Source organism: Rissa tridactyla, chromosome 2, assembly GCF_028500815.1.
Source record: "Rissa tridactyla isolate bRisTri1 chromosome 2, bRisTri1.patW.cur.20221130, whole genome shotgun sequence".
NCBI lineage: Eukaryota > Metazoa > Chordata > Aves > Charadriiformes > Laridae > Rissa > Rissa tridactyla.
In genome coordinates, this window is record NC_071467.1 from 131,493,990 (window position 1) to 131,564,476 (window position 70,487).

Below are 70,487 nucleotides of genomic sequence, written 5' to 3' on the forward strand. Positions count from 1 at the left end.
TTTGGTTTCAGGTCAGTCGTTTCAAACGATGGTATCCTACTGTGCTGAGGTCACCTGCCCAGTGAGGGAGCAGCCCTGCAGAAAGGGCTCTGGGGGTGTGTTGCGTGAAAAGGGGCAAAGCGGTTTTGGCAGAAGATCAAGCCCCTTGCGTTCTAACACTCCTCAGCGAGGCGGGAGGCTAGGTGCGGCTAGGTTTAAGTTCGGAGTGATGCCCAATTCAGCACTATCAGTCCAGTCGCGTTTGATATGTATTAAACTATTACGATTTGGATACGCAAATAGTGGACTGCACCTTCAGTCTAGTCGTGCTCCTGAACTAGCATGGCCACTCTCGAGTCGCGTTCAGTGAGAAACCGAAAGGACTAGCTACTTAAACAGTGCAGTTTATTTAAACAACAGATATACAGGTTCTTAGGATTGCCGGTGATAAATCCACTGTCTGCCAAGCACGTGCAAATAGAGATATTGTTAAGGATCCAAAACGGGTGACAAAGTTATAAACAGTAGAGCCTGGCTATAAATGTAGGATAGAGATTCTCTAGAGAAATTTCTAAGTTCCCCAAGGAAACACGCAGTATAATCTAAGTCTTGCCCTTAAAGGCGTCCCTATGGCAGGGGGAGGAAAGGCTCAGCCCGTCGGTTGGTCCCAGAAGTCAGGGATGGAGCTCTCCCGACTTGTTCGCGACGGTGTCTTCCCCGATATCCCCCCTCTCTGGGGCTCTTTTTATACTAATTTTATGTCTTCAAAGTGGAGTTTGAGTGACTTTAGTCATTAATGCTTTTATGATGATTGGGGTACTCAAGGGGGAGTGGTCGCACCTTGGGGACGGGAAGCCTCCGGGATGGAGGTGTGTTTTGGTACATTGTAATGAGCAAAGTTCTCACAAAGGACAGCATTTCATCAACATTGGACGAAATGTTGGCTCGGGTAGCGAGTAGGCCGCTTATCTGTTCCGTAGTACCATCTCGTTCCCATATCTGCTATTCGTCACAAGGGAAGGCCACGCAACAGTCGCATTCCGTTCCATCCCTCGTGTAGTTTTGCAAACAACCTTGTACAGGGAATCACAGATGTTGCATTCTTCGTGTGCCAGCAGCAGCTGTATTCTACCTCAGAAGCCTCTGGACTTTATGACTTTCCTTAATGTGGGAACAATGCTGTACTTTTGTATTCTTGGCCAACGTAGTCATTATTCCGCAGGGTGCTGGGGGACAGCAGGCTCCATAGGAGTCAGCAGCAAGCCCTGGCAGCCAAGAGGGCAAACCCCATCCTGGGGTGCATCAAACACAGTGTCAGCAGCCGGTCAAAAGAGGGGCTTGTCCCGCTGTATTCAGCGTTGGTGCGGCCTCACCTTGAGCACTGTGTGCAGTTCTGGGCCCCAACATTTAAGGCGGCTGTCAAGGTCCTCGAATGCCTCCAGAGGGCAGCAATGCTGGTGCAAGGGCTGGAAGGCATGTCCTCTGAGGGCAGCTGAGGACACTGTGTTCGTCTGCTTTGGAGAGAAGGAAGCTGAGGGGAGACCTCATTGCTCTCCACAGCTTCCCGAGGAGGGGAAGTGGAGAGGGAGCTGCTGATCCCTTCTGCCTGGGATTCAGAGATGGGATGTGTGGGAAAGGCTCAAAGCTCCATCAGGGGAGGTTTGGCCTTGCCATGAGGAAACATTTCTTCAGCGTGAGGGTGCTCAAACACTGGAACAGGCTTCCTCAAGAGGTGGTGGATGCCCCGAGCCTGCCAGTGTTCAGGAGGCATTTGGACAATGCCCTTAACAACATGCTTTAACTAGATGATCGTTGGAGGTCCCTTCCAACTCAACTACTTCATTTCACCTCACTTCACTTCTATTCCGATCCGTTCCGTTCCGTTCCGTTCTGTTCCGTTCCGTTCCATTCCATTGCATTCCATTCCATTCCATCTTGTCTTATCTTAGTTTCTGGCACTCAAGGTGAGTCAAATAGTAATGAGACTGTTATTTGCTTGAAATACCAGGGGATTTTCAGCTCCAAAAACACTCTTAAGGACACAAATCAGAAAGAATACACCTGGAAACAGAATTTGATTTGATTTTGGTTTATTTTCTTTTGATTTCTTTTCCCCTTTCTCCTCTTCTCTCCTCTTCTCTCCTCTTCTCTCCTCTTCTCTCCTCTTCTCTCCTCTCCTCTCCTCTCCTCTCCTCTTCTCTTCTCTTCTCTTCTCTTCTCTTCTCTTCTCTTCTCTTCTCTTCTCTTCTCTTCTCTTCTCTTCTCTTCTCTTCTCTTTTGCTTTTGCTTTTCTTTTCTTCTCCTTTCTTTTCTACTCCTTTCCTTTCTTTTCCTTTTCTTTTTTCTTTTACTTTCTTTCCTTCTATTTTATTTCCTTTTCTTTCTGTTTCAGAGCCCATGCTTGCAAGCATTAACACCATGCGCATGCGTAGCCAGGAGCGGGCTGTCCGTTTAGCTTGAAAAAACAGCCCTTTCACTCTGGCAAAGCCAAGCCACGGAGCTACAGAACGCAGCAGCCGGAACACGGGCCAAGCAGCCCCTGTGTCCTCAAGAGCCACAAGTTGAAGAATGACCATCGGTACGGATCACACACAGAAGGAGAAGGAGAAGAGGAGGTGTGTGGTACCGTGGGGCATTTTTGAAAATATTACACCTACTGACAGCTTCAAAAAATTCCTCCGCTGCGGTTCCTGGCCGGCAGTGCATGAAAAGTGCCCTGGTGCCTGCCCAGCCCTTGTATTGCGTGCAGGGAGAGCTGGGACGTGGCAGCTCCTGATGGTGCAGGAGGCCTGGAGCCCTTTGGCACGAGCCAGAAGGCCTGGGGAAATGGAGCCAAGGAAGAGCAGAGCTCAATCCCGCGACAAACTTGCCGTGGGGAAGAGGCAGAGAGCGCCAGGGCAGGAGCGGTGCCTTGGTGGTGCAAGAGCAGCAGGCACGAACCTGGCCAAAGTATTTGGCCAAGAGGAGCCCTGACAAGGGGCTGTGCCCAATGCTACAGAGGACAAGAAGCAACCCCCGGGGGCCGCCCTCGGGGCCCCCGCTGGGAGTCCAGAAAGCTTCCTCCCCCCAGCATGCGGGGCACAGGGGCCACCTGCGTGGAGCATGAGGAGCAGGCACCTTGCCAAAATGGCCCAAAGGAGCCCTGGCAAGGGGCCGTGCTCAATGCTGCAGAGGAAGGCAAAAAAAACCCAGAGACATTTGCTAGCCCGGCCTGGGGAAAAAAAAGCCTTCCTCCCCCAGCTGCAGGGCACGAGGGGCCATCTCCGTGGTGCGTGAGCAGCAGGCTGGAACCGAGCCCAAATGGGCCAGAGGAGCCCTGACCAAGGGGTCATGCTCAGTGCTGCAGAGGAAGGCAAAAAACCCCCAGGCACCACTGCCAATCTGCCCCGGGGGGGAAAATTCCTTCCTGACCCCAGAGCTGGCGATCGGCTATTCCCTGAGCATGTGAGCAAGACCCACCTCCTCGTCCCGCAGCCTGGTCACGCCTCCCAGAAGACACGAGCGCTGCCCATCCCCTTTCCTCCCTCAACCTGGAGCCATCTCAGGGCCTTGCAAGAGTAGCAAAATGCCCCCAGGCTCGTCAGCCTTGGGGGTAAGAATCCTTCCCGAGTCTGGCAGGACGCTAGTGGGAGCTCCAAAGCGCTAGGGAAGGGTGCTGGGACATCTGTGCATCCCATTACTTACAGCTGCTGCCCCTGGCTCCGCAAGGGATGAGGCCAGCGAGCTCTGCAGTGCTCCTCAGGAGCCAAAAATGCATTCCCTCGGTCCTGCCACCGCTATCCAGCTGAAAGAACCTGAAAGCCTCGGGCACCTCCAGAGGTTGGTGTTTCTCCTCAGCTCCTGGGGATGTCTCATCTCCTGGGTGTCTTTGGGCTGTCCCCAGGCCAGCTCTGTCCCGGTGGCAAAGCCGGGCAGGCTGGCAGCAGGACACCGGAGGACGCCCCTTTTATCCTGCCCTGGGGACATTGTGACCTCTGCGTTGCCGGGTGGTGGCATTGTGACATGGGGGTGACAGGGCGCCCCGCTCACCATCCCTCTGTCCAGCATCCCTCGGAGGAAAGCCTTCATGAGCAGCAGGCTAGCTGATACTCAAAAATAAAGATCATGAGAAGTACCAGCAAAGTCGTCCTTCAGACTGTAAAAACTCCTACCATCCCTCTGTCCAGCATCCCTCGGAGGAAAGTCATAAAAAAATAACACACACGCACACACACAACCACACCCATACATAGATCTATCTACATCTCTATCTGTAGCTGTAGCTGTATCTACCTATTCATATTGTCTATTTCTACCGCTACCTATCCTTCTATATTTACATCTCTATCTCATCATCTCTACATCTCTGTATCTCTATAGCTATACGTATCTCCTGGGTTAATGCAAGGAAAGGAGATCTGTCTGAATACAAGCCAGCAGTGTGCCCAGGTGGCCAAGAAGGCCAACAGCATCCTGTCTTGTATCATAAGTAGTGTGGCCAGCAGGACTTGGGAAGTGATTATCTCCTTGTACTCAGCACTGGTGGGGCCTCACCTCAAGTACTGCTTTCAGTTTTGGGCTCTTCACTACAAGAAAGACATTGAGGTGCTGGAGCGTGTCCAGAGAAGAGCAATGAAGCTGGTGAAGGGTCTAGAGAACAAGTCCTGTGAGGAGCAGCTGAGGGAACTGGGGTGGTTTAGCCTGGAGACCAGGAGGCTGAGGGGACACCTTGTCACTCTCTACAACTACCTGAAAGGAGGTTGTAGCGACGTGGGGCTTGGTCTCTTCTCCCAGGGAAAAGGCGATAGGACGAGAGGAAACAGCCTTGAGTTGCAGCTGGAGAGGTTTCATTTGGATTCTAGGAAAAGATTCTTGTCAGAAAGGGTTATCAAGCATTGGCACGGGCTGCCCAGGGAAGTGGTTGAGTGCCCATCCCTGGAAGTATTTAAAAGACGTGTAGATGTGGTGCTTAGGGACATGGTTTAGTGGTGGACTCAGCAGTGCTAGGTTTCCAGTTGGACTCAATGATCTTAAAGGTCTTTTCCAACCTGTATGACTCTGATTGTATGATTCTAAGTTTCTTTCACATGCCTTTTTTTTACAAAGACAGAATTTCCTGATATTTTACCCTGTATTTAAAAAGTCTGGCAGCAAGTCCCAGTGTTTTTTGACAAAGATTTGGAAGCAAAAATACATGGAGATTTCAAATGGGAACTCTGTGCAGAGCAGCGCACCTGAATAAGAAAACCATTTTTGAGAAGGAATCGGATGTAGAAGCCAACGATGCCTCTGCTGGTCAAGCAAATCTGAGGGATTTGCCCATTCAACCAAGGAAAGAAACGAAACCCTGCCATGCAATACCATATGCGGAAGGGCTATCTTTTCAACAGACTGAAATCATTTTGCAGACCCTGCAATGAATGGGAGTACTTGAGCAGTTACTAAAACCATTATCTTGAAAGGAAATCCGTTACAAAAGGTTATTGCATTCTCAAACACCATGCCATCACCTTTAGACATAAGAAAATGAGCTGCCATCTGGCAGGTGCCTCCTAGAGCCCTGGGAATCATATGCAATTCTCTCCCCATCTTAATACAGCCCACAGCACTTTGCAAGGAAGAAAAGCCCTGTTCCTGCTTGCACGGGGTTGGATCAATTGCAGGCTCTTTCTCTGGGACAAGTGCTTCAATTTTGCTTGGCGTAATTTTCTTTTTTTTTTTAGCTTAAACCATCTATCTGTTTGAAATGAGAGCCCAGAGTACTTGCATAGGCATCCCTGAAAGGGATTTTGGGAGACAGTTTTCCATCTGAACTTCAAAAGGATCTGATATTACCCAAGCCGACCGCTGGGATTGTCCCAACAAAAAAGTGGAGGAGCAAAGCTCAAAGCTTCTGCAGGTCTTTTGAGGTCCTGCTGAGATGAAGGTACCACCAAACACTTGCACACCCTCTCAAGTGTTGTCACAACTAAAGGCTGGGAGAACAGCAAAACACCATCAGGAGGAAACTGCCGATGAAGAGGGTACATCCCAGACAGATAAACCCCACAACAGGTACCTGTCATATTCACTCTGCAAAAAAAAGCACAACTCCTTGAGCTAGTGGAGACACAGCTTCACAAATCTGCAGGGAAAAATGTGTCTCTGTTTGACCCTGCAACGTTTTGGTCCAGGAACCACACAGGCATTATTTCCATGGTATTGCGCTTCCCCTTGTAAGGTGCAGGAATTTTGTGCAGAAAGACTTTTCATTTTGGGGGAGGCACCTCAGAAACAAATCTGGGGGCATCCAGCTTGGCTGCTAGTCCAAGTTTAGAGGCCTCTGTCAACAGAGTAGATGTGACTTAACATAAGCAGCTAAATTCAGAAGTTGAATAAAAGGCGGCATTTTGAGAAGAAATTCCAAACAGAAAGAGGAAGAAGAAATTCCAAACAGAAAGAGGACACCAACAGTAAGGAAAACACTGAGGATGGTGGAGGAAGCTCCTGGAACAGGAAAGGAGGACAATCTTGTCTAGCTCAAGACCCTAATTCAGGTGAGTAAATAAGATAAATAATAATTTGCAATTAAAGGAAAAATGTACTTCTGGTTACATTTGAAATGATGGCAACTTATGTTGAGTCCTGAATGTACTATAACCAATTGTTAAGAAACTGTCAAGCAGTTCTTCGTAAAGAGAACCAGACCATAAATCTAGAATTACCACAAAGCATGTAGAATCCCTTTGTGGGATTTGAACTGATAAAATTCACTTGCAATGCTGATAGCCTTTTTTTCAGGTAGTGAGAATACTTGTTTTATACCATTTAACGGCAATTGCTCTTTAATTAATTTGCAATTCATTGAATACTAATGAACAAATTAGGAGTTTTAGTCTTTCCTAGCAAAGAATTAAGACTCAGGCTGTGAGAGAATGATGCCATTACTAATCATGATTTGAATTTTGCATAACCTGGCACTACCTGGTTAGGTTTAACTCAAGATTATTTTCTTCAGCTGGGGTGAGGAGTAGTATTGGAGCAAGCATAACTGGGTTTTTGGCTTCTGTTTTGGTTGGGTTGTTTGTTTGTTTGTTTGTTTGTTTTTTTGAGGAGAGCAGCATCAACACAGAGTGATCTTGAAATGACAGCCTGGAACCTATTTGCTTGGATATAAGAAAGGACAATGACCAGAAACCTGAGCACAACTCACTAACTACAGAAGATATCTCATTTATTTAATCAGTTAATTTTAAATTAATAACATTTGTTAACTTTTTGCATATGTATGCAGCACATTCAGCATCATTTTACATAACTTGTAACTTTAAGGTGTTGCATTTCATTACTATCAAAATGCAGTCTGACACAAAGGGAGGAGGGGGAAAAAAAAAAAAGGAAACAAATACCAGTCAGCATTTCTACTGTCATAATGTAAAAAATTAGAAAGCTAAATAATTGTCTAACAAGCTGTAAAGTTATTTCAATGTGAATACAGTGCACTTTTATGGATAGTCAGAAGGAAGAACCAACTACAATGTAAAAGCTGTATCTAGTTGCAAATTTTAAGGGTTACAAATTGAGGAGAATCAACCTTTCAACAAAAATCTCTACATCTACCACTTACAATAGTTATAATTTAAATCAACTGTTTAAACTGTATCGCTTCAAATCAGCAACTTCATATAAACTGGATATCCACACTTCAAACAAAGTATAGAAACCGCAAAGTTTCAGACAATAGAACGCAAACTGTAGAATAAGTTTTAAGACTCTTTGAAAAGCACTCCATACTGAAGAAGCAAGCAGGAGAACACATGCTGCTTTGGAATTCTTGTTTAGCCTGTGTATTTCTCAAGCTACCAGGTAAAAAAAAAAAAAAAAGCAAGGATTTCAGAATCCTATAGGTGTATAAATATTCCTACTATAGGCCCCAAAGAACTAAGCCACGAACTCTGTAGAAGATTTACACATACGACAAATTTGGGGTAATTTGGCTGAGAACAGGAAAAAGAAGTTAGCTAAACTCTGAAATTATCATTACCTGGTGCAAGGAAACGCCCACACCAACAGGGATAGCAGATTTTTCCTACAGCCACAAATAGATGGTGACTGAATTCTGCCCAAACCCAATAATCAAAAATCTTGCTAAGACAAAGCGGTTACACATAAAAAGGTAATTTAGCATCAGTTTAGCCATCCCAGTGTTTAGCAATAATTGTTTTACAATGACAAGTTCTGAGTCACAATGTAAATGGCTTTCAAAACTATGTGAGGAAAAATAGTTATAGTAATGATTTGTGAAACAGTATCTAAAAAACATCAAGCACAGGCTGAATTCCTTCCTGTGCTCCTCAGCACACCATATGAGTTTCCAGGAACACCCGTCTTTTTTTAACCTTCTAAGAAAACATAGCTGGGCAATCTTAACTGTCTCACCTAGGACTCTGACAGTGGCATATTACAGGATTCTTCTTTTTAGTCAAAAATTTTAAATTAAGGGGAATTCTGAAACAAGCTTGGCCATTGACATATGGAGAGAGGCACAGCTCAAGGCAAACCATACCACGGTCGTCAAAAAAGAAGGTGTGTAGATGAAAGCAAGGGAGAAGAGGAATGGCAACTGAAGAAGGGAAAAAGGCAACTTTGCTCCTCCCGAGTTCCCCACCCCTTCCTTCTGCCCTTCTGAAGGCATTCTCCAAGCAGCTGAGTAGAAGACTCATTTTAAAATTAAATCTGAAATAGAAACAAAGTCTTTTGTTTAAAGTAGATGACTGAAGTATCTTCATTAAAATATTCCCCTTCAAAGGCAGAACTATGTGAGTATTCTTCAGGCCATTGCCTGCAGAGTAATTCCATCCTAACTGCTAGTAACACTATAGCCTTGTATTAAGACCTGAAATGAAAGCAAGGCCTGATACGGTCGACACATCAAATATTTCCTAGTATACCCTAGTATACCCCAAGGTCACTTGGCCTTGTGACCAGCAGCCATACCTAGGCAGCATGGTCGCTATCTGTGACTTAAACAAGTACCCAATGCCCATTAATTTCACTGGCCCTTCCTGACTGAGCAAAACCGTGCCGCAGGTGTTGTTTACCGAAAAAATACAAAGAATCAGAGCCTGGTATTTGTCTAGTATTGGGATTACAGAGTAGCAATGGGGTAATATTAACTCATCAATCTACCCCAAAAAACCAACTTACAGTTAAATATATTACGAATTGAGAGCTTAACATATCAAAAGTTCAGAAATATCATACCGCTTCAAAAGAGTCACAGCCTATCAGTATAAAGGAAGAATATAAAACTATTTTATTGACCACTGTTCACCAGTATTTACAATAAAGTAAACAATATACAGTCTGATAACATTCAAATTACTACAAAGTTAGTTTTCACCCGGTCTTCTTGTGACCAAGTGATCCCAAATACTAAAAAGAATGATTCTACAGCTTGAAAGAGCTAGGTTTGGGGAAAGAAGATACATGCACATCAAGAGTATAGAAGACTACAAAACATCTGTGAGTTTGTTTAGACATTCAGTATGATTCTGTAATAATTATGGAAGTTTATGAATGTTTTAGAAAAGCTTTTACCTACTATGGAGGAAGTAGTATCAAATGCTCTCTTGTGATAAATGAAACAAGTTGCGGAAAGCTTTCCTTTACTTGCTGTTGATGCAAAACATACTACTTCAAAAAAATATCAAATTTGACTTCTTGTTAGAATGTATGCTTCTCACATTGCTAATAAATCAAATTTCAGGTTTTAATATTCATATATATAAAAAAGCAATGCAAACAATTATTGTGCTTCATCTTCCGGGCACGAATGCCAAGTTAGTCGCTCTTCATAAAAAGCGATTACGATCTGAGGACACTTCACGTTAGCTTCTTTGGCCAGCACGAGATCTGCCTCATCAGAGTCCTTCCTGATGTAGAAGAGAGTGGGATTTAAGAAAAATGCATAATCATTAATTCAGTAAATTTAGCAGCTCTTGAAAGGTCATAAATTCTGAAAAGAATGTCCGCTAGGAATCAGTTTTCAGTATACCTTTTGCTACAGCTACCAAGAATTTCCGTGCAAGGTTTCATAGCTGTATTTTCCTGTTTGAAAGGAAAATGCAATTCAAAGGGAACCATTTATACAGTTACTTATTGTAGTATGTAATGAAAGAAGTTTAAAAGTCCTAATTTTGTCTTTTAAGGCATAATCAAAACTTCGAAGTGAGACTTTTAAAAATCAATAGCATTAGTCTTAAGAGGTGGTATTTACATCCAAATTATATTTACTGTTTATGCAAGTAACTTGCTGTATTTCATACTGTTATTCTTGAGGCTGTCTTGGGGTAATAAAAAAACCCCAAAATTTCCAGTCTGACATGCTTCAGATTCCATTTTGGAGTGTATGCTGCCTTTCCAACTCAGTTTTGTGCATACATATTAATATTTACGTTTGTTGCCTACAATCAATTACAAAAAACTAACCAACTGTGACTAAACAAAAAAAAAAACAACTTCTGTACTTTTCCTTTGTATGTGATTTTGTCAATTATCACTACAGAAATGCAGACAGTCATGATTTGTATTTTGCAACTCTTCTAAGTCTCACATAAAATTTATAGAGAATTTGAAAAGGCAGAAGAGAGACAGATCTTCCACAGCACTAATCTCCAGCAGTCCAGGCACATCACATGACAAATCATTTCTCTGGAGAGCACCCAGTTTGACACCATTCAGAAAATTATACCCTTCTCAAAGGCTGTGTAAAGCTATCATTCCTCTCATCCCACCACTATAAGAAATCTGACCCCCAGCAAATGTTAATTCAATCTCTTGTATTCTTAACACTGGAAAAAAAAATGAATTTTATCCTACTTGTTTACTGAAGAGACACAAGAAGTCTTCCATCAACAACATAGCTAATGAAGCTGGTCTCCTCCTAACCTCCCAACAATGCAAACTCGCCCCATCGCTCTCCCCTCTTACTAGCCCGTAACAATAAACCTCTTCTTCATAGAATCATAGAATGGTTTGGGTTGGAAAGGACCTTAAAGGTCACCTTCTTCCAACCCCCCCGCCATGGACAGGGACACCTCCCACTAGACCAGGCTGCTCAAAGCCCCATTCAGCCTGGTCTTGAACACTTCCATGGATGGGGCATCCACAGCTTCTCTGGGCAACCTGTTCCAGTGTCTCACCACCCTCACAGTAAAGAATTTCTTCCTAATATCTAATCTAAATCTACCCTCTGTCAGTTTAAAAGTGTTTTCCCCTTGTCCTATTGCTACACTCCCTCATAAAGAGTTCCTCCCCATCTTCCTGTAAGTGCCCTTTAAGTACTGGGAGGCTGCTGTAAGGTCTCCTTGGAGCCTTCTCTTGTCCATGCTGAAAAACCCCAACTCCCTCAGCCTTCATATTGTTTGTTCTTCATCTCAACCTCAGCCTCCTCCACTAGTTCGTTCCAATTCTCTATCCACTTTGTTGCATGCAGAACAGCTGGCACTACAGTTGGTTAAAAGACTGGCTATCCAGCAGCTGGCTTCGGCTTATTGAAACACATTAAGCTGGAGTTCTGCCTGACGTTCCCTCAGCAAGAACACTACTGAGATCCAGCTTTTCCATACAAACGCCAATTTTTCCATATGTTATCAGAATTTACCTTTCAGATTTCTACTTCTGTAAAACTGAACCAATAGAAGTTAACGTTATTTTGGTTTTGGAAGGAAGAGGGAATAAGTACTGACTATACAAGCTTTCTTTTTCTAAGAATACAAGGTTAATAAGGAGATCACCAGCTGCCTTACTCCTGAAATGAAGTTGGCTCATTAGCCTAAGTGCAACTGCCTGCCCTCCCTTAATATGGACAAGAACTGTGCATGCAAGACTTACCATTTCATGAGGAACATAAGCTCTCCACTGCTATCCGTAGCCCCAATTATCCGCTCAGGATCAAGACCCCTTGCAAACCCTCTTGGTTTATCAACCTATTGAGTAAGTTAGAAGATTGTTATCTAGTTTAAGATAAAAATCTGTTTTGGCACTAGAGCTAGACATACACATTCTTGTGTGTGTGACTGTGTGTATATATGCATACACACACGTATATCAGAATAAAAAAAAAGCCTTACATAATTATATAAGCTATAATTACATATAATTGTCTAAAGATTACATTAATTTTATTTTTTCATGACTGATCTTCAGGCCAAGTCCTTTAGATGTACAGTAACAATGAAGGAATTTTATATCAATATTTCTAGCATTTATTTCTGAAAACTCAATAGATGAAACAAGTGACCTAAAAATCCTCATAACAGATAAACAAGCAAGCATGGCCAGTAAAAGCAACAAAAGAGGCAAAGCAAAAATGCACTCCCAGAAGTGGGAAAAACACATCCTTTTCAGCAAAACAACAGGCTTGGGTTGGCTTAAGCCAACCATGACACCACACCCTTGGGGAGTACCTCAAGTGGTATTATCATGGAATATCGTGACTACTTCCTGTATTAGTTCCTCTAGGTTCACAATATCCTTTTTGAGACGGTGTCCACTACCGTATCAGACAAAGCCACACAACTGACTTTATATAGAAACTAAAATATTCTTTGTATTATTCATCAGCTATTCCTTCTGATGCCTTCCAACTTTTTAGACAGTAATCACACACCCAACAGCTGTCTTCAGTAAACCACTGACATTACCAACCAGTTTCATTTCAAAATGCTAGTTTGAAAGTTTATAGAGAAAAATGTGAATTATTGAACACATTATTATATATGCATTATTTTGTACTTATCAGCACTAAATTTGTCATGTTGTTCATTCATTTAAATTGTATGAGAAATCCAGGTCTTTAAGAAAAGGTAGGCTTTCTTCAGTCACCCTTTCTACTCCCTTCTCCACTATCATGTCTGGTCCTAATCTAAATATCTGCATGGTCTTCACATTCTGCCATCTTGCCACTCATCTATTCAAAATCTTATTCTAAATACGAAAGCCAAAACAGAACTTCATCTTTGTTCCATTCATGAACGTTTTGCTCTTATACAAACTGACTGCTTAATATCATTCATTACTAACTCTTAACTTCTTAACCAAAATCTTACTTTCAGTTATTCAGTAAGCATCTTGAGACAATGCAAGAACTTTTAGTCATTATGTCAATCAATCTTTTACCCACCATTTGGACAGTCTCGTTAACCACCATAAATGATTACCCTTTTCAAACCACAGTTCCAGATGCTATGCAATTTTTACAGTTTTAAACACATGTTTGGTCTCATTCTCAGAGTCACAACAGGATTTTTTGGGGGGATGGGGATGGAGAGGTAGGGAAGAGACAGGAAAAACAAAGTCTGGCACATGAACATATACTTACAGAATCACGCTTTTTCTTTGATTTACTATCATCAGATTCACTATCTGACAAAGACTTTCTTTTGGCGCCATCTGTTTTTTCTTTACCAGCTTTCTGAGAGTTCAGAAAAGCTTCGATTAGCTCTGGACAGTCTAAGTTTTCTTCAGGTTCCCATGTGTTGTCAGCACTGAAACAAACACACATTTATATAAAACCAGGAAAAGAAGAAAAACATAAAACTAGCCACATGGCTCACCTTAAGTAAGTTAGTTTTTTTGTCATTATGTAAGGCATGTTTCTTAAATTTACGGATGCTTATCTTGCCATCTTTATTAACTTTTGCGTGCTACATTTGATGACTGAAAGAAGCATGCTCTGCTAACTGTTGAAAACCAATGTTCTTAAAGTGGAGATACAGAATAAGCAGCTCCATTAATTCCTATGATCTGGGTGGAATCACCGGAGTTAAAACAAGCAATCCTCACCCTACCAAAACCTACCTATTCATTTAAACTGACTCCCTTCCATGGTTCCTCTAAAGATTGTTCACGCAAACAAACCATATGATATGAGCACTAAGATTTATGGAGAACAGAATGTACACAACACTTACTACAAAAAGTGTAAGTCTATATGTCTAAGCTTCTATATACAAGGAATGCTCTCAAAAGTTGTCTCCGAGGAGTGAGATCAACTATACCTAGAACTATCTCCCTCCTTCAGTTGACTACAGGAGGGAACAAAGAAAGGTTCCACGTCCAGAGGTGGGCACTGCAAATGTTCCATTGAGCGTGGATTTTGTTAACTAAAATTTTAAGAAGCCCATGAATGTTCCTTACAACAACTAAGCACCTCATTAGAAGTCCTCATGCACAAATACTGCCATAGCGCCACTGCACAAGCAGGAGGCCTATATTTTTTACATATTTTTACAAGTTCAAATCAGACCCTCGAATACTAAACACATTGTGTTTTGTGTTTATGCACTTATCACTACACAAATTTCAGGTGCTAGAATGCAGAATGTTGCAATACAATCACTTTGGGAGGTACGCAACAATTAGACTGCATATGTAACTACTTATGTCCAAATGCTAGATGCATCACCTTTTTTCAGCCAGTAATCTTCCAGAAAGTGTCACGGGAGGGAGGGAGGGCAAAGGCACAAATATGTGCCTTCTTTAACAATCAACTTTTTAAGTCCACTGTATGATTTTCTTGTGCTTCTGTAAGTCCTGGGAAAGAGACTCAAAAGATACCTTTCAGGTATGCCTAATGAAGGCAACCACGCCACAGAATTCCTTATGCAAATTCATCTAATTTGAGAGCAGTTCAGAAAAGTGAATAATAAGCCAACGATCTGCTTCAAATTCATCGCTTCAGAGCTGCCTACAATTTAAATCCCTGCAAAATTTCTTACTCAGAAGTAACATTCATTTCACCATATATATAACAACTGTCAGTTCAGCTTACCTTGATAGATACTGACACAAGCTAAATCAAAGAACAGTGGTAAAAGAATGATCACTAAGGACTTGGTAAAAGTCTTGGAACATTTTATGTAGCACAAATGCTAAGCCACGTATCTTCTATTTTATTTTCATACTTGACTGCCCAACTTGAATATGCATTTATGGATGTCCTTCCCTTGAGGTTCTTTAAAACGTATCCCCATCATCCAATCCTCTCTCTGCATAGTTATTTCAAATAAATGGTTAATATTTAGCATTCTATCAGAATAAAAAATAGGTAATGCCTTACTCCGTAAATCCTTTCCACTTCAAGTAGTATTCCACCTTTCCATTTACAACACGTCTGTCCAGGACTTTCTCCACAACAAATTCTTCAGGCTCTGCCTCTTCAACTTTTTTGCCTTTTCCATTCTGTTTCTTTCCCATTTTGTGCTACAAAAGAAATTCAGAATAACATTATTCATTCTTTTGCTTTACACAGTTACTTCACTGGCGAAATCCAACTTTGCTCAGTAAACAGCAAAGAATCATGTACTTATTCACACTAAAGCCAGAAGCTCAGACTCCTTTTACATTAGTGCATGTGGTCAGGTAACCTGAGCAAGACATGGTAATGTTTTGGGTTTTTTTCAGTTGCTTAATGAGATACCCAACACCAGTTTTTAAAAAGGTGAAATATTTTTGTCCATATACCGACTGCCTCTACTCCCCTTATAAATTAAATTCTCAGTGCTACATGCTCAAAAATTTATGAAGCTTCTAAAAGTTAACTCTATGCCCGTGAAAAGGCAGACGGCAAGAAACAGCATAAGGCAGAAGTAAAGAAAAGTAATAAGGGAACTGTGAAAATGCATAAAATAGAAAAGGGATGGTACTCAAAAAAAGGTGGTTACTGCCTTTTCCAAAAAACATGGAGAAGCTGATGGGAGCAAAGTTTATGAAGTATTGCTACAATAAGCAAAATACTCAATAATAACCCGTAACTACTGAATCGGATGCATGCTAGGAGCATTCCATTACTGCAGTCCCTTCTCATTCTTAGCCACGCACCGATGTAACTTACATTCAAACAGATGTCACAAAGGTGCAAAAATTTAAGACAGCTACACTTAAGTACAGCACTTAACACGTAAATGAAATTTTGCTAACTTAAAAAACTTTCAAGTGTTTTAAGTTTACATTTGATACTTCAAATAATATTATTTATGTTCTTAAAATAAATATTACATCCACATCATCCTCAAGGCATTCCCAGTTTAATAAGGCACAATTAAATAGTAATAGAAGGACACATTTCAGAATTTCCTTGTTCGTAATCTTAAAAAGGTTGGAACAAGCCTATCACGTTGTCATATCACATTTCTGGAGCACTAACAGACTAAAAGCAGTTTGCTTGCCATTTTGGACTGCACCTTATAAGGAAATTGTTAAAGTGGCAGCCATAAACTAATGGGAACAGTATTAAGCTCCTAAAACATACAGTCATGCAGCACCCTAAATCAAAGTGGACAGAACTAATTCCCCACTAACGCATTTCCTACAGAGCAGAAAGCAGACAAGCAAAAATCACAGGGAACCCCGATTTGCTTCATGGCCTTTTTCTAGTCCTCTCTAGAACTAATGTGGGTTAGTTTGAAAATACTGCAAAGCAATTTTGAAACTATCAAATTTTTAGACTTCATAGAATTTTGTCTTGATGTGGTAAAAGGTTAAAAAAAAAAAAAACGTATGTTAGACATAAGAACTGCCTTCTTTTTGTAAACTGAAAATTTGAAGCAATTTTCTTTCCAAAGCCCTGTCTTTGTCCCCCTTATTTTTCATAATTTTTCCCTCCCTCCACAAAATAATTTCACTCTATTAGCAATAGATAAATTGAAGGTGCAAACAATGAAGAGAAGGTAAAGTTCAAGTTTCTCTTTCAAAGAGCAAGTTTCTCTACATGATTATATCTCATGTGACATTTGTTTTGATTTGGAAGCATAGAAGAGAGATTATCTAAAACAGAGCATGTATTTTCAATTAGATTTTAACTGCCTGCATATCCCAGGTGTATTTTGACCACAGCATTCATGACTGAAAAGCATCAGCTTAAGCACACTGGCTTTTTTTGCCTCCACGGGAAGAAGAATGTAAAACTGAAATTGAAGGAAAATAAAAACATGAAGATGTCCAACGCTTCTATGAGGGCAGCTTCTTTCAAGAAATGGAAGTGTGAAAAAATAGAAAGGGGTAGAGATGAGGAAAACAAACAAAAAAAAAAACCAAAAGAAGAAGCAGGGCGGGGGGGAAAAAAGATACAGACTCACTATACCATAGTAATAACATTATAATTACTGGTGATGAGGCAAGCAGGCTACAAGTGGGGAACATCTCCATCTGTGTTCTCCGTTGGTCTAAAATTCTTTGATTCAGTGGAAGATTGTTTTCTGGTACTCTTTTCGGCTTCACTAATTCTTGTCACTTAAAGATAAATGTTTTGGATTTCTGTATCAAAGCAACAACTTCTTTTTACTTTCTAAGACTTAAGTATCTATATAATCTTCCACACAAGAAAATTAATGTCATGGGGGTCTGTATTTTTTTCTTGAAGTGCAGTAAGAAAAATCGAGAATATGTTGCTTTTTGTTTGAAATATTAGAGATTTAATTAGGTCTTGTGTGCATCAGCACTGCTTTCCAAACTCTTGAGCCTTTCCAGCCTATTAAAATAATACTTGATTGCAGAGCCTGCAGAAACACTGAACATTTGTTAAAAACCTGTACATACTGAGATTACACAAGCCAATGAAAATCTCAACCATGTGAATGTGGTACCTGACTGAAGTTAAGGGGTACTAAATGTCCACTAGACCTCTGAAGCTGCCTTCTCTGCACGTTGTAAGCTGTAACTTCGGCATTTGACCACTGAATGCTCACTATGGCTCGTTTCCCTTTCTGCATTCAGAAGTCACATATGACAGATGCAGATCTGTGGATAATCACTCTTTCTTTGAGGGGTAAGATTAAAACACTGATGTGACACTGTGGTGACAGGTTTTAACATACGAGAGGTAACAAAATCGGAATTACAGTTCCAGAGATACACTATCCCTTAATACATTTAGGTTTTGCATGCAAATACATAATGAAGCAGAATTAGTTATGGTTCCCATGGGAACCATAACTGATTTTCCTGACCTGTTCAGCAAAATTCTCAACAACATCAAAAGATTAAAAATACTGCATTCACAGATTCTTTCCTCTCCCTAAGGCACCCCCTCCCTGGGCTGGCTAACTCCTTCTCTTCCTCAAATTAGAGAAAAGTGGGCAATCATTTACTAACAGCAAGTTCAGACATTCACCTTGGTGAAATCTTTTAAAATAGCTGGTTATTGTTACAATATAAAGGAAGGACTCCATTGCACTTACAAGCCAGGAGTTAATACCAATTTTTACTACATCTCGATCTGGGTCAAACACTGATCATTTCAGTGAAGTTAAGAACAGGCCCTTTGACTGCATTATAAATCAGTTGTTCTGCTACCCAAATTTTGAACTGTAACACATGTATTTTTGCTTATTTCCCCGCCTCAACCTCAGATGCATCTCATCCTACACTTTTCCAGTTCTGCCTTTCAAAAAACTATGTGTCATTATTAGTCGAATGGTAACCAGCAACCAACTGCCCTTAGAAGTCCATATTTTAACGTCAAGCAAAGCTTTACAGGACTTGAGATCCATGAATGCATCATTAAAACCGTCCAGGAGGGGTTGACATCTGATAATCTCTGCTCCTATGAAATTCAAAGAAACTGTTATTTGTTTAAAATAATTTCAAAAGGCATCTTAACTACGCCACATCATTTCCCAATAATGTTATTTTTCATCTGTAAAAACTACCTTTTCTCAGGCAATTAGTTTTCCCCAAATACACTGGGAGAAATTAAATGAATACGTGATTTGGACTTTATCTTTTACATATATGATGAATTACATGGCGTGCTGAAAGGAGGCTAAAAAAATCCTTAGTGTTTTCTACTGTAGGACAGATGAAATAGTGCAGAGTCCTTTAATATTTATTTTTTCCCAACAAGTCTCATTAGAAATGGCAGATTTATTAAAGCCAAAGACAATGTCCTTTCTAGTAGCCTTACTTTCTGGATCTGAAATTTTGGTCAGAATAATGCTGGGGAGGGGAGATGTGGATGTATCTTTTAAATGGAGATGCCAAGTTATAAGTTTGAAGAAAAATATGTTGATTAAATCCTTATATACTTTAGGTGTGCATGAACTTACCAATGTAGTTTTATTGGAGGCCATTTTTATTGCAGACTTGCAGAGCTTTTACTAGAAAAATGCATGACAATTAAAAGGAAGTTTACGTTACTCAAAGAAAGGCATCCCAATACAAGCATGGTCCTTGTTCCAACCCCCATGTATTCATTGCATATAACATTTCTAATACGGATTAAATCCAGAACAAAAAGTAGGTTACTACTTTGTCCGGCATAACCCAGTAACACACCATTACGCTAGCCAGGACAAACGATACTGACAAAGCGGTATATAGGATTGAAAAAAGGTTTTTCCGAAGGCCTTCTAAGGCATAGAGATGTTTCTAGGGAAAAGGGGGAGGACCATCAGGGATGCTTATTTCCTTAAACCAAACAGAACAGGAGCTCAGATTCTAGCAGTTAATCGAGATATACCTAGGTATATTAACTGCGAATCTGGTGGGGAGCAGCTACATATCTGTGGTGTAATAATGAGCAACCCATTACTCTTACATTGTAGTAAATGCTTACAAACAGCAAATATTTATCTTAATGCAACTATAACGTTGCCTTCCGATTCTCAAGTTTGCAAGAATCAAGGTCCTAGAGCAACATTAACTCGGCTAAGCTGTACATGCTACATATTTAACCTACGCAAATGATGCTGAACACAATCTGTCCCCTTTTCCATGTCATTTCTCATACTGTCCACCTCCTGAGGCACGTATCGTCCCCGCCCCGCTGCAAACTACAGAACTGTTACAATTCCCCACACGCCTGGGGGACAAGGCAAAAGAGAAAGTCCTTCAAGGCCAGAAAACCGGCCTTCCTTCCTTCCGCCCCCCCACCCCACCCCCACCCCTCCTCCCCGGGGCTCGGCAATTCCCGCCCAATTCTCCCTCGACAGGGGAGGTGGATTCTGGCAGCCCCCCCAGGCGGCGGGGGGCAGGCGAGGTGGGAGAAGGGCAGCGCCAGCGCCCCAGCGCCGAGGGGCCTGGCTTGTCCCCGTTTGAAAGGCAGGAGAAAGGGGGAAAGAAACAACAATAATAATGATAAAAACAACAACAACAACAACAAAAACCCCGTACCACCACCACCCCCACCCCCACCCCCCCCCAGAAAATAACGGCAGCCCTGCGGAGGCCTGCTGGGGGAGGCTGCGCCTCGGGCCTGAGGCGGGCACATGAGGCCGGCGGGGACGCCCTGGGCGAGCTAACGGGACCGCCCCGATCGGCGACGGCCTGGGGAAGGGGACCCGCCGCTCCCGCACCGGGGCAGCCCCAGCCGCCAGGGCTCCTTCACACGCCGCCTCCCCCACCCCGCCACGTTTCCCCCGGGCCCGGCACACGCCGCCGCCGCCTCCTGGAGCCGGCAGGCCCCGGTGGCGGAGGCTGCCCCTCGGCGGTGGCGGGCTGGCTTTGTCTCCCGAGCGCCTCCGCCGCGCTGTGCCACTGCCCCCGCCCCCCAGCGCAGCCCTCCTTCCCCGCGGTAAAGCCCGCTCGCTCCGGGGCCCTCCCTCCGTGCAACCACCGGGGCCGCAGCCCCGCTCCGCCCGTTTACCCCCCGCCGCCAAGGAAGCGGCAGCCTATTGACCCGGGGGAAGTGGGGGGGGGGGGGGGGGGGGGGGCTGGCTGCGTCCCGCATCTCCCCGCAGGCGAGGCCCGCTCCGCGGGGGCGCAGAGGGAAGGGAGAGCCGGGGTGAGGGGGGAAAAGGAGGCGGCTGGAGAGAGAAAAGAGCGGGAGAGAGAGAAGGATACAGACTTCAATGGTGCCCAGCCGCTCGACTCCGCCGTCTCCTCCTCGCCCTCGCCCTGCGCGCACTGAGCAACGGCGACAACTGATGGGGGTTGAGGCGGGGGGTGGGGGAAGGAGGGCGGGGGTGGGTGGGGAGCGGCGGCGCGGCGCAGGGCGGGCGCGGCGGCGGCTGGCGGGGCTGGGCTGGGCTGAGCCGAGCAGTGCGCGCCGGCGGCTGACGGGGCACAGAGCGCAGGACGCCGCCGCCTACGCGCCAGCTGCAACCTCCGACCGTCGTCGCCGCCAGCCACAGGAGGGGGGCCAAGACGTCTCTCCAACGCGGGGCTAGCGCAGGACCGCGCCAGGCGTCCAAACGAAGGAAGATGCCTCGCGGCGACAGAGAAAGCGACTGGGTGAGCCGGCGGGCGGGGGGGAACGGGCCGGCAGCGCCCGGTAACTGCAGCCGCCATTATGGCCGCCGCCGCCATGAGGGCGCGTTGGGCCGGCGCGGACGCCGCCCGCCGCGGAGCGAGGCCCGCGGTCGGTGCGGGAGGGCGGCCCCGGCAAACTCCCCCTACGTCCCTTTCCCGGGAGCGGGAGCGCCGGGGTGGGTTTGAAGTTCGTCGCGGCGTGGCCCCGTTTGGAGCGCAGCCATTTCCCGCGTTGCGGCGGGGAGGCCTAGTCGTTAGCCAGGGGCTCGGGATGGGGGCTCGGAGACACTTTTATTAGTAGGGGAAGGGATTGGAGTCGGCTGGGGAGGCTTCGCTCCGGGTAGATCCGCGCTGGCTTTCCCCGGGAGCCGGGTGGGGGGGAAGAAGAAAAAGAGGGGGCGGGAATAAAGGAGCAGCTCTAGCGCCATTTCCCCGCTGCGCGGGGCGGCAGCACTCACCCTTTGTCGCGGGGCGTGCGGGGCCGCCGAAGAGCGGAGGCAGGGGAGGGAGGAGGGAAGGAGGAATGGAGCGCCGATGGCGGCGGTTGCGGGGCAGAGCGGAGTAGGCTGCGGCGGAGTCCGCTTCCCTCCGCTGGCTCCCCCGGTGTTCCCCCCACCCCGCTGTGTGCCGGCACTGGCGCCAAAATCTGGGTGGTTATCACTTCCTCCGGCCCGGGCGGAGGGGGAAGGGGACAGGCCGCCGACAACGGGGCGGGGGAAGAGATTTCGGGGGTACTCCCTGCCAGCACCACAGGTGGAGGGTAGCGCGGAGGGGGTGCGATACGAGGCCGCCTTGGTCTAATTATAACCCCTCGCTTTGAGCCTTCGGGGCCTTCGGCAATTTCCGGAAAATAAAAAAAAAAAAAAGGCGTCGCGGTGCTAGTCGTGATCGGGGCGGTGTCGGCTACGCTCGGGCACGTATCGCGAGTTTTTTCTGTTGGCGGAAATTGCCGAACGGGCTCGGGTAGTCGGAGGGCTGCGGCGTCCGTCTGGCCGGAAATTGCCGAGCGCCCTCCGAGCTGCGGCCCCGCCTGCTTCGGCAGGTTCCGGAAATTGCCGAAGCGAGACGAGTGGGCTCTCATTCCCCCTTCGGCTCTTTCCGGCGGCTGCCGAAGCGGATAAGCTCGACGACGACGGCTCCTTCGGCTCATTTCGGAGGCGGCCATTACTAACGGAGTTGATGATTTTTTTATTACGTGATAAATAGCACGTAGGGGCGTTATACAGAACTGCTGCCCCTGTGGAGATATTTAAGCTCCCGATTCGAGCGTTATTTTATTTTTTTAAACGAAAACCTCGGAAGCGAGCCTGGGGTGGAGGAGGAGGAGGGCGCTAGCGCTACGTGGAGCTGAATTTCAAATTACGTAACAGTTAAGGCAGCCATTACTGACCAGTTGTACGGTACTCTCGAGCAGGAAAACGTTAACCATGAAGAATATGGTACGTGAAAAGGGGAAATTCAGAGTTTGCTTTTAAGGAGGGCGGCACGTTTGGTTATGTGTAAGGAGTGATTGATTTTTATATATTTTTTTTTCCGGGTGTGGGGCGTTACGAGCGGGCTTGAGCCCCGGTCGGCGCAGGTCTGGCTGCCGCTGCCGGCCCCGTGGGGAGAGGGGCTGGATGTCTTTCGGCAGAGATAAGCGTTAGGAGCGGGGAGGAAGGTTCTGGAAGCGGCGGTTGGGGCTGGTGCGCAGCCCCAGGGAGGAAGGCGGAAGCCGCGGTAGCCGTGCATGGCGGGTGGCGAGCTCTTGCCGTACCCGTTAGCCCAGCTGCCGTGAAGGGCTGGAGGAGGGTGGGGGGCAACGCACGGCGATGGAGGTCAGTCCATGCGCCATGCGGGGAGTCGTCTTTGCCCTGCGAGATGCCGGCCGGCCGGGGCGGCGCTGCTGGTAATGGCGGTGGCGAGGGGGAGGGGTAAAATGGCGGCGCCGAGGCTCGCTGCTGCGGGAGGCCGTGAGGATCGCTCCGAGGGCGAGAAGGCGAGTACGGCGGGAGGGTCTGCAAGGCGGGCAGGCAGGCAGTTCTAGTCCTCTAGTATCTGCGGGGGCGGGAAAGAGCGCTTGCAGGCTCTTCCTGGTGCCGTGTGTGTGTAGGTGCATACTAGAAGCGGTTGGCAGCACTTGGTTTCTTTTTAGCCCGAGGACCCAGGTGTTATTTGTTTTTCCTTCTCTTTTTTTTTTTTTTTTTTTTTTTTTTTCCACCTGGGATCGGTGCTTCCAGAAGTTCTTTCCTTTCCCGCCGCATCTCCGTCCCTGGAGGCGACGGCTGCTTCTGGGCGCCATTTTCCCCTTCTAGCTGCGGGGGCCCCTGTTTTGCTGACATCCGCCACATGGCGGAGCCGGCACGGTAACCGCTTTGCTCCCGGTAACATCGGCTGGCGGGGGAAGGGGGAGCACCAGGCTGTTGAGATTGCGAAGCCCTGTAGAACGTATAGGGGCTAAAGGGGCGCTTGGATAGTGAGGGTAGAGAGAGCAGTGACTTTTTAGTTTGGGACCGGTGACCCTGGCTTTGCTTTTGGCGGGCCCAGCCATAGTAGTTCAGAGATGCCGCATTTTTCTTACTCGGGTTCTTAACGCCGCAGAAGTCTGTGGTCAGCCTGGGGTATTTGTGCACACGTTATGGCTATATGAAATACATTTCCTTGCTCTGATGATGAATTTTCCAGCAAACGGTAAGTAATTTTCCATCCTTTTGAAGTGTTGCTTTAAGCCGGTGAAGGAAGGCTTAAAATAAGCGCTAATTAAGATTTCCTCTTGCACCACAGAGTGTACTATGGAAATCTTGAAAGAGGTTTTTCTTCCGGCTTTTATGTTGTGGGCCTTGGCGGGGGTGGGTTGTATGTGTGGGGGCGTTGTTTTTGCCAAATGAGGATTTTCATCAAGATTCTGAAAGGGACTGGAATGATACTAATTTTTATCGTACGTTTTAAAGCTTCAGCATAAACTTAAGATGGTCAGAGCTCTCTGGACCCTGGAGATTAATGCTAGACTAACCAGAGCTTCTTAAAACTGACCTGTTTAAGTGTATATTTACACTGTGCGTGTATGAGTGGAACAACATGTTTATGATACTTTCACACAGTGGTTTTAATTGAAGAACTGGTAGTGAATTTTGTTACTCCCGGGTCCTGACGTGTGGTGCCTAGACGTTGTTCTGGGTAGGGCATAATTTGCTCGGTTCTCATATTTTTATAAGAATATAAAAGTGCATTATTAGATGCACGGCAATCAAGTATATAGGAAAAAGTGTCTTTTGTGGGCGTATGAAGCTAGCGAATAGTCCCTAGTCTTCAAGCAGAACTGAAGTAATTTGAAGGGAAGACTTTTTTGGCAGTATCGTTGCTTAAAATGATTTCTCTGCTAGCCTACTCAAATTATAAATGATGATACGATTTTGCAGCATATGACCTTTTAGTCCAAGTCTGGTGTGCAACATCCTTTCCTTTATTCCTTTTAAGAGGTGAGGTGAAAGGAAACTTGACGTTGAGTTGGCTGCTTTTAAACTCTTCTGTCTAATTTTGCTTGCCTGTACAAGGAGGAGACTACTAGTTTCCTCTTTGTTCCCTCAGAAGAAAAAATACTGGACAGCAGATTCCAAGTGTTCTTAAGAGACATTTAAACTGATCGTTCTCAAATACAGTATTGGGGGGGAGGGAGGGGGATTTTATAATGGTTGACATCCTTGTCAAACTGCAGTATCTCAGTTTGGTGATGCATTTTGAACAAAACCTGATTCTTAATGCCTACAGTAATTGTCTTCCTGTTACATGCATATCTGAAATCTTAAAATTTGTGGAAGGGGACTACTTTCTAGTGCATTTTAATTGTTGTGGTTTGACATGAAAATTGCAAAATTTATGATCTAGTGATGCTTTTGACTATAGAAAATTGCAATGCCTGCTTAGTATAAGAAGTTAGTATAAAAGTATTTTTTAAGCGGTCGAGGTTGGAAGGTTGTCCTTCCTGCTTTGGTATGATATCACATACAAAATAGTAAACGGTAATACCTTATTACTGGTTCTGTGGTTGTTTTTTAAATGATGTACTTGTCATCACAGCAGAAAGTTCTGCTGAACAAGTGCAGTGATAAATTCTCTGAAAGATAATGGAACAAAATCTTACCGAAAGCATAATTTATGTTGGTGAATACGTATGCAAAATATGTATTATTTGTATTTCTGTCATAAAGGGAATCCACTTAGTTTTGATACTGCTGCTGTTGAGGGTGGATAGGTTTACCGCTAATTCCAAAGGTGCAGGATCCCAGATTAATTTTACAGGTGCTCTGGCTTTCATTTATTTTAATAATTAATGAGAAAATATGAATCAGTGACCTGTTCTAGAACATCTTTAGCTGTATCTTCATTGTTTTGGTTGGTTTTTTTTAATGCCTTGGGTAAATAGCATGATAGTATTCATGTACAACAACATCCGCCAGAATGTTTTTTAAAAATAAATGGCAACTGGAATAGAATCAGACAGTATAAATTAATTTGTGTTCTCTGTAATGATAACTTTCGGTTTTGTTTTTATTTTACTTTTCTTTAAAAAGCCTCTCCTAAAGATCTTTGAGAAGACCATTCTGGAAGTCTTTGAGTGTGGCCCCTTGTTCTTAGTATTTGGAGGGACAGATGATGGGAAGAAGCACATTATTAAATCTGTATCATAAAAGTGTGCCCATAGAATTGCGTAAATTGCTTAATTTCATGAATAGTCCTAGAACATTTAGAAGGGCCAAGCCTAATTTTGAAAAAAATAGGTCTTACTGAAAGTTTTTGACTTCTGAAAGTTTTCTGCTGGTGCAGAAGGGGTATTGTTAATTATATTAATGTAATCTTCTTTTCTGTGATAGAGGGAAAAGGAGCAGTTCCGCAAACTGTTTATTGGCGGCTTAAGCTTTGAAACAACAGAGGAAAGCTTGAGGAGTTACTATGAGCAATGGGGAAAGCTTACAGACTGTGTGGTAAGTTTGGCATAGTAATACGCAATGATGGCACAGAATGTTTAGAAATTGCAAAAGTTGGGAGTTTATTTTCTGGGTAGCTTGATGAAAAGATGGAATATTAAGTTTTCTTAAGTATACAGTTGGTTGGTTTATACGTAATTCAGTCCACTGAAGCTGTGCGCAGACTTGCCCTTGCAAACTCTGGTGATAGATTTAGGGAGTATTCACAGTCTGTTTCCTGTAAAGTCTCCCAGGTTATCTCTAAACACTGATCTCACCAGTTTAAATTTTAAACTTGGGCTCCATTGGCTGAAGTGCATTAGGGAGTGCTTACACAGAGCCCTGTTACATCTGTGTGATTGGTAACGTTTGGCAGAAAGCTGATATCGGGGTAAGCAGCCTCAGTAAAGCTGGGAAGGGATGTCTTTGTCTTCCATTGTCACGTCTGGATGTAATGTTGGAAAAGACCCTCAAGATCAAGTCCAACCGTAAACCTAACACTGCCAAGTCCACCACTAAACCATGTCCTAAGCGCCACGTTTATACGTCTTTTAAAGATCTCCAAGGACGGTGACTCTTGCAGAAGTTCTTTCACCGAATTTGTTTCGGGAGCAGTAAATGCATATTTCATAACACAAATTTGAAGTCTGTGGTCTTCAGAAAGCTTAATTGAAATTATATCTTTGGTTCTCTTTTTTTTTTTTTTTTGAGAAAACGTATATAAATGTACATCACCAAGATAGCAGCGTTTCTGAGTTACAGCTAGAGTCTTAGAGGACAATGGTTTTAATTTTTGTGGCACCAAGCAGGTGCTGTTCATGTACTTATTCAGCATAACCTGCTACTTTATTATAACTGTGTTTTGAAATGAAATTAAGGCAAATGTAAATTAAGATTATGTATTTTCTCCAGATGTTGTTAGTGTTAAGCTTTACATGAGACAGGTAGAAATTGTTTAAATGTATTTATTATTTTTAGGTAATGAGGGATCCTGCAAGCAAAAGATCAAGGGGATTTGGTTTTGTAACATTCTCCTCCATGGCTGAAGTAGATGCAGCCATGGCTGCAAGACCTCACACGATTGATGGAAGGGTGGTTGAGCCTAAGAGAGCTGTGGCTAGAGAGGTAAGCATGGCTTTGAAAGCAGATACTTTTCATGCTTTGAAAAAGGAATCTCTGTTTTGGTCGGACAGTTATGCTTTGTTCTTGTTTGAAATTGCCTGGGTTTAAATTCTCTAGTTAAAAGCCCGTAGTTGAGGCACTTCTTCCCACGCTTTTGGTCTGTTAAATGACACTACTACAAAAATGTCTGTTACTACACTGAATTATTGAGTTACTCTGGTTGTAGAATCATGTCTGCGAGCGACGCAACTGGAGTCTGAAAGTACTGTTAGTGAAAACGTGTTGAATATCTGTAATTATGCAAATTCCAAACTAACTCTTCATTGGAACGCTTACTGTTACTAAACTTCCAATTAATAAACTCCTGTCAACCTCTCCTGGCTCTCTTCCAGGATCTTTTTTGGTATTTCCAAAAGGTATGTGACCAAAGTGACTAAAAATAGAGAATGCAGTAGGGAAGCTCTTCGTTTTTCCAGTGGTAGTGTGCAAAATAATTTAGGACTACTCTGGTTCTAGCCCCAGACATACTTGGTTTTAAACTTCAGGGTACAGATTAGGTGTGTGCAAAGGAATGCAGTGCACCTGGAAACTTCAGACAAGTTACTGTGGCACAGAGGTACTTGAGGAGCAAGTGCAGGTTCTAGCTGACTTCTCTTTACCATATTGTGGGAGCTCTGGGAGGATTTACCAGTTCAAGGTTGGACCCAGTTGTTTAATGCATTTGGACTGATGAACTGTAACTGAATGAGCTGTCCCCGAGGTCAAGGGAAATTGTAACCATGGGTACCCCTGTTAGCTATCCCAGTTTTTCCCCATACCCTGCGGAATGCAGGGTTGGTTAACATTTGGGAGAAGGTAATTAGAACAGCATACGTCCACACTGTTCCTACACACAAAGCTATTGCTAAGCTTGAGGAGTAAGTCATTCCTACCTAGTACAGCAGCTTGGATATCATGTTCAAAGTGTCAGAGTAACCCATGAATATAAGGAGTTGTCTTCATATTTTGAATAGGGCTTAAAATGCATAACTCTGGATTCGCTGAGGTTGAAGGGCCTTTGCTATTGATGCGAGTGGAATGTGGGCTTCACTGCTGTTAGGGAAATGGGCAGAGAAAGCTGACGTCTTTATTTCAATTATAAAAATAATACTGTAGTTTAAGTTATTAAATACTTGCCGTTCTTTCGAACAGTTGGATCTTACATTTTCTTTAAATATCTTCAAAGGCTTTTTCTTTACTTCTATGCGTGTCATAGCACTTTCATCTGTATCTTTTTCAGTGCTTTCAAGGGTTTGACATAAAGGAGGGGAGGAAAAACCTCCAAATTACCCCATGTTACTTCCCTCCCTGAAGGCGCCCCAAGTAAGGTTGCAGGGACATGCATCATAAGAGGGCTACCTCAGTGCTTGAAAAATCTTAGGTTTTGAGTATTCCATTCCTGAAATTGTGGTGAAATAGTGGTTTGTGAAGTTGATTTTCTTTGTGGTAATTTAAAGGATTCTTTTAACAGGAATCTGGAAAACCTGGTGCTCATGTTACTGTGAAAAAACTATTTGTTGGTGGTATTAAAGAGGACACCGAAGAGCACCACCTTCGTGACTACTTTGAGGAATATGGAAAAATCGACACTATTGAAATCATTACTGACAGACAGTCTGGTAAAAAGAGAGGGTTTGGATTTGTTACATTTGATGACCATGATCCTGTGGATAAAATTGTATGTAAGTAAGCTTCATTTCACTCTTCTGTTTGATAGTGCTAATCCTTGCAGTTATGGTAATTGTGTAAAGCTAAACTTGAGCTATTTGCTACGTCGTAGTTTGGTGAATTGTGCGGGAACATGTATTTTAAATAAGTACTGGCCTCTATGCTTAAAAATTGTAAAGTATTTTGGGTTTTTTAAATCGTAAGGAATTTGTATGGATTATTTTGGAAATCACATATTTTTTGGAAGCCTGATATTCTTATTTGTTACCAGATCAGTATTTAAACGTTGATGGTATTTTATTTGATGTGGTTACAGTGCAGAAGTATCACACCATCAATGGCCATAATGCAGAAGTAAGGAAAGCGCTCTCTAGACAGGAAATGCAGGAAGTTCAAAATTCTAGGAGTGGGAGAGGAGGTATGTACAAGTAATGGTTAATTGTTTGTGGTTGATTTTTGTGTTCGTTTTCCATGATCTCGCTGCTTATACGTGTTAAACTGTTATAGGGAACTTTGGTTTTGGTGATGCACGTGGAGGTGGTGGCAACTTTGGTCCAGGACCTGGCAGCAATTTCAGAGGGGGAGCCGGTAAGACAGGCATGTTTGTAGCTTTTTTTTTTTCCTTATTTATACTGTCTTTCTGGTTCTGGGTAACTTTGTGAGCTACTGCTGTTGAAATAAAATGCAGCTGTATGAGTTAGAGAATTTTGGGGAAAAATAATCTGCGAACCTCTTCTGTAGCATACAAATTGATTATGTGGATGTTCAGTAAAATGAACTGATTTTTTTTTTTTAAGGATTAACCTAAACTTAACAAATGTTGTAAGGAATCCAGAGATTTCTCATCTGTAATTCTATGCAGCACTTGCCTGACCTTTGCAGTGGAAGGGCTGCATACAAAATTAAAACTGGGTACCTCATAAATGCAAGAAAACAGAAGATGTAGAGCAGTGATTGCATGTGTTATTTCACATATGTTTTTCTAAATTCAAGTGTACATCTGCTTAATCAGTCTCTGAGATTTGGTCCTTAAGGTCATGAGGATTTGAGAATTCGCTTAGTTTGCTACAGATGAGTTGAAATACTTTGGGTTTTTTCTCCCAACAGATGGATATGGAAGTGGCCGTGGATTTGGTGACGGGTATAACGGCTATGGTGGAGGACCTGGAGGTTAGTTTACTGCGGTGGTGGTGGTTTTTCTCTCATACAGAAACATTTTTACGCACACTTAACATTTGTACAAAATTTATATTGGTTTATGTTAGTTTGGTTGGCTTTAAGAAGCACAGGTGGCTGTTGGCTCACGTTAAAACTTCATATGGCATATTTTATGGTTATTTCTCGGACAGCTATGTTTCTTCTTTAGAATAGCAGTATTTCTTAAATTTTCTGGAAAATCAAGATTTTAATTAAGCCTTTTAATTGAGGCTTTTTGGCAGTCTGGTGGGTTTTGGTCACAATTCAGTTAGGGTGGGAGTTGGTCTGTGCCTTGAAAAATAGCATTCATAGGAATTTCTTTACAAAACTCGTTCCCCTTTAGTCTTCTAAACAAAAATACTCTCTGATTCTCTATAATTTGATTGTCTTCTACACTGAAAAGTTTATTCTAAAGGATTGTATTGTCATAGGTGGCAACTTTGGTGGCAGTCCTGGTTATGGAGGAGGAAGAGGAGGATATGGTGGAGGAGGACCTGGATATGGCAACCAGGGTGGGGGCTATGGAGGTGGTTATGACAACTATGGAGGAGGTAACCTACTGGCTTGAAATGACCATGCATTTCATTTGTAAATTAGTGCAAGTCATTGGAGATTCGGGGAGGGGGAATGTTGTCTAAGGAAGCTCTTGTTTTCCACACGGTATGAAAAAGCAGTTCGTTGCGTACACTGCTGGAATACCTGTGCAATTTTGTACTTCATTCAAAATTCTAATAATAGATAACTTTGTGAGTGCCATATGTGTTTTAGCTCATGTAGATATTTCTCCATTTTTGTATTGATAATGCAGGCAATTATGGAAGTGGAAACTATAATGATTTTGGAAACTACAACCAGCAACCTTCAAATTACGGTCCAATGAAGAGTGGAAATTTTGGTGGTAGCAGGAACATGGGGGGACCATATGGTGGAGGTATTGTATATGTCCTGACCTGTCTTGGACCCGGAGTGGGTGGGCTTTAGTTTTTTGGAGAGGTGGAAGATGGGACAAGAGATAACTGGTTTGAACTAAAAGAGGATAGATTAAAATCAGAGGTAGGGAAGAAATTCTTTATGATGAGGGTGGTGAAACACTGGAGCAGGTTGCTCAGAGAATGTCCCATCCCTTGGAGGTGTTCGAGGTCAGGTTGGATGGAGCTTTGAGCAACCTGATCTAATGAAAGATAGCCCTGTCCATGGCAGGGGTGTTGGAACTAGATGACCTTTAAAGGTCTCTTCCAGTCCAAACCGTTCTATGATTCTAAGCTTGATATGTAGAAATTGTGTAACTTCTGCAATAGATGGACTGCAGTGCCCATGTTCTTTGGGCAAGTTGGCTACAATTTCTCATCTTGAGACTGTAAAGCTTGTCTTGGGGAAAATTATTGTTACTGTTTTTGAGAAGATAAACATCAAGATACTAACTTTTCCAAAATATTACTAAATGTTTAGCAGTTCCCAGTCGGTAAAGCTTTTAGCCAAGTTTCATGTTCTTTGCTATCAGCTCACATTATTTGTAGAGCCTAGTTAATGTCCACTAAACATGCTGGGATTTATCCCCCTCCTCCCCCGCACCCTGCCTTCTGTTGTAGTGTAATTTTTTTTCTGACACTTTTTGCTTTTTGTTGTCTAAATATTACTTAATATGGTGTGTAAACCTGGTGAAATGGAGACTGAAAATTGGAAGTCCTTTCTTGCATGGTTTAGCATGCAAATAAAGTCAGCCTTCACAGGCTCAACACAGTACAGTGTACCAAATTACGTGTGACACTGTTGAATTTTCTAAGATGTCCGTATGCAGTTCTTGTGGCAGTTCTTGGAGGTTATTTGGAGGAAGACAGTGAAATGTTGAAATCTTTGTATATGCCATCTCTGGAAATAAAGTGGATGTTAGTCTTCATACAGAATCAAAAGCGTTCCTAGACTTAAAAATGTACTGATGTGTAAGTGTTCTGGTTTTTGTCTTTCTGCAGGAAACTATGGTCCCGGGGGCAGTGGAGGAAGTGGTGGATATGGAGGGAGGAGCCGTTACTGAGTTTCTGCAAGCATGCCATGGGTAAGTATGTTTTTAAGTGTTAAAATTGCAGTGATTCTTGAGAGTAGCTGCAGGAGTTAAAAGCTTTTTAGGATGTTATCTTTCCTTTAAAAAATGGTTAGATGAATAATTTCATAACCTATTTTTTTACTCTTTACTTCTGTTGAAACAGGCTTCACTGTATAAATAGGAGAGGATGAGAGCCCAGAGGTAACAGAACAGCTTCAGGTTATCGAAATAACAATGTTAAGGAAACACTTATCTCAGTCATGCATAAATATGCAGTGATATGGCAGAAGACACCAGAGCAGATGCAGAGAGCCATTTTGTGAATGGATTTGGATTATTTAATAACATTACCTTACTGTGGAGGAAGGATTGTAAAAATGCCTTTGAGACAGTTTCTTAGCTTTTTAATTGTTGTTTCTTTCTAGTGGTCTTTGTAAGTGTAGAAGCATTCCTTTGATAATGTTAAATTTGTAAGTTTCAGGTGACATGTGAAACCTTTTTTAAGATTTTTCTCAAAGTTTTGAAAAGCTATTAGCCAGGATCATGGTGTAATAAGACATAACGTTTTCCTTTTAAAAATTTAAGTGCGTGTGTAGAGTTAAGAAGCTGTTGTACATTTATGATTTAATAAAATAATTCTAAAGGAAATATTGTGTAATTTTAGATTTTTTTTTTAATATTGTAAAATAAGGCAAGGAGTGGGTAGTATAAGGTCCCACAAATAATATAAAGCTATTGTTGTACATGTAAAATTAAATGCTGGTCAGAAAAAAGTATGTTGTCTGTAAATGATCAGGTTTAAAATATCTAGATAACTTAAGGGATATCTCTGCAAGGAGAAACACCTTTTTAGATCTTTTAGATGCTGCTTCTTCAATGGCAAGGAAAGGAAATATCCCCAGCGAGGTACTCTTCCAGGGACACAGGTCTAGTACAAGAGAACTCTTGAAAACGTCACTAAGTTCAGCCAGTCTTAAAAAGCTGCGCTGTATTTCTGCAAAGCTTTAACTACAGTAGTTTATAAGGATGCCAACGAAGGCTGAGGGTGTAGAGCAAAATAGTTCTAAGCTTCAGTTAAACTTCTTTAGGTAAGATCTTATTTACTTTTCCTTTCTTAATGTTCCAAAAATAAGAAACTAATATTGTATGACAGTATTCTTTCAGTATAGTGATTATCATTATGTAGTTTAACATAGCAATGAATTGAGTTAACAATTACAAATTGCAAAGAAATTTGTGAATCCTGTTTTCTTGTATTACTAAATTTATTACAAAGAAATTTTTGTTAATTTCAGCTACTTAACATATTTTTTTCCTACTGGAATCTAGCTATGATATGAACCCTGGACAAGCATAGACTGCTGCCACTGTACACTGCTACAGTTGAACAAATGAGACCTGCAAGTGTCCATTAGTAAAGCTTTGCAAGGGTTCCATCCCTGGTGTTGGTAGTTAAAATGGTAGGTCACAAGTTAATTAAATCATACAACTTTATTTTTGCATCCTGCAACATTTTATTTTTTCTTGGGAGTCTATGCATTATGGTGGTTGCAAGGTAATGCAATGAAGGTAGTTCTGTGCTGTTGAAAATGAACTCTGTTATGTGTCTTGTCTACTGTAATCGATTTTATATAACGCGTTTCATCCTGAAGGTTCCCAAGTAACTGTAGACTGTTTACGTGTAAGGAAAAAAATTGCACCACAGAATACATCTGCCTCTGTGAAGGAATGTGTCGTCCATTCTTTTAACAACTGCATAAGCAGTTCTTTAGGAGGGGAAGTGAAAACTTCAAATGAAACTGCAGGTGGTATTTCAGAAGTGTACAATGTAATTACGTAAATTGGAATTTGGCTAGAATGTCGAGGTTTCCACCATTTTTTATAGTTCTTGCAGCTAATAAACCTTAGTGCCAAATTCAGTCAGCCTTACTCTCACTGCATCCAATGTTTGCACCTCAAATTAATGAAAATTCATCAAGTTATGAGCTACTCAGAGTAAGGGTGGCATACTCTACTAGATTTGGTTTTTAAATAAAAATCAACAAAACCCACCAAAAAAAAAATCAAACCACAAAACCAAAAAAAATGCCCTAATTCAAAGTTCCATTGCCTTTAAAAGGCTACCCAGTGAAGAACGTGGACTCAGCTAACAAAAGTCCTGTTCCTTTTGTGTTAGACACACCATTGAACTGCTTATACTTCTTTTTTTTTAAAAATGGCTGAAGTTCCCCTATTGGTAATTTGGTTTAGACATATGTGATAAACATCTTCAGATACACTTTTTTTTTCTTTGGCAGGAAGGTGCCATGCTGCAGGTAACTAATGAAGAAGTGGTCAACCACAGAAACGCTTCAAGAAATAAGAAATTCTGTATCATCAGAAAATAGTTGTTTTTGCTGCCTTCATTAAAAATCTAGAGGTTAAATGAATACTGATAAAACATCACAATTAGTACAGCTCCCTGTAATGCTGGGTTTTTTTAAATTATAGTAATAATGTCTTGTAAACCTTTCGAATAAAATTCAGATTCGTTAGGACAAACAAATCACTAATGTTAAAATAGCAAACATTCTGTGAGTAGAAAGTTTAACTACATATTTTTATAACTTTCATAGCTTTAAAATAAAGTATTTTTTATACCAAAGTAGTTTTAGTGTAATGCTTAATAAAACTTAGTGTGTGTCTAACATTAAATAATGTTTATGTGCAGCTTTTAGACCCTTTCATGATTTGAAACATTCCATTTTGAGGTGGATTTAAAACAAAGTCAACTTGGCAAGTGTATTCACACAACTTGTGTCTCTGACCATAGGCATCTGTTCTCTGATGGGAGAAACAGTGCTACAAATTAAAAATGCTGTTCTCTTTGCTGTTGGACACAATTGCTTTAAAATAGCTTTTTGGCTGTGTTTTATATCATTTTATAAAATACCTCCTCCTTTCCTGTTAATGCAACTAACCACTTAAGACAGTCGGTCAAAATGTGGTAGGGCAATAGCTTTATCTTCTTCATCTGTAAAGAGCTTTTAGCATCAAGAGAGAAAGACTGAATGGAATGTAGAGTTCCTGCTGTACCAGAATTGTATTACTGATAGTTGTATCTTCTGGGGGGGGGAAAAAACCACAATCAAAGAAAGCAAAACCCAAACCGAACTCAAGTGTGAGCTTGGGAAAGCTTCAGTTGTGAATGTATTTGAGGGACGGCGTCTGCAGTCTGTACTGTTTTAAGCTGTTGCCAGCATACACGGTTTATTCTAAACTTGAAACTTATATACTTAGCTTTGGCAGAATCATCGTGTCTTTAACCTTCTTTGTAGAATTCAAAAGTATTATTTAAGGATTCACATGTGATTTTTTTTTTTTCTGTGTTTCTTAAGTTGAACTTTGAAATATTTGCATAGGTTACCAGTGGGCTGCAACGGAAGCAGAAAAAGAAGGCGCACAAAATCTGCTTTACTTTCTTCTTTCCAACAGAACGAGTTGACCTGTTGATAAGGAATTGTCCTCCTTTCCTGGAACTTAAATGCAATTAATGGAAGTTTTTTCTTTACAGTTGCCAAGTCCCCATTCCTATGACATTAAAAAAAAAAAAAAACAAAAAACCACTTCAAAGGGAGTAATTCTTCTTTCTTTCTGTTTAAGATGCTTCCACTCATTCAGTAGTTTTGCAACAAGGTTTAAAACTTACTTGAATTAAGTGTGTTATATTTTCCATAATGAGGATGTTTTAATTTTGATCTACAGGCGATGGGGGAAGGGAGTGTATAGGGGATAGCAGTATGCAAAAAAAAACCCCACTGAGTTACTGGATATTTAAAGTCTTGAAAACATGGAGTATTTGAGTAAGTTTCCTATTGTCTTGCTGTTGACCTCTCCGGACTTTCTTTCTTGGTATGTTCCTAAGAATTAAAGTAAGTGACAATCACAATGTTTACTGATGCATTCAGTGAGAGAAGGCACTGTTTTGAGTCAGCCTGATACTGAAAGCTAGCAACTTTGAATAAAAACGACAGTGTGTGATCAATTACTGGTCCTCAATTTGTAGACAACATGTAGTTTTTCTCTTCTAATTTCTAAGAAGTTGGTTTTATGTCACTCTACAGACTTTCTGTTTTCAGAGTAAGGGTAACATTGCTGGTCAGCATGTTTCAGTGTACTAACAACTGAGGATCAGGTTGTTGGTGCTAGGCCCAGCTTGTCCTCAGCAAACACTTTCTGTGGCGGACTAAGGGAAGAATGTGAAAGACAACATACCTTGTTGGTAACCAGTATGGGCACAAAAAAAACCCACCCAAAAACTAGTGCATGACTTGGATTTATGAAGTGGTGAAGAGAGGTCAATACTCAGGTTCTGGCCGCTCAGACAGCGTTCTCTGTATTTACAATGAAGGTTGAATTTTATTCACTTCTATCTTTTACTTGTGCTTCAGGTGCTGAAAAGCCTTTAGGAAAATGTGAGAAATTGTTCTTAATATTGTAAAATTACCACAGATTGAACTTTGTCATGTGTAGGGAAGAAGGCTGCATTCTTTTAGCTTTATGGTGAATGTACGTACTGTTTTGGGGATGAAGTCATGCTACTTCTGGGGAAGAAACAGACCCCAAAACCCACAGATCTGAATTCTGAAGGAGCTGTCAGCTCAGTTTTTGGCAGCTTGACCACACCTGGGAAAGAGGAGGCTTTGCCAAGAACACGCTGAAACAGTCCATTCCCTGTAGCTTGAGTGTTCCAGTGTGTTTTCATGGCAGAGTGCATGATGCAAGTGAAACCCTGTAGCAGCGATGTTACTTTTTTTTTTCCCACCTTCCTGAAGGGGAAGCTCTCTTTGTTTATAGAGTTACTCTGGTAGGAATGCATAGGAGTGTGACACGGAAGGGTGCATCAGGGTGACGATGATCCATTTTGCCGGAAGCCATGCTGTCCCTTTCAACAGTTGTGTTCTTGCTTTGCAGCTAGTGTTGATTTGCATTGCAGCAGAAGTTACTCCAGTTGATGTAGCAAGAAGTGGTTTATTTATCAACAGTCAAAGTGACTTGCCTGAATTGCTATGAGCATACTAGGTCAACTAGTTCACAAACTACCTTATGTGACCTCCCGTGCTGCTTTGCTGCATGGACAAGGCGACTTTGTGGGCGAGTCCTCCCCACCCCTTTGCTTCCTCTTTCTTGGTCTGTTTGCTTTTGGTCCATTTTGAGGCGTTCTTGTATGAGAATCAATGGCTGATGCATTTTAATGGAGTTCTCGTAGCCGTGTGGCAGGTAGCAAGTTTCGATACTTTTGAGGTACGCTACAGTAATAAGACTTCACATGGTTATCTGTGTCATCTCTATTTAATAAACAGTTTTTTCACTAGAACTTGGTGCCGAGTGTCCTGTTGTCTCATTTATAGGCCTCTACCTGCTCTGTCCTCAAGATTCTCGTTAAAACTGCACTTCTGACTCCCACAAGCCGAGAGTGTAGCGTGGGTATTTTGGGACAAAACCTGAGCTGTTAACACTGACAAACGGATCTTGATGAAGTTGCTTTGTCCTTTGTTTGTTACTCTGGTTTACCCCATCTAAAACTAGATTGTAAGCTCTTGAGCAGGAGCAATCTTAGCTTGTAAAAATTCTGTAAAATGCCGAGTCTATTGAATAAAACCAAAACGTGAAGCTGAAGCTGCACTTCAGCGCTGTTGGTGGTGACTCAAAGCGTGTGTGGTGTCACAGCAGTACACCGTGTCTCTTCTCTGGGGGCTCCTTTGCAGTGTGCCTGTACACCAGTGTCCAGCCCTAGTGTCATAAACGATGCTGGGGCCGTTGCAGTTCAATAAAGTACGACACTTGTGGTTGTTTCTAATGGATGCTTCTCCAGAAGAAGTATGGCTCTAAGAGCAGCTAGTGGCCAATGCTGTTCCATAGCGCCTGTGCGCGTTGCTACCAGCAATGACGGGGAAGGTAAGCTGTGTGCTTCGTGATTTCCTTACCAGACGCTGTTTTTCTCTATACTTCATCTGACCTTTTCTAACCTCCTGCAGATAAGCTCTTCTCATTATTAGTGTAACAAAAACACAGTTTGCTACTCGAATGTTACAGACTCCTTAATAGCTTTACCATGGGAACGATAATGAGAACACCCACGTTGGTATTTGCATTATTTGTTGCTGCATCAACAGCTGAATCTGTGATCCTCAGCTTTGCAATTTTCTAGCAGTGTAACAAATCTTTAAAAAAGATGTTTTCAGTCTTTAAAAAAAATGTTTTCAGTCTTTACTTCAGAGATGCTTTTCTCCGTGTTAGTATCCAGTAAGGCAGGATGCTGCCCTAAGAGCTTTTTCCCTAGATGCCTGACCCCAGAGCCAGTTTGATGCCCCATCGTGTCTTTATATCGTGTAGTTCCTGGTTTGTATGCTTTTGGTTTCTTGAAAGTTATGATCTATCAGTAAGGAGGATGAGACCGATTTCAGTCAGCCGTTTCCTAACTTTTACAGCTATTTCAGTTAACGAGTTTTCTTTAGACTGCTCTTCTCCTCAGTAGCTCTTTGACTCCTGTGCGGTGTCTCCTCCTTGTATGTAGGTTGAAAATACAGTCTAAGGCCATTATATGAAGCATATTAAAAGTAGTTTCAGGAACCCTTGGGAGGAAAGCTTGCTATAAAACCTACTTTTTCCTTACCTGTCTAGTCTGATTTTCACCAATAATTGAAGGATATGAAAATGTGAGGCATAGTCAAGTCTAAGCAATGTTTGGGGTTTTGTTTTTCTTTAAACAGAGGCTAGTCACAGAAAGGGAAGACACTTCAAAAGGTATCAACAGTTCTTAGGCGAAATGTAATGGCTGTCTACTAAAACTGAAAAAAATAGGGCATTGTTTTGAATTCTGCCCACAATTTTATCTGAAATGTGGGTAGGTAGCTGGAGGCTTGGAAAAAATCACACAAGCTCAGTGTCTGCATCCTCAGCGCTGTTACAACTCTCAGTCCACCCAAAATTACTAATTCACCCGACAGATTTTGTAGTGGTATAGTTGCTAGTTGAGTTTCCTACATAAGCTTCTGAAAAAAAAAAAAAAAAGTTGTGGAACAAGCTGAGATTTACAGGTAATGGAAGTAGACAGGGTTGGGGCTGCTGTCTTGATTTTAGAGGAATCTGGAGTACGCTGCCTTCCCTTGGGATTGCTGAAAGAGTTCCAATGTGATTCCTTATTTTCAGCATGTGCCAAAACTTAACTGTGTAACCGTCACCCAAATGGGTGTTTGCTTTGCTTCATTAGTGGCTGGCTTAATGTGATTTCCCAAAGCTCGCTCCTGCTCCTGAAGGGGTGGCCATCGGAGGGTTTAGCCTCCCCTCTCCCCAGACTGTAGAAACTTGTGAGGCCCTAAACCCAGAAATACTTGGGTTCCTGGTTTTATCAGTTATGGGCCTAGTTTAGTATCTATCCGAATTTGGACACGTGGGCCGTGAAGCAGACCTAAAGCCCTGGTCCTGCAAAGGCTACACCCATAGACTTTAAAATGCTTATTGTGTCATTTAATTAAAAGGTGAAAATCACACTGACTCAAATGTACTGGGTGGCTCCCCCCCCATCCCCAAACTAGACATAAGGTTCACAGTTCATCGTATGTATCTGTTACCCGTTGCATGTTTTGGTTGAAGTTAATGAACTAGCAATTAAATAAATTCTCTGTGGATGCCAGTTAGGAGAGATGTGCTTCACAGCGATGCTTCACCAACAGCAAAAGACAGATAATGAAAGTTTCCGCTACGAATTTACTCCAGCAATTTGAGGCTGTGGTGCAACTGATAAATAAAAGAACAGATGCAGACATATATTTAAAGAAACCTTTTAATATAAAATGCAGAGCAAATGGTGTGAAATGGCTGATTTCAACATCAGTTGTTCAGTGCATTTCGCGCTCTGAGGCGGTGTTTCCTTTTCAGAAAATGCCAGTTGATGCTACCAGTTACTGTAAACGTAAGTGCAAACAAACATGATTCACGCGCTAAGGGCACAGGTTTTTTCCTTCAAAAGGTATCATTTGGTATCTTAACTTGTATTGCGTGTACGGGTAGTTTTCATGTGTTTGGTGCAAGTGCTTTTTTTTTAACATACCGGACCATAAAGTTGCTACACTGTTGTCATGCCAAGAACAATGAGAGGGGGTTTTTTTATACCACTTTTATGGGTTTTGTTTATAAAAGCTATAAAAAGTATCTGTTGCTGTCTAGTTGTTAATATTAGTAATGATTTCAGTATCGTACAAACTAGTATGCCTCTTAACATTCCTTCCTTATCATTACATGCTTGTTTCTCTTCTAGGCTGTTTGGTTGGTGGTTTTTTTGCAGACCATTTTTTTTATGTTATTAAATAGAAAAGGATAAGCTGTTGGGAATAAACATGTAAGTGAATAGAACATCTTCTTTTTAGTAGCACAAATAAATAACAAAACTGAAAGCTCTTCTCTCCATTCAAAACCACTATTGGAGTGTAACCTCGTTATTACAAGTACAGATAAAAAGTAATTTTGTACAATTTAATTTGCTTTAAAGATTTGGGGAAAATTTAAAAAAAAAAAATCCATAAAGCTGAAGATACTTATAAAAAAAACAATTATTTTTAAAAACTAAAAGGAAAACCTTTAGTACTTCTCCTTGAGGAAGGTAACCACAAGGGAAGGCATAAAAGTAAATATATCCCAGACTAGGAAACAACAGGAACTCATTCACCATCACTCACTTTCATGAAAGAAACTTGAGAATGATTCCGTTGCAGAGGATGAAGGTAAGACAATATTGACCATATGAACTGTAAAATTAATTGGTATATCGTGTTTGCTTGGAGCTATGATGGTGGAAGTAGTGAGAAAAATGCAATCGCTCCCTGGGTGTCTCTCCTCAAAGGAAAGCTGAGAGACGCAGAACGTTGCTGAGCAAGTGCAAAGCATGGTGTATCTCTTAGGAATACATAACTCCACAGTGAATTTCAGGTGAAGATGAACTTGAGCTACAATTTTTCTTCCACTGCTAAAAACGAATAATAAAATGTCACTTTGTATATGAAGAATCTAGTACTTGGGCCTAAACCACATTTTTCTTCCATCTGTATCTGAGCTGAAGCTTGCTTTTTTTCCCCTATTGATGTGTCATTTCCTCCCCCACCACCCTCCCCATCACCAGAAACTAAATTCCTAGTTTTACAGAGGCTTATAAACGCAGTATTTGCAATTCTGCTTGTACCGATGGCCTAGCTGCTTTGGTTCTTGTTAAAACTAAACGTATTTCCTTGTTTGCTTCTCAGCTGGTAGACTTTCTAACAGATCACAATCTGCTTGGTTTGCCAGACACTTGTACATGTATTCTTCCTCAAATGTAGTCGTTTCCACCTGTACTACTGTAGTCACTGACCTCCAGTCTTCACACGAATATCTTTCTCGTTCTTTCAGGAAAAATAAAACCTAAGTGATCTCAGACATCTTATTGTTGTTTCGGCTCTTTTTCATTATCTCGTTTCTGTTCTGATTTGACCAAGTGTTTGGGTATTATGAAAACACTGCCCTCGCTACTGCAATGAATGACATACTGGCATGGGTTAACAGGTCTACCCCGGTCATCCCTCAATCTACTGAAAATGTCACGGTACAAGTTGTTTAACTTCTGCTTCATCCGGCTGATTGATCGGCTGTGCTGAGAGTGCTCCTTTTTAAGGCTCTCCTTTTGTGTTTGAAGATTACACACATCTTCTTCCAAGTTAAGAATTGCATTTAGTTTGCGTTTACGACAATTCTGGGCAGCAACTTTGTTTTTTCCTCTTCTTCTGATGTCACGTAGAAGTGATACCTGAGTATCTGTCAGATGGTTATTGGCGAGCATGCTGTTGAAGGACTCAACAGGCATGCTCACAATTTCATCAACCGAAAATGGTGTTCTCGTAGCTTTCACACACCATTCATTGCTACTAAGGTTTGTATCAGTAGAATTGTGGCAATTATCCTTTACTTCGCCTGGTTTCGCCATCCACGTCTGTTGATGATGCTCCGAAGTGGATTCTGCTTGACTTGGCATCTGATTATATGTGGGGTTATGAAGAAACTGCTGAAGTGTGGCTTCTCTAGAACACCCTGAATCACCTGGATATGCCACATGGTCATATTTAGCGTGTTCTTGGCAATGGCCACCAACAGCTTCTAAGCCATGTGGAGAAACAGATTTAACATCACTGCTGTACCCAACAGCACCTTCACTGCAGACTGAGTAAGAGGCCGTGCTGTGACTTGAATTCAAAGACAGTCCCGAATCTGAGCCAGGTTCTTGAAAGAGCTGAGAAACTTCTATAGGATCAAAGCCTTCCTCCAAAGCCAAAGACATGAGCTTAATTTCATCAAAATTATCATCATGGGCTGCTGGGCTTCTAATGTCAGCAGCTGAAAACAGCCCTGTCAAATCTGACCCATGAAGTAGCGCTCCTGGATTTGTGATATTAGAGCTTGACTGAGGAAAAGACTCTTGCCTTTGTAAAAGTCTTGTTTCTGAATCTGATTGAGTGGGGTAATCTGTTCTTAGTAGCGTGGCATCGTGACGACTGAAACAGTGGCGAAGTGTCTGGGTCGCATTTGTATCGTGGTGTGAGGATAATGGGTCTCGGCCTCTACTAGAAGTAGCAACTTGTATATCTTCCAGTAAGCTCACCTAAAAGATGATGGGGGGGGAAAATGGCATCTTTTATAAAATGAACGCCTCTACATTCCTCCATTTTTTAATATTCCACTATTTGAATCTATTAAAGTCAAAATTTTATATGTTTAACTCCTCTAGCTATTCTGAATACTGCTTCCCACTTGTACAAAGTGTAACCTGTGTTGGCATGTGGGTAGAGGAAGCAGGAAGGGTGCAGAAGAAAAGTGACCGAAGGGATGGGAGGAGGAGGTCTCGAGAAGGACAGTGTGGGGCTGATGAGTGTTAAGAGGTGGAAATGGGACTGATGCTAAGCGTACATCAAACTACAGCCTGCGTGTTATACCTGAGCTGGTCTAAAAAAGGGTCCTTCCAGGAGGGGTGGTCCTGCCCCTGGTATTGATGATCATCTGCTTCCAGGGTGAGCTGGTTCAAGGTGCTAAGCTGTTAGAAAATTAACCTTGTACAGAAGATAAATTGCTCACCTGCAGGAGTTAACCAGGGAGAACAGTGGTGTAAGAAACGAGGGGAGGAGGAGAGGAACGCCAAGGTCATGCTGTCGCAGTCTGACTGCTTTTCTTTCACAGGTTATAAAGCTTTGGGGGCTGTGAGCTGCCACATTTGGCCTAGCTCCTTCTAAACTGAGGTCTATTGTGTTCAGATTGCAACTCGACTCCTTTACTAATCAGCCTGGAGGAAACATCCCCACCCCAAATCACACCTTCTGTGGATGTCTTTTGACCTTAAATTACTACTCAGTTTTTCTTTACAAAAATAAAAACGCTGTATGATCCCTCAGCCCTGAAGTTCAGATGATAAACGAGCGCTGCAGTAGCATTAAGGCCCACCTTTTGTGGGCCTGGGTTATAGTTGCTGGGTCCTAGAAGTACAAAGTCACTGAGCAAGATTATGTCAGGGCACTTGCTGACAAGGAGAGTAGTCATAAAATACATGGATACAAAAAACCAGAACGTAAATACATCAAGTAGGAAGCGTATGATACGATTCCTCCATAGCTGAGCATTCCTACTGTGGTCCAGGAAAGGACTTTTCTGACTGCAGTCCATTGAACAAATGATGTAAAAAGCACTTTCCACAGGGAAGGAATGATGTACCATAAAGACTGGAATGTCTTAAGTTCTCTACTACGCTTACTGGGAGCTCAGGTAACAGAAAAAGTCTTGCCTTATTTCTCCCAGGGAGTTACCATGTACTAGACTGCCTGTAGTCTGTGAGACAGAGATGGTATTTTCAATTAAAACCCTTGAAAATAAATACTCTTAGCAAGTTAACTATTAAAAAAATCCCCCATGCTGTAAAGATTTGGTACCTGGAAAAAACAAGCAATCCATTTTCAACCGACAGATTGTCACAAGATGGCAGTGCATTAATAGTCTTAAATAAAATATGCAACCGTGTATTGTTATAGCTACATAAAACCTACAGCCAAATTCCTATCAAATTATGAAAAGAGCAGAGAAAACTAAACTGACGAACTTCTGAACCTTGTTAGTGCGGAATCCATCATCAAAGCTGAAGAGAGGAGCAGACTAATTTATGGGCTGGGAGGCTCTATCCAAACTACGGATTCCCAAAACTAGGTGCTCCAGAGATAAACATGAAGTTACACGGAAAACACTAATGACCCTGGAAGGCTCCTACAATGGGAAGCGTATGTAAGATGCCCTTGGAATATCGCAAAAAAGGAATGTAGGGAGTAGGTTCATGGTTAATGACCGCAGCTATGAGCTGTGGGAGAGGAGGGAGACTCCAATTAAGATAACAACTGGGTTTTTTTTGTGAAGATGGGCACCCAGGAAGTAAACAATAGTATCAGAAGCCCAGAAGATAACAAAAGAAAACAAAATAGTTTTGCTGCTAATGCTGACTGACCTGATTTGCAGTGAAGACGGGTCTTTTCTTGAGGGTAGTATCCTTGTAAGCACTTGACCCAACATTTATGACAACTGTAATCTTTCACCACAAATAATGCCCAATAGCTGCTAGCGCTTAACAACTCAGCGTTGCTCTAGAGAAACATACCAAGAGCTGCTCTATAAATATGAATCGGCATTAGGTTTCAGAAAGGGAATTATTAATTGAACTAATTAAGTTGTCCAGCGGCTCCATCCAACTTTCAACACCAGGTCACAGGAAAGGCAGAACTTCATAGCTTTCATATCCCAGACAAGTTACTGGGGAAAATTGTTCAAGTAGAACCAGTGACAGCTGCTGTAAAAGGTGGACAGTAGCGTCTTTCATGTCTTCAGGCAAGTTTTACTACATTGATTTGCTGATATATTCCCTGGGGGGTTTTTTGTTAGACAAAACAGAGTAAGTCATTATCCAGTAATCCCTGACTGTATCCCAATGTATTAGCAATACATGTGTTTTTACCTCTAGCATGTTTTCCACCTGCGAGGACAGAAGCTGTAAATAGCCCTCGAAGGAGAGAAGGGGATCTACATGGTTGCGGTTGCCCTGTGACAGAAGAAACAGAAATGCTTTGTAAGGCACAGTTACTTTACATAAAAGGAGGTGAAAATCAAAGTCCTAGAGGAAATACAGCACAGCTTTGTGAAATGCTGCTGCCGACCCCACCACCAAGTCTTCATCCTGATGGGAGATGTCACGTTGCTAGAACGAACTCCATGGCAGGAGCATCCCTACTCTGCCCCACAACAGCAGAACTGGGCTTTCCTCCTCCCTGAGGCTGCACCGACACTCTGGAAAAAAACAAGTATTTTTTCATAGCCCAGCTGCCAGGGCAGGGGCAAACAGAGGAGCTGGCAAGAAACCCAGATCCGATGTTCTAAGTTCTCCTAAGATCTCTTGAACAATGAATGCTCTTTCCACTGTAGCTCTCGGAGAGAACAAAACCCAAAGTGCACCCGTTTCAGTTTAACATCACTGAGATTATTTCTCTGCCTTCCAGTTACGATACACACATTAAGATCTGAACAATCCAGTTTCTCAAATGTAATTCTACATCTGAGCAGTAATCTTTACATAAACAGTGAAAGCAGGATGATTTAGCATCCACATCTCAAGTGTCTGTAGGCCAAAAAAGAAATCCTTGCACACAAATGCAATACCTTCACAATGGAGAAAATATTTAAATAAAACAAATCGAAAAATGGTTAGTTGCAAGTCATTTCTGTACACTTCAGAACACTTCAATTGCATAAACTATACTGGAGGGGGACATTTTCATGGTATATAAGGGCATAATTTACAACTATTGTCTGAAGTCAGGGTTCCTTTCCTGCCCTTGCAAAGGACACCCCCAAATGAAAAGATAAAAATTAAATATTCCTTTCAAAAACATTCACTGTTTCTTTCACTACTGTCTGTCTCAGTGATAAGACCTATATTCTCCCTCACTTCCTCTTCAGTTTTTCCTTCTTCCCTTTTTTTCTTTATTTACTTGATTTATGTTTTCTTCCTCCTCCTCCTCTTGCAGTTCGCGCCGATCATCTCCTTGGACTGGACAGCAGTCATCCAAAGCTTCCTGACAAGCTTTCAGGTCAACATCCTGAAGACACAAATAAAACAGTGCTATTAACACGCTTACTTCAAGTAACAAGCAATGGGACGAGAGGAAACGTCCTCAAGATGCATCAGGGGAGGTTTAAATGGGGTATTAGGAAAAATTTCTTCACCGAAAGGGTTGTATCACGCATTGGAACAGCCTGCCCAGGGAAGTGGTTGAGTCCCCATCCCTGGAAGTATTTAAAAGAGATGGAGACATGGTGCTTAGGGACATGGTTTAGTGGTAGACTTGGCAGTCTATGCTGTCAAAATTAATCTTTAAAATGCACCTTTTTTTTTTTTTTCCAGATATAGCATTTCAAATAAAATATACACTGAAGCGTTCATTCATGTGGATGAACTGACTCTGTGTAGACTTCGGGGGCAGAATGAGACCGACGTCAGTTCAGGAGGGCAGACACCTCCTCCTCTTTTGGTGCCCAGACAATGAACCTACCTACGATAGAAATGGACGTTCATAAACACTGGAAACAAAATTCTTCTGAAACGGACACATGATGATGTGATTTCATGGGAAGTTTGGGCTATCACTGTCTTAAGGATGTCATTTCACAACAACATTTCCAAGCCAGATACATACTCAGTGATGGAATCTTAAAATAGGCAATTATACATGGAAAGTTAGCAAAATCCCTCGTTTTTTCTTTCAGGAAAACAATCACATTAACATGTATTGTAACAGCAGCTCTATTTCCCCATCACTTCCACATAGTCAATGATGGGGTGGTTTTTTTTAATCTCCAGCAATGAAATTGTTCTGATTTAGTGGTCTCAGAAGCATTTTTCAAGTTATCTTTTATCTATAGTCATATCAGCAGACTTCTTAAATTTTTATTATAGGGCTGGGGCATTGCTAGGTAAGAACGAATCACTGCTGAGGACTCTACATATTTATAATTTTAAAAACTTTGATATTTCAGCCTCTATAGGGCAAGTCTGAGTTATTAAAATGCGAAACTCGGTGGAATGGCAGCCCGAAAATCAAGTGGCCACACTGCATTAGTTCCTTATATCCCCAGCAAAAAGCTTTGGCAGGAGCAGAAAAGACAAGCTCTCAACAGCAGCAAATGTAACGAGTTAGTGTTCTGTTCGAAAAATCACAATAAATTCACTTTGTAGGTTTTATATGAAAGCATAAACTATACCAAAACTGCAGCTGTAATAGTCATCAAAATGTGTACAACATTTTTATTAATTATTGCTTCATCCAAAACACATTAAAAATTAAATGTAAGAAGGTTTAAAAATAGGACTCCAGAGTAAAATTAAATATAATTTGAAAATAAAGTAATATTAATTTCATTTTTATTAATTCTATTAAAGCTTCTTTTTTAAATTATGAAAAATAATTTTATTTGTAACTGATTTTATTTGTTGCCTTTCCATTTTTCTGTGCTTTCTTTTCAAGGCTTGGAAGGGAACCTTAACTTTATAAACAGTCATTTGTAACAACAAATAAGACATACAGGGCACTCATCTGCCACTCTGATGTAAGAGGTACTTTCCTTCAGTGATGACCAACACAATTTCTAGCTATTAATGTATATATAATATATATGTCATATACATAGCATATATATATATATAATATATATTAAAATATATATTCCAATATAGTATGTCGTCTTTGTCAGCTGCAGCTGGAAATGACCTGATGACTTGTTATTGCCAAATATGAGAAAACATTTACTTGTCTAACCGCACACAAAAAAATAGAGTTTTTTTCCTCTACGTAGTAAAACAGCGGGAGAGGGAACTTAGTGTATGGGAGCCTGAGCACACGGTAACCAGCTACTTGCGAACACTTGCAAACGAGTTCAATGGAACTGCTCACAAGCATGAAGTTAGACCCATAATTACACATTCGCAAGATCCGCGCTAGTCTTTAATTTTACAACGAACCAACCTAATACCTGTCCAATGAATATGATCTATTAACATCCTAATTAATACAATTCTCCATCATCAAAACCAGACAAGATGTCAAGGACAATGGCTATTAAAGACCTTAAGCAGCTCCTCTTGAGCTGAGTGTCCACGAAAGCTGCTGCTGCTAAGGCAGAGTATTCGGCTCCCGAATAACACAGCAAATTAATCACTCTACCAGCTGACAGCGCGTCAAATGCAGGAAACAGTTAGAAATGTGGTATCTATAACGTGACGCCTCGAAAAAACAACTGTAAGCACTGGTTTTGAATACAGAAAGTATATGGGTGAGAACTGGATGGTTCCTATTAAAATTACAAGGGGTACAAACCTATCCTGCCACCAGGGAAAAGAAAAGCAGCTTCCGGTAACTTTGTGATGAGCTCAGCGTGGGACCTGCTTCATCACTTGAAACCCTCACAGTTCAACCTGCTTATGGTGGAAATCCGCCTGCAGACGACGCCAGTCTGATGAAGGCTACGATGGAGATGGTTCTTCCCAGCACCATCGTGAGGACAACTGAATTTCCAATGTGCCTGATGGGACGGATCCTTTCTGAAGAGAAACTAAATGCTCCCGAAGCTCGTAGAAATTTGTGAAGACTGTCATGGCTTCAGTTTCCCCAGGAAGTCAAAGACAACCGAATTTTCAGGTCTTTCCCTATTGATACGTAGAGCTGTTGACCACTAAGGAGATGGGGAATATTTCTGACCATGAATTTTAGGATTTACCTGGACTCCGCATTGACTTTTATGTATCTTTTAAGGGAAAATAATGGCTTTGACTATTTTGTCTGCTAAGCCACAGAGAATGTCTTGGTACCCTTAGTTTCCAGGCTGAGAGCCACCAACTGCACTACAGGATCACGTGCCATTTTGTCCTAATGACCCCTCGGCTTTAAGAACAGGACGGAGATCAGAGTCTCCCTCTGATCTTCACATAAAACTCCTGCTGATGCGAACGGAGATGCCAGCAGGGATGGGAGGGAAGCAGGGTCTCACAGCTGCAATCGTGACCATTCACTGTAATTTACCAAAGGGAACGTATCACCTCCACTGAATGAGATTAATAGTGCTGCACCCTGTGGCTTTGAAGATTAGCCTTACTACCACCGTTTCTCCCTCCAGCAGATGATATTATAATATACTGATGCCTGCTTACGTTGATTATTACTTCGGTTAAGTTATCCATCCTTTTTAAAAAAAACAAACGTGTTTTCCCCACTACCAGGGCAGTTTCTGAGGGAGCACAGCCCTGTGACTAGCTTTTCACAACAGTGGTGGTGCAGATACGGTGTGTGTAAGATTGTTCACAGCACCGATTTCTATGTACGGGATCATTTCAGTGAAACTCTCTATATCGAAATCCTGTAACACAACCAGAACCTTTTCCCCTTAATTTCTCCGTTCTGGCTTTTAACCAAAATCCCTTGGATTATGCTGTTAAAGATTTACTCTCTGACATTACACTCCCCACTAGCTTGTTAGTCTTTCCCAGATGAAGAACAGCTGAAAAACACTGCTCAACAACTGAACGCTTCTGTCTGTGCCCATGCATCACAGGATTGATTGCTGGGCTGCTGCCACGGGGAAAATAGGAGAGGTAACTCCCGCAGAAACAGCCATATCATGTCTTTGAATGAAGCATTTTGTTAAAGATGATAGCTTAATTTTGCAGTCTGAATATCCATCTAAAGACAAAAGGAATCAGCTGTACATACTACTTACTCAGTACTGCACTGAGTCACTCTTAGGGTTTCTGTCCTGTTCCTTATTTTGCATTAATGGCAGCAGAAGAAACAGTAATTGAGTTACAGTAATACCACTATGAGCCCAAGAGCTAGATCAGGACCACATGCGGATGGTCTCTGTACAGAGAAAAAGACTAATTCTTGCTCATTGTAGGAGCCTTGCTATTACCACTAAAGCCATTTATTGCAGCAGCCTTTCCACTTCTACCACTGGAGGGTGTGGAAGTTCACACCTCCCGCAGCAGGCTGTTTAGCAATGGTAAACTGCGACCCTACCTGAAGAAAAACCTTCAATTTGCATTTGGAAGGATTTCTGCACAAGCACAAGGCAGGAGATTTACACTAAAACTCCCACAAAAAGAAGAAGAAGAAGAAAAAAAAAAAAGTAGTACCTCAAATTCTAGTCTTGCTTCTGCCATTTCCCAGTTTCTGTTGGGCTAGAGAACACCACCTGAGACTAAGTCTGATTGTGTGAATTATCCATCAGCCTTGTAGGCTGGAGGGCTGGGCTCTAACCGTGTGTCTGCCCTTTCCCTAACGTACAACTTACTGCACGTCAACTATCAGCTTCAGTTTGTCAGTCTTCGGAATATGAAAAATAGCAATCTATGTCAAATCTGCTACTTAAAGTGGTCCAAGAATCAATGCGGAGGTGAGAGAAAGTATGATTTTTGTGGGTGGCCTGGCCCACTTTTAATTGGAAGGACACTGCCTGCTCTGGCAGTTTTTCTTACTACATTAAAAATAAGGCCTTCCATTTCCAATTAAGTACATTGGAATATAGACGTCAGCATAAATTGGGTGTACCGTACAGCAAACTATCCTTCCACATACCCCTTCCCCTTGCTTCCCCCACCCATACGTTATTTGTCGTCCATAAAATAAGATGTAGGGAGCAGAACCTGTAATGATACCCAAACATGAATAGGTCTACAGCGACGCACTGGATGGGTGAACACGACCCCTCCGTCAGAAAGCACAGGCAAGCTGTTTTCAGCTATCGATCGGCGTGCAGTCGGCAAACAGGGCTAAAACTACACAGCTCAGGGCAACTGGTGCACAGAAAGATGCGAACCAGCTCTGGAGCCACAGGAACGTCCCGCCGCCGCAGAGCAGAGCGGGCAGGGTGGTGTAATACTGTGAAACTCCGCCTCTAACTGTGTTCGAAGAACTGCGCTTGTATGAGGTTTTACATAACCTGACCCAAACTGGCCTTTCTAAGCACGAACATAGAGACTACAGTACAAACAACACAAATTAACCGCTGTGCATCTTCTTCCTTAACTTCTGTAATTCATAAAGAACAGCAATTCTCTGCTGTTGGTTATTAATTAGAGCAGGTGTTCTTCAATCGCGCACAGGAGTTCAGCTCTTGGGAAGGGCTTCAACATCTGTCGTAGAGAATGCAATACCTCTGGACGTCACAAACCTGCTTGGTTTGGGTGGGAGCAGAGCCTTCCTTCTCTGTCCCACCCCGAGCTGGAGCGCGTCCCACCTACAGGGCGATGACCCAGCTCAGGCACTGCCTCTTCTGCTGGCAGGGGCAGCATCGGCGCCTGTGGGTTCACACCATTTGGAAAATGAGAACGTTTTTGCTGTAAGATTCAGGCCGCGGATAAAAAAATTGGAAAACTACGTAGTCAATTTCTGCTAATCTAAATAATTCCCCACGTGTATTTCGTGAAAGGTGAAGAACCCATCCAATTTTTATAGTCCCTTTCTTCAAATGTTTATATATATATATATATACACAAACATGCACATATAGAAATATTGATATTCAGAGAGAAAAGGAAAATAAAACCACTGAATCAAGCAGGGCAGCTCTTAACTCTTGCAAGATCTTCAGCTAAGACGCTGTTGTATGAGAAGCTTCTTGAGACTTTCTCTGTATTTGTGAATACTGTTGCCGTATACATAGGACTGATGCCCCATCTTGCACCACTGAGGCCCCCCACTTCCCCACACACAGTTTTTAAGGTGCTTCGGAAAGCAGGTCTTGTTCATGTTGCACATGGATTTATGGCTCAGCGTAACAGCTTTTAGAAGTGTTGTTGGGGCAGACTTACAGTGAGAAGCCTAAGGAAAACGCAGCCTTCTATTGTCAGAGTGGGGCACAGACTGCATCCCAGGTTATGTGCCTGTGGGATGGCTTCTCTCTTTTCCCCACCAGCATCAGACCTATACCCAGTGCCAGCTGCATGTCTTTTTTTTTTTTTTTCCCTGTATTCTTTTGTTGCTTTTTCTACACTTAAAACATCAAAATTTACACTGCCACACAGTGTCTCGATTTAGCGTTTTCCTCAAAACGCATTCTTTGAGCAATCCAACAATAATTTACAAACACACTGGGAAAAAAAATAAGGCGACAGGCCTAAGTTCACCTGGGTAAGTCAACGTGACCTACTCAATGTGACCTGCTCGTGTGAGAAGGTGTGAGCTGGGCAGAAAAAAAGTTAGACACCCATGTTTTCAATAGTGGATGCTGGTGTTCAAATAGGTGCTAAACATACTGCCAGCATTTAAGGAGTAAGTGGGGCTCTCGTTACAAATTCTTTCTTGAAAAAAACCAAGATTGCAATCTGTTTTTTTCAGCAAAGGGTGAAGAGGGTGACTAGGTGGTGCACAAACACTGCTGTATCTGGAGAAAAGTACCATGAGAAATAATCAGCCCAAAGAAAAGACAAAGTTCACTCTTACGTTTTCTATCTATTTCCTTAGCAAACATGCCCACTGGAGCCTAAAAACTTGGTCCAGGGTATTCCGCAAGTGGTAGGACCTTTCATTACTGTAGAAATGATTCCATTTCCTTGCATGAACTGATGCATGTCTTCCTGGCTATTCAAAGCAAAAGGTTATTGTTTTCTTTTCTTCCCCACCCCCCGCCTAAAGATGTAACTCACGGTTCCCATGCAGGAACCCTGGTACCTTAATCTCAATCTCAAACATCCACGAGAACCAAACCTACAGGCTTTGATTCTGTAGCTGACCCAGACCAGACAGCACAGAGGCATTAAACTAATACCCTAAGACATATGAGCACATCTTCTACCTACCACCCGCTATGACCTGCTGTAGGTAATGCAGGACAATGAATTATGCATAGGATTCAGAACAAAAAACTTTTTTTAAATGCAATCTCTGCTCTGGTACAAACACTCTCATCTCTGGTCCTGTTACGTCCATCTAAGAAAACAGGTAGCAAGACTCATCATACGATTATTTCATTATCACAGAATCATAGAATCTTCATGGTTGGAAAGGACCTTTGAGATCATCGAGTCCAACCATACACACACACACAAAAAAAACCCCACCCCCAAAATCTACAACCTCTGCCACTAGAGCATGCCCTGAAGTGCCACATCTAGATGTTTCTTAAATACCCCTAGGGATGGTGACTCAACCACCTCCCTGGGCAGGCTGTTCCAGTGCCTGACCACTCTTTCATTAAAGTAATTCTTCCTAATATCTAATCTAAACCTCCCCTGCCACAACTTCAGACCATTTCCTCTGGTCCTGTCATTATTTACTTGGGAGAAGAGGCCAACACCCACCTCTCTCCAACCTCCTTTCAGGTAGCTGTAGAGGGCAATGAGGTCTCCCCTCAGCCTCCTCTTCTCCAAGCTAAACATGCCCAGCTCCCTCAGCCTCTCCTCATATGACCTGGTCTCCAGACCCCTCACCAGCCTGGTAGCTCTCCTCTGGACACGCTCCAGCACTTCTATGTCCCTCTTGTACATCATATGATTATTTCTCCATTAAAAGGTGTATTTCAGAATAAATATATTGTGTTGGTTTTGGTACCTTAGTCTTCATCTCAAATACCCACAAGAACCAAACCCACAAGCTTTGATTCCGCAGCTGACTCAGGCCAGACCAGCACAGAAGTTTGCTGGGAACATACTGAATACAAAAGTTTGGGCTGAGCCCAGCCTGTGGGACAGCAAACTAATTGTAGCAACCCACCTGTTTGCTTCACTCCCTGTCAAAGACGAAGTGCTCAGGCTGTCCTAACACCGCACTACATCTCATCCTGCTGTAGAACAGAAAAAATAGGCCAGGCAACCCCGCACGGTTTAGCATGCTCCGACAGCAGGCTCGGAATTCATTTTCTTTCTCATCTACTGTTGTCTTCCAGAGCGGTTTTAAATACCATTTCCCCGAGGCCGAGGATGAACAGCTCGTGTTGTGCTGCCAGCAACGTTCTCGGCAAGGACTGTGAATCAAATGAACCCAGGGGTGGGTGAATCCAGCTGCTAACTTTACAGAACGCCACACGATCCCACGATACCGAGCAGAACAAAGCAACGCCTTCCGTCTGGTTACACGGACTCCTCGTCCTGATGGAGTGTGGATAAGAGGAACGCTAAAAATAGCTCGGGTCTATTTTTACAAAAGGCAAAATGAAGGTTAGAAATCAGCTGAACCACTCTGAAATCCATTATGCTGTTACAATAACATTTTGACAGCACAAGTGGACTTATTCAAACCCGCAGAGGTCATCTTTAAAACAAAGATCAACTTTTCCCTCTGTGTTTATGTTTTGGATCTACCATGCACTTCAAAGAAGTCTGGTGGAAGAGAAACGGGAGCGGGGGCGGTGGTGGTGTGCACTCAGAAGTCCATTTACATTTTAGGTCAAGAACTTAATACCGCCTTATCTTGCTCCAACCATTCTTTCACTTAAAACGTGCTTAAGAGAGAGAGGCCCAGACCTACATTTGGCAAAGAAATGAATCATCATCTCTCCACAGAAAGGAGTGATCCCTTACAGTTAGGGTGTAGAAACTAGTTTTGCAACTACCTTATAAAAATAACAACGCTAACGCAAGGGGAAATAGAAAAAAAAAAAAAAAAAGAAAAAAAAAGAGGAACAAGAAAAAGAAAAGGAAGAAGGAAAAAAAAAAAAAGAAAACCCAGCAAGACAAATGTAATAATTGTCAGTTGATGCTGGTCCTTTAATTCATAATAAGAACAAGCTATTCATAATGGTTCAAAACCAACGTGAAAAATGTTGGTAGTTCAACGTGATATTTCAAAATGCACTTAACATCTGAGTCGCAGAGCCACCGTCCTGGCTTTGCCGTATCTTTCGTATCCGCACAGCGTATCACAAAAGTCTCAGGCCACAAACCGCTTGGGGAAAAACGAAACTCTCTGCCCACTAGCGACTTATCTCAGAAAAGCAGTCCCTGCGGCTGAAAGGCTCGGCTCATCTCCGAGTTACGGATGTGCACGGCTCCTGCGCGGGACGCGGGTCTGAGCGGGACAGAAGGGCAGTGAGGACCGAAACAGAGAAACCAGCCATCGCTGCCGGGCACTTAAGATGCCACACTGATAATAAAGGCAGATACAACGAGGCTGGAGTTTAGCCCTGGCACAGTAAGGGTCCCAAATATAAGAAATGCTCCTGCCGAGTGTAGTTACTGGACTACGGAGACACGGGCGCCCTGGCCCGAGATGAGGGGTGCAGTTCTGCTCCCCATCGCGATGCGTCACGGAGAAGCTGCATTTCTGTAAACCCCAGGACGTTCTTGAGCTGCCTGTGCTGCCCACGCGAAGGAAACGGAGGCGATTCCGGAGGAAAATGCCAAGCAGAAGTGACAGTCCTGGCCTTGCAACCCGGCCTTGCAGGTGATGAGCGGGGCTGGGGCCACATGTGGCCACCTCTGAAGGGTTTCACCCTGCTCTGGTGCTTGGAGGGCCACCACCAGTTGCTCCGTTAGCGGAAGGCTGCACGGCATTACTTCACGGCACCAACCTGCCCCTTGGTTTGTGCTCCCTCCCCGCTGCCTGGGACCCCCTCCCGGGACCACAGACCCCACGGGCCAGACTCACAGCCACGCGCACACCTCTGTAGGTCTCGCCCCTCCATTTTTTGAGGCTCAGAATCATAGAATGGTTCGAGTTAGAAGGGACCTTAAAGACCACCTAGTTCCAATCCCCTGCCATGGGCAGGGACACCTCCCACTAGACCAGGCTGCTCAAAGCCCCATCCAGCCTGGCCTTGAACACTTCCAGGGATGGGGCATCCACAACTTCTCTGGGCAACCTGTTCCAGTGCCAGAAACGCGTCCCCCCTCGTGTCCCCGCAGCTCGCCCCCCACTTACACCCCTAGTCCGCCCCCGGCGGGGCGCATCCCGCCCTCTCTCGGCCGAGGCGGCGGGGCAGACCCGGTGCCCGGCCGGCACAGCCCCCTCCTTCCCCGGCCCCGAGGCCGTCCCGCCGCCGCCGTCGTCGTCCTTTACCTCCGCCATGGGGCAGCCTCCGCTCCATCCTCCTCCCGCGGCGGGGCCGGGGGCGGCTCCCCCGGGCGGGGCGGGCAGGGCCGGGGGCCGCCGCTCGCCCCGGGACCGAGAGCCGGGTCGGGCACTCGCCAGGGCAGGGCCGGCTGCCAGCGGAGCCCCAGGCGGCGCGGGGGGTCGGTGGCCCATGGCTGCCCGCCGGTAGCCCCCCGCAGCCGAGGCTCCTCTGGGGTGCGTGGAGGGGCGGGGGGGTGGGTTGAGGCGGACCGTCTCCTCGGCTCCCGCAGCCGGGCACGAAACCGTCCCGCCGCCCGGCCCCGCTCCGCGCACTCCCCCCCATCCCCCGCCGCCGCAGCGGCCCGGCCCCCGGGCGGGAGGAGGCGCGGGGGCGGGACGGGGACGCGGGCAGCCCGGCAGCCCCGCATCCCTTGGCACCCACCTGTGTCCTGGGGGCTCCCTGCGTGCCCGGGGGGAGTAACAGCCTTCGGTCGCTGGAGCGGGCCGGGAACAAAGGAGGCGAGTTTGCAAGTAGGGTAGCTAGAGGGAAAAACTAAAATAAAATAATAAAATAAAAAATAAGATAAAAAAAAAACCAAAATAAAATAATAAAATAAAATAATAAAAATAAAATAAAAAATAATAAAATAAATAATTAAAATAAAATAAAATAATAAAATAAATAATAAATACTAAAAATAAAATAATAAAATAAATAATTAAAATAAAATAAAATAATAAAATAAAAATAAATAATAAAAATAAAAAATAATAAAATAAAAATAAATTATAAAAATTAAATAATTAAATAAATAATTAAAATAAAATAAATAAATAATAAAAATAAAATAATGAAAATAATTAAAATAAAATAAAATAAAATAAATAATAAAAATAAATAATAAAATAGTAAAAATATAATGTAATATAATATAATATAATTCATATAATATAATATAATTCTAAAAATGCAAAGTGATTCTCCACCTGCCTCTGGTAGTAAGCATTCTCGCCTCCTACCCCCCCTCCTGGTTTTTAGAATTCCCAAATAACAGAAAAAGAAAATACAGTTACAAGTTTTAATTACAATCAACCTGGTGTCTAAATATCTACCCGCCGCCTTTGCTTGCCCTCCTACTGAACTGCATTTTCCCCAGCGCATCTGCTTAGCCCCATGCGAATTTACCCGCGCACATCCTGGAGGTATCTTTTCCAGCTGTTTTGTTGTCTCTCTCCTCTGAAAAGGCCTTTTATCGCTTCTCATCACTTCTACTTATCGGAGTGTTTCAGACTTGTTTTGGCATTTTACAAGGCACAGGGCTGTTCGGGCGCACCCTGAAAGTGTCACTTGTTCAGTGATAACCGTGTGTGTGATGGGCGCAGTTTCTCATTTCTCTGTTATCACGGATGACATTTCCATTTTTCGTGGTGTCCAATGTGATAGTATGCAACGGGTGCATTACAATACTCCTAGCGTTTTCTTGTGCCTTGTTTCTTGTATTCCAATAAAATAACAGTTTTCTTTCAAAATTCCAAATTAACTGGAAATCTGATACAGTCTTCCATTGCCAGCTTTTTTTTCCACACCAGAGTAAGATCTCTGGCTTTTTAAGTAGAAGTGTAACTGAAGGTAACAACGTTGATTTTGCTGTTGCAAAAATAAATGCTATGTGTCTTAAGCTAAATGCATTTACACATTATGATTCACGGCACAAATGCCAAGACAGACCTCCACCACCACAAGTCCTTACATTCCACATTATTCATTGCTGTTAACCCCTTTTTTCTGTTGTTGTTCTTGCAACACAATCAAAATCTTTGCACATAATTCTTGAGCTTGTAGATCAAGTTTTCTAACGATAAGAAAATATGTGGCAATTGAATATAGCCTAACTTTCTTGCAAGAGATGGAGAAGAAAAGGAGCATGTGTTTTGAAGGTGCTGGTGCATATACTGTGGTGTGGGAGAAGACCTCAGGGGACGTTTTGACACATCTCAGGGCTACAAACCAGTGTTATGTCTCCTTTAACTTTCCAGGGACGATGCCCAGTGCATCTCCAGTACAACCTGCGGCACAGCTGCTGGTACTCCAGCACAGGGCACCCTCCTGCCTGACCCAGCGCCTGACCTGCAGCCTGGCACATCTCATTCCTCAAGGGAGACAAAAGCCTCTCCGTGGCCACTGCAGGCCACTACAACAACGTACCTTGAACAGGCCCATTTAGTCACTTCTTCTTTTCTTTTAACAAGATGGTGGATTTTAAATGGTTAAGAGGGTGCAGAAGCTCTGCACCGTTGCAGTTGCTTTTGGCTGTTAGTTTTTCATCTGGACGGAGTTTTGAATCGTTAATCCTTAAGACCCGCACACATGGACCACTAGAGAGGGGCTGAAACCTCTGCCCAGTTGGCCCGGTCACCCTAAGCTGGAGATAAACTTCACTCCCAAGAGATGTTTACGGTGGTAGATTTAGGGATGCTGTTCAGGTCTCTGGCCCCCAGGACATTAAAATCCAGCACTCAAACAGTGATGAACGAGGGTGTGCTCAGTTAGCAGTGTCCCATAGACTCTGTGTCCCACAGAGAAGGTGTCAGTGCCAGAGAGCTCGTGTGCCCCCTCAGTCATCCTCCAGCTCTTTTGCGTGTCACTCTGCCTAGAAAAGCAGCCAGACCCTCATGCTGACCTCCAAAGTCTGTATTATTTCCATGCATGTTTACTAATCAATCAGTGCAAAGACCACTACATAGGTGATGTCGTAGAGTGAACGCTTCTTTTAGCATAAACCCCTTAAACAAGAGATTTTCCCAAAGCTCTTAATCAAGTTCAGCACAACAGCAAACATGACAGTTTGTGTCAGTTCGCTCGGCTCCGGCAGCTCATTGATCGGGGAAAAGAGAACCAACTTCTCTAACCCTAACTGAAGGCTTGATCTGAGTCTGTGAAAAATGCTATGATGTAAAAATGAAGGCCTTCTCCTTTTCTTAACTCAATTTGCCATAGAGCAACTTTGCAGAGTTTCTCCTGAGTTTCTCGAAGGGAAAGGAGAGTTGGTCCCTATGGGATATGGTCCCCCAGACTCGTCTCGGCAGAAGGGGAAGCTGGGCATGCAGCCTGTAAGCGCCACAGTGTTTTCGCCAGATTTCTGGTCTGAATTCCTAGGGAACAAAGACTGCCTATGTGTCTGTGTATGGAGCTGCAGGTGAACTTAGATTACATCTCAGCTGTTTACGGCTCCTATATGCATCTGTAATCATTTATTACAGAGAAGTCTCTTGATAGTTTCAAGTACTCTGCTAGTCTTCCAGCCAGTGAATCTGGGAAATAGCTGTTCATTTTTTTCCTTATTGCTAAATTCTGATAATAATTTATTTTGTTTAATAAAACATCAGCAAAGTTTCTTCCATGAGACATTTCATGCATCATTTCTGATTATTTCAATTTATAAACCTACTTCTCGTGAAACGTATTTTAATCAAAGTAAGCAATTCATAGATAATCTTCTTTCAGAGAAGCATTAACATCAGCTTTAATAAATATGTTACTCAATTACTTGGTATTGATTCTGCGGTGTTAGATGGGTGCATTGCTCCCCAGCATGCCTTTGTGCTTCATGCCAGCATTGAACAGGAGGGACAGGCTCTTTAGCATACAAGAATTTATGGCGGAGGCTAAGAGATGGACTAGAAATGCTTGCAGCATCTATCTACAATGACGCAAGTATTTCATTTCGGACCCTTATTCAGAGCAGGCAGGTACTCAGAGGCACAAACATACGAATGTAAAGAATTTGTCACCTGGTTTCAGACAACAATAATTTCCCCAGTTGGAGCTGTCTCGTTTCTCACCCTCCCATTAGTTTGTCACCCTGACTGTGATAAAGTAGCAATATTTTTATTATTTTCACGATGTGTACCTCGGTTCTAATTTTGCTTTCATTCTTCTTGCAGCATAAAACGTCCTACAACTGGTATGAGTTTTAACCACTCTCTTGTGAACCCTATGCATAAGGAGCCTCAGTTATCAGTCCTAGCAGTATTCTCTATAAAACAAATAGGAAAAAAAATTCTTTGTTAATTTTGGTCAAATTTTTGCTCTGTGCTTTGAAAAAAAAAAAAAAAATTTCATTAAAAGTTTGTGTGGGCAGAAAGGAGAAAAGGAGAATGGATCCATAGTGGCCAGATCTGGCATACTCTGAATCAAATGGCACAAGCTGAACACACATCTGGGACCCACTTTTCTACACGTCACACTGTTATTGCATAGCTCACACCAACTCTCCTTATGTCAGATACACAGGTACTATACCAGTGAAATCATCATATAAATACCTGGATGGACCTTATTCAACTCTTACTACAAATCCTTTGGCAGGGCTCTGAAATAGCTGCATTAAAGCTGCTGAGGCTGCGGTTTATGGAGCTGGACACAGATCATGGGACACTGGCTCCTCGAACCCTCCTAAACAGGTCTGCAACTCGTAGATGCTTTCATGCCTCATCTCCCAGTACACCCCCTTGCAAAGGATATGTACAGATATATATATTCAGGGGTGGAAAGTCAACTATTTCTTAACACAGAAAGACCTTAGGCTCAAGACATTGAAAAAGTAAAAAGCTTTGTCCCCTGGACATTGAGCCAACCATTCGCAGATTCAACTAGCGAAGCGTGCAACAAGAAGTGATGTGAAGCTGCAACTCACGTGCTTTCTGCAACCCACCCCCTGGATTCATCCTGACAACTGAAACAAGCTGCTGACTCTTCTTCTCCAAACCCTGACCCAAAACTGTCCCCCTCTTGCTGGCACTCTGCGTATGCGCACCAGGCTCCCACAGAAAAGTGACGGGCCCAGGTTTTCTCTTTTGACCGACACCCTTGCCCACCTACTTAGTGTATTTCCCTCTACCATCTGGAGAAAAGCAAATAAATGTAAATTCCTCTTAAAACCAGGAAGGTATCATTTTCCCTCCTTGACATAAGGTTCAAAAAATAGCAGCCCTCCCAAGTCCACCATTGCCTTCTTTGAGGTGTGCCGGGAGAGGATCCAGCTCCCTCTCCATCCTCCACGAGGGAGGCCATTTGCCCTGGCCCAGTAGCCTCCACGCAGGGAAATCCACCCTTTGTTCTTCTGTGGGCATCTTTTCCTTACGTCGATGGATCTCAGCGCAAGGACAGTTGGTAGCGGCCCTGTACAGACGGGTGTTAGGCACCTACGTGCTTATTTTGAATCTGTGCCTTAATGCCTTCTTCCTTCTTCAGAGGTAGATGGTGACCAGCTGAGGCCACAGCTCAGCAGGAATCCCTCCTACCAACCCAGTCACAACAGCGTGTGCCAGAACAGGAGACGGCACGCGCATACAGAGACACACTCAGAGCGCAGGGCTAGTGGAAATAACAGTTGTGACCTGAGGAACACTTGCTTTCTTCCTGGAGAGGGTGATAAATGAAAAGTGGTTGATCCTTCCATACAAAAAAAAAAAAGAACCCAACACCCAAAGCTAAAAGACAAAAACAAAAAAACCCAGCAGGGACACCAGCTGAAAGCAAAGGAAAAGAAGATAAAAAAAACCATCAACAATCCAAGCAGGAAACCCTCTAAACAATCTCAAGCAGAACAAAATATACTGAAATTCAGAAAATCCAATAATTTGATACAGGTAGCAGGAATGAGTAGGCTTTGTTTGGAAATTGTGAAGGGAAGAGGACAAAAGCCATTGCTTACTATGCATGGCTGGCACTTATCAGTAGAAAGGACTACATTTCCATTTCTTTTTCAGTTGAAGCTGTCACTTCCATGGTAGTGGCATCTGTGGGATTCCAAGGATGTGTGTTGTGATAAGAGGTCCTGACTTTTTGGAGGCAGTTGGTATCTTGACAATCTTGATGGCCTCAAGTGCTGTGCTGCTGTTGGTTACTAACTACCAAAGTAAAGGAAAACAGGAAAGACAGAGCGCCCGGTGCTTTCAAGATCTGTTTGATGCACATCTAAAGCTTTTGGAAGAATCAAGTCTTTTAATATTTGGTTTCTTCTTATTTATTGATGCAGTGGTATGCCAGGAACAATTTGTCACTGAGCCTGTAGAAACCCAGGATAGAAAGGCAAGGTAGTGCAAGGTGAAAGGGGAGATTGCATTGTATTTTGCAGCCACAGCAATTAGAAAGATAGTATCCAGCCATCAATGGAGTTCACAGCTAAATGACAAATATGTTTTGACTCAGGTGGACTCGCTGGAACAGGAGGAGTTACTTGTCTCTGAAATTTACCTCAATCTTAAATGGTTTAGCAGTTTCAGGAGTTTAGCTTAGGCTGGAGATTTCAGCTGGAACGTGGGAGTTTCTCTTAGGCAGAGGCCTATGCCAGGTCAAAAGAGTGATTCTTAAGCATTTAGGAAGCTGCATCTGTCAGAAAATATTTTGTTATGCCTGGAAAAAAAGATTTCAGCTCTGAGATTTCTTATTCAAGCTGCATTTATATTATTGTCAGTTGCCTGAGAATTTTTTAAAACTTACTTCAGTGCCTATTCCTGTCTACTTACAATTTTTCATAACTGTATCTTTGAAACATTTAAAAAGTTCCTAAATCTCTTTCACTCTCTTTTTCCTTTTTGGTATATTAAATCTATATGACTCATGGATCTCTAATACTAGATTGCTATGTGCCAACAATGCACTGTACCCAACCCAACAATGCATGTACCCAACCTGTTTGGCTTTGGGATGCTTCCAGAGAAAGGGTGGAAAAGGTAGAAAATGTTGTATTGATCTAGGTTATTGCAACAGCCTCCACCTTTGCAATGACTGGATCTTCACTGTGATTAGACCAGATGTATGTTGAAGCTGTACCATACTGCCTTTTCCCTTGGAAGCTGTTTGCAAACAGAGGCATTGCTAACGCAATGTTTACCTGGACACCATTTGGGTGGCATCTCTTTTTTATATATTGTTGATGTTTTCAGCATCAGTATATCAATCTCTTTCAAGCATCTGCTTGTCTTCTCCCGTGGCATCTTTTATAGTCGGGACAACTTACACAAAACAATTCACCATTGCCAGATTGAAAACCTTTTGCAAAACACCTTCTGCACCAATTCCTCCAAGTGATGAACGTGTTGGAAGGCAGCAGCTCTGCATGCCTAAATAAAAATCTAAACCCCCTTATATCTGCTGAGATCCTGCACCTCGTATTTTTTTTAAAACCTTTAATGTGGTTCCTGTTGCTAAAATACCAACAAGGATGATAACAACAGTGATTACAATAATATTTGAAGAGCCAACAAAGCACACAGGGTCTGCTAGTGACAGAGGCTGCTGCCTGCATTTATGTGCCAATGCTACCTCGGGTGAATCGCTCTCTTCTGTCTCAGTGTGTATTGAACCCACAGAAATAATAGAGTAAAAATTATTCCTGAGTATAAAATTGATTTAGAATCCCATAATTAAATTAGAACCATGACTTCCTCAAACACTTCTCAAAATCCTTCTCCTTCTTTAAAGAATTAAAGCAAGGATAAGTTAGCGAAAACAATGCTTTTTCGAACGAGGAGCTTTTTTTTGGGCACCTGGTAGGGGATGTTTTTGAATGTCTGAACGGCACGGCTCTTCACAGGAGGCAATGAAAACAGAAACCACCCCTCATGGGCCCGTGGGTGTTGGTGCAGGGAGCAGAGACATCTGCTGGGTAACCCACCGAGGTGCTGCCGGCTCCGCAGCCCACAAGGCAGCATCGCCAGTGCTCATGGCCAAAAGGAGCCGGCAGAGCAGGAGACGTGAATTGCTGCCAGTTCATATCCCCCACATCACTTTGTTTGGGACTGAATGAGATCTGTCAGTCTTCTTTTGGAGTAGGGTTTCATGGCCAAGATAAAGACCTTGCTCCTGACCTCGCTTCCCTCCTCCCACAGTGTCAGATGCTGACCCGCCTGATGAACGAGTTAATTTAATAATGGTTCTCTCTTCTTTGCCATATCTGCTTCTCGGGTCATTCAGATGATACCAGGATGTTCTTGACTCCATTTTAAATAATACATATTTTTTTTAAGGTACTCTTAGATGAGGAGAAAGGAATGAGAGATACTGTCTTCTTAAATCACAGTCCTGGTTAATTACAGCTAGGTTAAGCACTGAAGGCCAGAATTCAAACCCAGACTATTCAATTACTGTAGCTAAAAAATAATATTCCCTAAGATTCAGGGTGTTACAGTGTCATCTTCATAATGAAAAGTATTATTTTTCTGGCAGGGCACCGTCCAGCTAGGTTAATGACACTTCTGATTCTGTTATCCCTGCTGCACTACCTGGATTTCTGCACGACAAGAGCTTGGTTACTCCCTGCATTTTGGCATGTATGCTTTGGCTCTCTGCCTCTGAGCTTTAATGGGAAAGCATCACAAAACTAACCAGTAAAAACATCGCTGCCTCACTCAAGGTGACGTCTGACTCAGGAACAAGGGAGTTGTAGTCGCTGCCTATCTGCAACTTACTTTAAGTTTCTGCAGCCTGAAATATATGAAGGATTTCTAGGTGGGATGAAAACAGTTAGTAATTCCACAATATCATGTCTGCATTGGGCCTCCAGTGCATGCCCAAAGGTACCGTCTGCTTCTTCAGCTCTGTGCTGCTCCAGCTACGCAAAGCAGAGGGCAAAGTGGAGGGAATCATGTGGAATATATGTGCTATAATGGCTTTCTTCTGTTTAGGCACAAGTGGGACTTCTCACTGCCCTGCACTCTACACCCATCAGCATCGCCTTCAGGTGCTCCATGAGTAAAACAGCTGCTCTACATTGGAGACCAGACCAGTGGCTGAAGTCCTGTCGAGGGAAACAATGCGTCTGGGATCAGCTTTTTCTCTGATTTCCTGACCTGCTTAGCGTGGCTTTAATGCAGCCCAACATCTGGCCTATTGCCTTCAGCGTAGTCCTGGCCGGAGCTGTATTTGTTGTCTGGGACTCTAACAGACTGTTTTCAAAACAGTCAGCAAACAGCTACCTGTCCAAAGATGAAATTTCTCCCACGCCGTTTGCTTGGGTATTAATCTTTTGGTTCCCTTATTCTTTAATTTTCAAATGCACGTAAAGGTGGAAGAAATGTTTGGGTTTTCAAAGAGGGAAAGGAGGGACCACAGATGTGGAACTGGAAAGGGTAAGCATGACAGAGAAACAGTCTTGAGCCATCAAGCAGCTCAGGAGGCACATTTGGTCTGTATTTGGCACTGACACAGCTAGCTGTTATTTATCTTCCATATTCATCATGAAATAGCTCTCATGACATCATTCACTGGAGTGATACAGAGCTGTTGGCTAAAGCATACATTCACAGCCTCGCTTACCAAAAATACTGAGATTATGCATGTAGCCAAATATTTCTGAAACAGTCCAAGTGGCTCTTCAATGCTTCAACAAGTTATTTTCTTTCCACAAGTTCTTTGTCTTTCACGTGTCGGCTCTGTTTACCATCTCATGACATTTATTGCTTTTTACAAACTTCTCAAAATATTTTAAAACTACAGTTTAAGCATTGCAGTGACATGAACCAAAAATTCAGGCTTCCTATGTCAATGGTGAAAAGGAAAATCTGAAGTTTAGTCATAATAGGAGGTAATACCAGCCACCAGATTTGTGGTTCCCTGCAACCAACACCTCAGGGCTTAGTTTTATTGGTGGTAAATAACTCTGCCTTCTCTTATTCATGCTGGATGCCTCGTATTTCTAAAAAAACCTTAGTTCTAGAAGAATATTCTAGGAGACCAAACATGCTATGGGCTATGGTGCGTATTCTCTGAACCCCTAACAGGAGAGGAGGCTGCGTGCCATTGTGCCTTGTCTAGCTGCAGTAACTAAATGGGGACCAAAGCACTCCAGTGGGTGTCAAGTTTGTTATTTGCATTTGCTTTTTTCTTTAGACTTTTGAATCTGCTCCACAGCAATCCCCTTATTCAGCAACTACATACTTCTGGTTTTTCCTTGACTACAAAGATCCGTAACTTCTTAACACTTTTTTCCAGTATTATTCTCATTTGCTTGGCAAACTTGTAGAAGAAAATTAGGAAAAGGTGATGAAGAAATCAGAAGTTGCACTGTGACTCACTCAATGGAAGGAAGATGTCTGATTCTGGTAATCTGTTCTGACAAATTAAAATTTATGTTAATAACAAAACTATTCAAGATGGGTAATAAGGTTATTTCAGGAAGATTTGCCACTTGTCTGGAACCCAGGCAATAGAGAAAACCCAACGTACTGAAAAACATAGGTTGCCAAGTTCAAAACCAACCTTTAATTTTATGCCTCGGTTTTTACATTTAAAATTAACTGGATGTGCATTTTTGCAAGAATGATTACATTTAGATAACAGCTATTAGCATGGAGATCTCTAACTGAGGTCCAACTCTGAGGTCAGAAATCAAACGTGTGTTTTCCACGTAGGATGGCTAAGCATCTAAATTGATTGCCTCTGCCACTACCTGCAATTTTGTGCCGGCTATTCAAAATAAGGAGCTTTCAATCTTTATTTCAAAATTTGGTTCACACCACTCATTTATTAGAACCTTCTCTTTTAAGGATTCAGCTGCACATAATGACACCAAAAACTAAGGCTAGACATGCATGACCAGTTGATGATACCAGAATAGTACATCAAAGAAAGTGTCTTGTAGATGACTGGTCAATAAATCTGCTTGACAATTTAATTGGTATAATTGATAAAATCCATATAACTACTAGGGAGGAAATTAAATTACTTTGTACAAATCAGATTGGGATTTAGATTAAAATTTTCTGGGTCAATTCTGTTTCATGCAAATTATGTTATGGAAGACCCCCTGGTTTGGAACACATTTATTAAGCTTTCTCATAAAAAGTGTATTAATTCATGTTGAATGGAGTAGCCTAATATCCCTACACACAGCGTATGGATGTTTCCCATGTGGTCTTCAAATCTCCACAGCTGTATGCGCAAAAATGCCACAATAACTGCAAGTAGTATTGCTGGTTTGTTCTTACGGGATCAGATAGTGCCTTAGGAGACACAACAGGTTGTAGTAATGCTCTGACGAGAGGGGTGTTAAAGCACCATTCACCTGTGTCATTCATAAGACCTTTTACTGTATTAATGGTGAGCTTTAGGACTTCATCCAGTCCTGAACTAAAGAAGAAGATGGCTGGAACTGCTGAATGGAGGTCTGTTGATTGCGTTATACAGGTAGGGAGACTAAATAATTGCAACAGCTTCTTCCAGCTTTACAACCCATGAAAGAAAATGCATTTTTTTTGCTTTTCAAGCTTGATGGAGAGCAAAGGAAGAGCTTATTCTTTCTGGTACGTGGTGGAAGAGCGGAAGGATTTTTGCTGATCCTGTTGTTTCTGTGATGATGCATCTGGACCTTCTCAGGTCCTGCAGGAGAGGCACGATTGCTTCTGCTAAGTGTCAGAGATACGTATTTCTGGTACGGGCGAGTTTAATGGAAGGAGATCAGTAATCCTGGCATGCGGCCTTGGGAGTGCTTGAACACACCCGGGAAAGCCGAGACACGTAGGAAAACTGAGCTCTCAAATGGGATGGGTAGACAAAGCCTGGAGGCCGCTCCAGTCCCCCAGCCGGCTCATGGGAGATGGTGCTGCAGCCACTGCGAGGGGGAGATGCTTTCCATGGGAACGTAACACCATCTACCAGTCGTCAAGGAAAAGAAACGGTCAGAGGCCTGCTGCTTGTGTTTACATGACTGCATACCAGCTGTACAGTAATATTGTAATAAAAGCTGTTTGGGCAATGATTGTTATGCTGGTGCTGTTTAGCAGCTTGCTTCCAATATTGCATTACAAAAATTACATATTTCATATAATCAGGTCTGTCTCTTACTTAATCATCCCACTCTATGTATAAATCTTTAAAATGGACAGGTCTATAAATCACATGCATTTTTCATTTACCGTTTGTTCTAAGCCAGGCAGTTTCTTATTTAAATTGCCATATGAATAAATCTAATAATCCTTATTCACTTACATCATCTCAAACTTTAAATCTAGTTCTGACTGAGGTCATAAGTGAAATCAGTATTAAGGGCAAAACTAGCAGCTGTAACAACTATAATAGCTCACCAAATTATGTTAACGGGCTGAAATAACGTTAAAAATGAGGAAGAATTGAATTACATTATTAAAGCATGCTATGCTGAATCAGGCAAACATTTAGCCTAACCAGAGATCCTGAATGTGCATGTACTGAGTTTATCATCGCACTAGTCCATATGCCCTGGATAAATGAGGAGTAAAGACACTTCCCCAAATGTGCCTATTTATAAACTGCATTTGTATATGGTATTATACAGATTTTTTGTTTTAATGCAATAGCTAAATTCTATACAACTGAACTCACAGCTACAGCCAGAAATACACTTCTTGGTCTAGAATGGGCAGTTTTGCTGGTCTTTTATCAGTTGTGATTCTGATCCTTTTAATCAGCAATACAGGAGATCTCACGGATGAGCTATCAAAATTATTCCCCCCTCTTCCTGCAAAACCCAACAAATCCCATTTGGCTATTAAAGAAAATGACAGGAGGACTGACTCAAGCACTCCATCTGTCTCAGAAACAACTTACAATTTCAATGAAAATTCACGCACCAAAGGAAGTGGAAGATCTCTTTGGTGGTGCAGGAAACAGCTATCTGTCACAGGGGAGGGTCTGAAAACCTTCAGCATTACCCCCAAGCAACGATGGATTTCAGAGGCTTTGCTTATAGCAATCGCCAAGGTGTCACAGCGCTTGCCTCTGCGTGAAGCCTCCTGCGGCAGGTTCTGCAAGGAAGTGTCCCTCCAGAGCTCAGCTACTTCACATTCTCACGGCTATTTTTAATAGTAAGCGGACTTTCAGCTATTATTGTTTAATGTTTGGATCGTTGCAGCCTATAAACGAGAACTACATCATCCATTACATCTACTTATTTCCAGCGCCGATGGAAAGAGCGTAAGCAGCAGGGCAGGATCCTTCCCCTGCTGCACCCTTCCAGCTTCTGGCCATGCACGGCACAGGGTCTTCCCTTGCCAGAGGTTGCATCTGGACCATCATGTTTATCAGCTGTCCCTGGGTCTATTTCCTATGAATTCATCAAATTCCCTCTTGAACCCATCTGCGCTTTAGATCTCCGCAATGTCCTCATACGCTGCTTGGGGCAGTCTGCTATCTGATTGTTTCGTTAATCGCCCCTTATATCGTATGATCGGTTTTGTAAGAAACAGTAAAAAAAAACATTCCTTGTTTGCGTTTGCCATGCTGGCCATACTCCTACAGACCTCTCCCATTCCAAACCTTCACGCCATACTTCATATCCACCCTCTTGCCTGTTTCCACACCTTTCCACACGCAGTAGCGGGGGTTTATGCAGTGGCACACTGATGCTCTTTCCCATTTGATTTCCAAGACAGGGTCACATTTTATTTGCCATTTTGTTCAGGAACAAAAGCTGCCAATGCATGGGCTCCACTATACTGGGTCCTGTACAAACATAATAAATGACACATACGACAGCCTGTGCCCATGGAGATCCCAGTATAGGGGATAAGAAACAAGAGGTTTTAAGAGAGACAACCCAGCAGGTTGCAAGCTGCAATCAGGTGTCTGCAGGAGGGACAGAAATAAGTATCTATACACAAATCTGAACTATTTGGTAGGTGACATTGCTGCTTTTTATGTGCCATTATTGGTGAGGTTATACTTTATTGGTATTGGAAGAGGTGACTGCCAAGAATGGACTGGGAGGATTTTTATGTGACGGCTTTACAGTTTCAGTATAAGCAAAAGTACACAGGGCAGACTGAGGGAAGTGTGGGAAAGGGAATTCCACCTTTCTCTAATTCAGTGCAAGAGAGTCCCTGATCTTAACATCCAATTAATCCCTCTCTAAACACATCACCCTGTGAGCGTCTTGTTTGCATTTGTAAGATACTTGGTGTTTTACGAAGAATGGCCAGGAAGCACACTTGGCTGTGACAAGCGTTGTTTAGAAGCATTTGTCACGCTGCTGGTTTGGGAATATCTATGCAAGGGCTACGTTTCTCAGCAGTCTGTTTGGCATTCATGAGCCGGACAGGCAGGAGGAGTGCTGGTGGGATGGACGGGAGGTCCCTGGGCTCAGCGGGGTTCAGGACAGGGAGGGGACAAGCAAAGCCCCAGCT

At 42.7% G+C, this 70,487-nt stretch overlaps 3 protein-coding genes across 20 annotated transcripts; 1 reads left to right on the forward strand and 2 right to left on the reverse strand.

Annotated features, from left to right (window-relative positions):
- Positions 1-9,230: 9,230 nt before the first annotated feature.
- CBX3 (chromobox 3) lies at positions 9,231-21,952 on the reverse strand. 5 transcript variants are annotated; one of them, XM_054192515.1, is made up of 6 exons: positions 20,786-20,886; positions 19,047-19,097; positions 15,062-15,204; positions 13,322-13,487; positions 11,833-11,927; positions 9,231-9,872 (listed from the first exon to the last, which is right to left on the reverse strand). In XM_054192515.1, the coding sequence occupies exons 2-6, from the start codon at positions 19,068-19,070 to the stop codon at positions 9,746-9,748; spliced, it is 555 nt and encodes a 184-aa protein (XP_054048490.1). In that variant the 5' UTR covers positions 19,071-19,097; positions 20,786-20,886; the 3' UTR covers positions 9,231-9,745. The 5 variants fall into 5 exon arrangements, with proteins under 5 accessions (XP_054048490.1, XP_054048491.1, XP_054048493.1 ...); XM_054192516.1 differs by lacking the exon at positions 20,786-20,886 and adding an exon at positions 19,679-19,849; XM_054192518.1 differs by lacking the exons at positions 19,047-19,097; positions 20,786-20,886 and adding an exon at positions 21,648-21,952.
- Positions 20,974-34,843, forward strand: HNRNPA2B1 (heterogeneous nuclear ribonucleoprotein A2/B1). 11 transcript variants are annotated; one of them, XR_008465011.1, is made up of 14 exons: positions 22,738-23,167; positions 26,040-26,150; positions 27,111-27,257; positions 28,765-28,975; positions 29,278-29,379; positions 29,469-29,558; positions 30,069-30,131; positions 30,590-30,709; positions 30,967-31,089; positions 32,129-32,211; positions 32,363-32,400; positions 33,053-33,287; positions 33,529-33,659; positions 34,497-34,843. XR_008465011.1 is itself a non-coding variant. In XM_054192511.1 (11 exons), the coding sequence occupies exons 1-10, from the start codon at positions 21,142-21,144 to the stop codon at positions 32,188-32,190; spliced, it is 1,059 nt and encodes a 352-aa protein (XP_054048486.1). In that variant the 5' UTR covers positions 20,974-21,141; the 3' UTR covers positions 32,191-32,211; positions 32,363-32,847. The 11 variants fall into 11 exon arrangements, 7 of the variants coding, with proteins under 7 accessions (XP_054048486.1, XP_054048487.1, XP_054048488.1 ...); XR_008465012.1 differs by lacking the exon at positions 32,363-32,400 and having other exon boundaries at positions 22,737-23,167; XR_008465010.1 differs by lacking the exon at positions 33,053-33,287.
- A 6,219-nt stretch (positions 34,844-41,062) lies between these two features.
- NFE2L3 (NFE2 like bZIP transcription factor 3) lies at positions 41,063-57,606 on the reverse strand. 4 transcript variants are annotated; one of them, XM_054192503.1, is made up of 5 exons: positions 57,511-57,606; positions 56,767-56,877; positions 46,278-46,385; positions 45,248-45,331; positions 41,063-42,865 (listed from the first exon to the last, which is right to left on the reverse strand). In XM_054192503.1, the coding sequence occupies exons 1-5, from the start codon at positions 57,586-57,588 to the stop codon at positions 41,654-41,656; spliced, it is 1,593 nt and encodes a 530-aa protein (XP_054048478.1). In that variant the 5' UTR covers positions 57,589-57,606; the 3' UTR covers positions 41,063-41,653. The 4 variants fall into 4 exon arrangements, with proteins under 4 accessions (XP_054048478.1, XP_054048481.1, XP_054048480.1 ...); XM_054192506.1 differs by having other exon boundaries at positions 56,767-56,864; positions 57,511-57,591; XM_054192505.1 differs by lacking the exon at positions 57,511-57,606 and adding an exon at positions 57,438-57,505 and having other exon boundaries at positions 56,767-56,864.
- Positions 57,607-70,487: the final 12,881 nt, after the last annotated feature.

Bases quoted from the DNA above. Each gene is read 5' to 3' on its own strand.
- CBX3 (XM_054192514.1), bottom strand. From the start codon at position 17,148: ATGGAGATGTTCCCCACTTGTAGCCTGCTTGCCTCATCACCA. The intron at 13,488-15,061 runs GTAAGGCATTAC...TGTTTGTTTCAG, and splicing joins AAGTGGAAAGGATTTACGGA to TGCTGACAACACATGGGAAC. The intron at 9,873-11,832 runs GTAAGTCTTGCA...CTTCTACATCAG, and splicing joins CTTATGTTCCTCATGAAATG to GAAGGACTCTGATGAGGCAG.
- HNRNPA2B1 (XM_054192509.1), top strand. From the start codon at position 23,015: ATGCGCCATGCGGGGAGTCGTCTTTGCCCTGCGAGATGCCGGCCGGCC. The intron at 27,258-28,764 runs GTAAGCATGGCT...TTCTTTTAACAG, and splicing joins AGAGAGCTGTGGCTAGAGAG to GAATCTGGAAAACCTGGTGC. The intron at 30,710-30,966 runs GTAACCTACTGG...TTGATAATGCAG, and splicing joins TTATGACAACTATGGAGGAG to GCAATTATGGAAGTGGAAAC.
- NFE2L3 (XM_054192503.1), bottom strand. From the start codon at position 57,588: ATGAGAAGCGATAAAAGGCCTTTTCAGAGGAGAGAGACAACAAAACAG. The intron at 46,386-56,766 runs GTGGGTGCCAAG...TTGTGTCTTCAG, and splicing joins AGGGAGCCCCCAGGACACAG to GATGTTGACCTGAAAGCTTG. The intron at 45,332-46,277 runs GTAAATAAAGAA...CTTCTGTCACAG, and splicing joins AGGAAGAAAACATAAATCAA to GGCAACCGCAACCATGTAGA.